Below are 67,627 nucleotides of genomic sequence, written 5' to 3' on the forward strand. Positions count from 1 at the left end.
TTATTATACAGCCCAGCCAGGGCAGCGACAGGCCTGCCACATGGTGGGGGTATAGATCTAGAGGGGTCCAGGGGAAACTCTCCCCCTCCCTCCTCACTCCATCCTGGTGTCCCCCAAGGAACCTCCCCGCCCCCCAGGTCATCCCGCCCCTGACTCCTCTCAACTTTCCCCTCCACTGCCCTTCATGCCTCCTCCAGTGCCCCATCCTCTGGGGACAGAGGGCAGAGCACCCCAACTAGACTTTCAGGTTTGGGGTATAACCCTCTGTCCGAGGTTCTGGGCACAAGCCGTCTCCCCCAGCCCTCTCCATCACCCTACCCCGCGACACCACCAACCCCAGCCCTGCTCGCTGTCGCCCTGTCCCCGTGCTCCTCACCGGCCGGCAAGGCGAAAAGGCTGAGCGCGAGGATGGCGCAGTCCACGCCGTGGCGCTCCCACCACGAGCTCGCCCTCACCACGTCCCGGACCAGCGCCTCCAGCTCGCCCAGCAGCGCCTCGGCCCCGCCGCTCTCGAGGGGCGCGTCGCGCGCCGGCTCCATGGCCTCCGCGCCGGCCAGGGGCCTGGGAAGACTCGGGGGACTCGGGGAACCCGCAGAGCGTCTGCGGCGCCCGGCGAGGCGCGGGCGGGGGCGGGCCGGGGCGGAGTCACGCGCTCGGCTGGGGACACGCGGTCCCGGGTGTCACGGTTCGTGCGTGCTGGGCATCCGAGCGCCTCCTGCAGCGCGCCCTTGGCGACCCGGCCCGGACTGGGGGCACCCTCCTGGCAGTTGGGACCAGAATCACCCGCAGGAGTTTTGGACAGATGCCCGGGGTGGGGAGGCGACCTCTGAGCGAGAATGGCCCCTGGGTAGAGAGGACAGGGCAGGGGAGCCGCGTGGAGACCAGAGGAGACGCACGACGGCCGTCCCTGACCTCCTGACCCCAAATAACTCCCTCGCGTTCTCCCTGCCCCCGCACCCTGCTCGGGTTTGTTGTAGCATTTTCACTGCATAGCCTGAGTGTTTTTCTTAGCACTTAGCAGGCGCCCACGCACATGACAGGAGGACGTCTGTTCCCTATCTCTGCCGGCAGACTGGTGCCCACAGGGCCTCCCCTTGCCCCTTTTGCTCAAGCTGTATCTTCAGTACCTGGAGCAGTGCTCAGCACGTAAACATTTTTAAATTCTTGGGGCAGACAGTTCAAAGACTCGCCTGACTCAGGCGGATGGGGGAGTGGGGGTCCCCTATGAGTCTGGCTTTGGCCAGTAACCCATGGAGAGTTGGCTCTCCAGCCCAGTGATTTTTGGGGTGAGAAGGGACAGCTACAAAGAAAACACATCCAGAGGCCACCATTCTGGGTGGGATTGCTCTGCAATTCCTCTCACTCAAGGGTGCCCAGGTGTGCACCCAGGGCCCAAACCGGGGCCACAGCAAACAGCCCCCCGAGACTTGGGAGCCACACCTCTCCTGGCCCTACCCATCTGCCCAGACCCAGACCCAGTGCTGCTGGAGGCTGACCTTGGCCCTCCAAGCACAATCCACTGTGCTCGGCAAACTCTCCTCTCGGTTCTTGAGGGTCCTTTCTTCTTTTTCTGTTTTGTTTTACTTTTCCCCTGGTCTCACATTTAAGTCTCTTTAAAAATGAGGTCTGGGGTCTGGTATGGGGTGGGCAGCAGCATTTTCAGCAGCAGAACTTTGGGAAGGAGGAAGACAAGCAGGAGGAACAGGAGAGAGAGAGAGGGAGGTGGAGGAGAGGCAAATTGTGAAGGAGAGTCAAGGACACTGACGGCTGACTCCTTCTGTCTTCCTTGGCGTTTCCTTCATGAATTCTTATGAGTTTGTCCCTCCAATTCTGTATAAAAGGGCAAGATTTCTTTACCCGGTCTGTATTCTCAGGGGCTTACCCATGTAATAGACCAATTCTCACCACACGCACGCCCACACGCACACACACACACACACACACACACACACACACAGAGGTCTGGCTCCTTAGTGTACCAATGACTTTCACGTGTTTATTAGGTTTTGCATATTCCCCATAACTCAGTGAGGATGGCGTCACCCCATTCAATGACGGAGGCCCAGAGAGATGAACTGATCTGCCCAACAGCCACCCACAGTTACTAAGTGGCAGAACTAGTACTCAGATCCCGGATGTCTCCTCCAAATCCAATTATCTTTTGTTTGTATTAGAGATTCTTAGGACAGAGAATGAGGAGGTGCCCTTCCCTTTCCTACCCCACCTTCGAGTCCCTCCCTCTCAGACACACTGGAATTTTCAGGGAGGGAATACGTACAATTTTTCAAAACATATTTGATATTAACATGTAATACCTAATTTTATAAAGGTGGAATGCTGCTGGTTTTATTATATAAACTAGGGAGATCGTGGTACCAAGACGCCCTCTCCAAGCCTTGGCTGCCCTCTGGACATCTAAGAGGCACTGTAAGGAGGCAAAGGCTGAGCTCGGAGGAGCCAGGAATCCCCGTGGGGTGGGGCTGGCTGGCAGCCTCCCTGGAGAGAGGTAGGCTTAATTTAGAACAGACTTCAATCTGGGGAGAAGGAAGGGAACAAGGCATTCTGGGTCCTCAGGGCACCAGGCAGGAAACGAGTTTGTTAGGGAAGATTAGGAGGATTGTTAGGAGATTGTTAGGGAAGGCAAGAGAGAAAGGCTGGGAGCAGGAGGTGCCACGAATGGCAGACTGAGAAGCTGAGGCTTGCCCCTGAAGGCTTGGGGAGCCATGGCAGGTTTTAGAGCAGAGGAGTGACTTATGTAGTGTGGTGTTTAGGAAGGTTCATCGGGCACAATAGAGCAGCGGCTGGCGTGCAGGAGACCAGTTTGGAGACTGTTTCACCTAAAAGAAGAGGGTACAGAGGGTGCAGATGGCAGGGGGAGGGGCAGTGGAATGGGAGGGGGGAAATAGCAAAAGCAGGAAGACTTGAACAGACAGTTCACCAAAGGAAATGTACAGATGGCCAATACGCACGTGAAAAGATGCTCAACATCATTAGTCATTAGGTAAATGCAAATTCAAACCCCAACGAGAGTGCCCTTCAGACCTGCTAGAATGGCTAAAATCAAAGAACCGGGCAACACCAAGTGTTGACAAGGGGATGTGGAGCAAGTGCCCTGTCATTCATTGCTGAGAGTGTAAAGTGGTTCACTTTACAACAGCATGGCCGTCTCTCGGAAGCTTAGGTGTGCACTTACCCTATGAACCAGCAATTCAGCTCCTAGGTGTTTATCCAACAGGGATGAAAACATGTGTCCACATACAGCTGTACCTGAATGATGATAGCAGCACTATTCATTATAACCCAACTGCAAACAGCCTAAATGTCCATCAACAGAGTGGATGCATGAACTATGATGCGTTCATACAACTTACGCAATAAAAAGCAGCAGCTGCTCGAGGCAACAGCGTAGATGAACCAATAAACGCAATCTCGCAGATCTTACGCCGAGGGAAAGAAGCCAGACACAAGCAAGTACTTGCTGTATGATTCCATTTATAGGAAGTTCGAGAACAGGCGAACTAATATATACTGACAGAAATCAAATCAGTAGTTGCCTGGGGAGCAGGGGGTGGGGGGCAATAATTGCAAAGGGATACGAGGAAACGTTCTGGAAGCATGGAAGCATTCTGAATCTTGATTGTGGTGGTGTTTACATGGGTGCATTATGTTTGTCAAAAGCCATCAACCCGCATACTCAAAATAGGTGTGTTTTATCATAGTTAATTACACCTCAATAAACTTGATTAAGGCAAAAACAAAACAGTAAGGCACATTTTCTTTTAAAATGGAAAGGGCTTTTTTAAAGCAAAATGCATGCCTGCCATAGGTGTGTACTCAAAGAAATGTGCAAAACGTTCATAGCACCAATACTCAAAACACACAAAAACTGGGGACAACTCAAACGTCCCCCAAAAGTAGAATAGACCACTAAAATGTGGAAATGCACGCTGTGCGGTGCTGTGCAGCCCAACCTAATGGTGGACAAAATTAAGCACACGCAGTGGAGCCCAGACTCCTCTTGATTCCATCCCCAACCAGAAACTGGTTCAGGGCAGCCGTTGCTGAGGAGGGGCAGTGACTGGAGGGCACACAAAGGAGTCCCTGGGGGCTGGTAAATGTTTTATTTCTTGATGCAGGTGTTAGTTACCCTTGAGTGTGTTCGGTTTGTAAAAATTCACCCTGCAACACTGTTAGACTAAGTGCATTTTTCCGTATGTATGTTATATTTCAATTAAAACATTTGCTTTATTCTTATAATTGGTAATAGTTTCCGTTTGGGTTTTTTTAGCAGTATAAATCAGAAGGTAGACGTCACCCACAAATTCAGCACAGGGAAGTGTGGGAAAGCAGGGTGGGGCTGGTGTCTGGGTTCCCTGGGCCATGGGGGTTGGCAGCTGGGCATGTGGGGGTGGCAGAGCAGCCGATGTGCCAAACTCTTCCCCATTGCTCTCTGTCAGCCCATCCTGACCTCTCAGCCCCTGGTCCACCTGCTCCTGCTCACAAAGGTGAGAAGGAATTGTGAGAAGGAAGCCTGGGGTGAAAGGCTCTGGGGCAGGCCTACACCCATCGAGGCTGTCTGCTCGGCTTCTCTCAACAGGTCCTGGGGGCAGGCCTGGGCAGGCTCCTTGGCCTCTGCCCACAATGGGCTGCTGGCCTGTTGCTAAGGCAGGGACAGCCGGGGCTGGGGGCTGTCTACTCCTCCCAGCCACCCTTCCCTAGACCTGCCTCTGCCCCCACTCAACCTCTCACCTGTTTGCACAAGACTCAGCGTATGTGAAGAGCACAGCTTTGGAGTGTGACACGCTTACCGGCTGTGTGACCTTGGGTGAGTTACTCAACCTCTCTGAGGCTTAGTATCTTCATACACACTAAAAAACAGACATTTAGAGGCGTGAGAGAAATATCAATGGGAATTTTAATATTTCCTTTCTGTACTCCAATAGATTGTTGTGCACACTCCATTTTGGAGACCACTGGCCCAGAGACTAGGCTCTAAATTGCTCAGCTTGGCAATTTGAGGGCCTCTGAGTTCTCTTCCATCTCTGACGACTCCCTTGCTTGGGCCAGGGTGACTGCTCACCGACCTCTGACCCCTGGACGGGTTTTGCCCTTTCTCACCGGTCTGTCTTTATTCCCAGGGTCATTGTTTCTACTCCCACCCCCCATTCAAACCCCACTCATCCTCTGGGTCTCTGGTGACTTCAGCTCCCGCTACAAAGCCTTTCTGATGTTCTTGTGTATTTCACGCATTCAACCAATTTTGCTGAGCACCCACTGTGTGCCAGGTGCTCCAGCTCTGTCTTTCTTATTAGACACTGGTTGTCACGCACGGCCCGTCAATGATTCCCCTGGCACACTGTGGTCCAACTAGGATTCAGTGTGCTCCCCAGGTCTGTGTCATCTGCCTGTATGAGTCAGGATCAGTAACAAGAGCTGTTGTAACAAACAACCCCAAACATCTTAGTGGCTAAACACAATACAGGTTTATTTCTTGCTCACATCACAGTCTGATATGGATCAGGTGGCCCTCCTCCAGGTGGGGACTTGGGGATTCAGGCTCCTTCCATCTTGTGATGCTTCCATCTCCAACGCAGGCCACCACGATTGCCACGGGAGTGGAAGAGACAGCACGGAAAGGTAGTTTTAGCTTCAGGTCTGGAAGAGGTACATGTCACTTCCATCGCATCCCATTGGCCAGATCCCAGGCATACGCCCCCAACCTAACCGCAGGCAGACTTGGGATTGTAGGCTTCCTGTGTGCCCAGGAAGAGGAAAGAGTATAAGTGACCACAGAGCTGTCTCTGCCCCAGAGCCACCTGCACTGTGAGCTTTCTGAGGGCACCAACCCCACGCACACCTTCCTAATGTTTCCCTGAGCCTCCTCCATGACTTCCAACCTGCCTGCCCCAGCACATGCTCGCACACCCGTCACGCCCAGCACGGTGGGCGTGCTCAGTACTGACCAGCCGATGGACGGACCGCTGTGAGTCAAAACAGCTGCCCGGAGGAGGAGAGGGTGGCGCTTGGCGGACAGACAGTTCCTTCCGTTCTTTGGACAACGCCACTTCCCTGGGGCCCCACACAGTGTGTGGCACATACTAGGTTTTCAGTAAACATTTGTTGAAGAAATGAATAGATGAATTCATGGAAAGATTAGGAAAATGGGTTAAAGAGAATGGAAGGAAGAGATGAAAGATTTAAAAACAAATTAGATAGTAGAGAAGACTCCAGTCCACATCCAAGACAGGTGAGCCATCCTCCCAGGCCCCAACGGACTGGGTGCCCCTGGACCCACGCAGGCAACAGTGGCGTTGGGGATGGGGTGTTAGAAGACATTGGGTTTGGCCTTTCTGGGACCTCCGGAGCTCCCCTCCCTGGGGCAGCGATGATTCCTCCCTTTTGCGATTCAGATCTTTATTTGCTGGCGTTCACTGGGTTAATTATTGTTGTGGCTGGGTGGGGTGGGAAGGAGCATGTTCTGACCCGAGGGCCTGGAGGGGGATCTGAGAGGCAGGGAGGGTTTGGAGACCAGAAGGCTGGCACTGGGAGGCTGGGGGGCACAGGGTGGATACGGAAGGCACCTGGCGCCAGCAGTGTAACCGTTTCTAGGCTCCCAGCCTCGGTGGCCCATCTTCAGCCCTCCTGTCTTCCACCCATTCGTGTCACCCCCCAAATCTTCAAAGCCCGGTGAGGCCCGGCTCCGTGAGGCAAGCGGCATTATTCACAGGGGTGGGGCTGAGTGAGCTGGGGGAGAAGTGGCCTGGCCTCTGGCTCAGACCTTGGTCAGCTGAGATTGGAACTGGCACCCGAGCTCCCCTGGCTCCAGCAGGGCAGGGCCCCATCAACGGGGCATCTCAGCATCCGCCTCGCCTCCAAGGACCCGACCTCTGACCTGCCTCAGCCTCCAACACACCTTTCCAGGCTGCCAGCCACTCTGCAGGGACAAACCCAGGTTGGTGATGGCCCAGAGGGGCTGGACAGGGAGTGAGAGAGGTGAGGAAAAGGGGGCCAGCCTTGAGCCAGTGGGGACCCTGCTGAGGCCCAGGCCATCGCTCCAAGTCTCACAGCAAGTTAGGTCCTTGAAAACCCAAGGCTAGAGCTGGTAGCAACCCAGACTCCTGACTGGTGAGGTCATTCCAAGGGTCACCTGGTCCCTCCTCCTGCGTCAGGTCAACACCACAGTCCAATGTATATGAGTGACTCTAGGGTGTGAATTCGCCTGAAGCATGTATGTTGGGCCTGGTGGGGCCAGTGCCAGGGCTGGAAGGGCAGTGAGGGCCACGATTCTTGCACAGTGTAGAGGAAGCCAAGAACAGTGTCTAGAGGAGGGCTCTGGACTCAGACACACCCAGGTTCCAGTCCTTGCTGTTTGACCTTAGGTAAGTTGCTTGACCTCTCTGAGCCTCGGTTTTCTGAGAAGGTGATTTGCAGTGGATGAGGGTGATACTACCTACCTTACTGGAGCTCTGGAGAGCGTAACAAGATATTTTCCATGCTCTGGATATCAACGGACCACCGTAGGGCAAGTGCTTCTGGTAGATAGAATTACCACTAATGCCATTCCTTGTGTTATCGTAATTATAACATTATTGTTATGTTGAATATTGATATGATTTAAATCTAACACATATTGGTATCAATAACGATGGTAGAAAATAGTTTCCATTTCCAGTGAGAAGAGGGCCTGAACATGCTCACTCCCTCTCTTTCCCTCTCCTTGCTCACGGTTTTCCGTGTGTGTGTGTGTGTGTGTGTGTGTAAGGGCTGGGGTTCAGGGGCATGATGACTCCTGCCACTTCTGCCCTGCGATGCTGCACAGGCTGCTCAGAAGGCATGGTGATCGTGGAAAGGGGAGTGTGGGGACAACCCAGCACGTCAGTTCTCTCTGCCACAAGCTCAGGGATGCCCAGGCCTGGCTGGTGCCCGCCAAGCCCTCCCCGTCCAGGCCCACCTCAGATGGCTGTTGTGAGACTTGACGAGACAGTGCTGCGAGGGGTAGTTGATTCTGTGGGGTAGAGAGAGCCCCCGCAGGGCAGTGAAACGGGGGTCAGGGGTCAGGGGTCAGACTCGGCCAGCAAATGCTGCTGCCCCCACCCCGTCTCCTCCCTGAGAAAGTCCCCTGCCCCTGCACCAGGGCTCCCACCAGCTACTGTTCAGGGTCCAGTGGGGCAACTTCCCAGGTGTGAGAGGGTCCTGCAGCCCCCAGAACCCTTGCCCAGGCAGAGCCCCCTGGGCCCGTGGAATGCAGAAGCCAGAGAGAGCCAGGGTGGAAACGGCCTTGATTGACAGCTCCCTGGGGCTTACAGGGCCCACCACACCGGCCCGCCCCAAGGACCTTTCTCTAAAGACCAGGCATTGGTGGCTCTGAATGGACTCCCCGAAGTTCCCCCACCTCAGGCTCCAAACCCCATCAAGTAGTCATTCAGCAAAAGAAACTTGGGGAGGGCTTACTGCCCTCCACCTTCTTGGAGGAAATGGGGCGATGAGAGGCAGCCAGGCCGGGGCACAGCTATGGAGAGTCAGCCCGACGACAAGTCAGGCCCTGTTTATGCTCTTACTGGTGCTGTGACCCGAGCAAAGACCCAGTGTCCTCAAGTCTCGGTTTTCTCCTCTGTCAGACGAGTTTACTAGTCCCCTGTCATTAGTAAATGAGACCGTCATGAGGATCCACTGAAATCCCAGACGGAAGGAGCCAACATACAGCAGGCACTCAATGAATGCTCACCATCACGACGAGACATGGCGCAGCCAGGAGCCAGCGTGTCCGGGTTTCAGCTTTGGCTCCACCACCTCTCAGCAGTGTGAGCTTGGGCACATTTTACAGACATCTCTGTGCTTCAGTTTCCTCCTTTGAAAAACAGGAATAACAGCAGTGCTGGAGACTAAGGGAATAAGATGCCCGAAGTGCCCGGGCCACACTGAGTGTTGCCATTGCTGTGTTGACGGGAGAACAGACCGGTGTGGAGACCTGTGCTGCACGCCTGCTAGGGCCCTGGCGGGTCACGTGTTCTCTGGGGTGAGTCTCACCATAACCCCATCTGGAGGGCAACTTCGCATCCACTTCGCAGAGGAAGAAACACAGACTTGACCTGACCAAGGGCACTGCTATGCTGTGGCAGGTCTGGAATTTGAACCCAGGTCTTCAGACGCTGTGCTTCCCATGTAGTTCAGGCATGACTTCAGTGGTTTTCACACTGGGTTCCGGGGAACCCTCGGGTTCCCTGGAGGTGCCTCAGGGATGGCTATGGGGTGAGGTGTGGAGTGAGGAAAGGAGGGGCCTCGAAGGAGAGGCTGGGCTACAGGGTTCCTGCTCAGCCTGGGACAGGCACTGGGACAGAGATGGGGAGAGGATCAGGGAGCCTGAACATGTGGGGAGACAGAGACTGAGAGAGAGACACGACAAGAAAACCATTCCTCTACTCACAACCCTTCTGACACCAAATGTGTGGGGTTTCCTCGCCCACACCGAAACCAGTTCTCCAACTCTGCAGACACCAGCTGGGTGTCCTCTAATTCGATTCAGTGCTGACACTGACTACCCTGAGGTAGTCCCCCAAAGGATGGGGGGTGGGGCTGAAAAGTCTAAGCTTCTAATCACGGCTTGGTCTTTCTGGTGACCAGCCCCAATCCTGAAGTTATCCGGAAGCCCACCAAGAGTCGCTTCACTGGAACAAAAGACACTCCGATCACCCAGGACACTCTGACCGATTTAGGAGTTCTGTGTAACGTGCTCCTGTCACCCCCATCACTCAGGAAATTACAAGGGTTTTAGGAGCTCTGTGTCAAGAACCAGGAGCAGTTACCAAATATGTTTATTACATGGAAGATGCCAAGAGAGACCGAGGCCCAGAGAGAGGGCAGAAAGAGAGGGAGAGAGACTGACCGGGAGTCCCAGTGTTACAGGGAGAAATGGGACAAGGAGAGAGCAAAAGACAGGACGGCAGAAAGGGAGACAGGCACACTCTGGTTGGGATGAAATGCTTCTGCAGGCCTACTTCCCCATCTTGGCAGGCTCAAGACATGAAGATTTTACCCTCCCAAACAGCCCCCCATTATCCTGCCCAGTGGCCCCATGACCCGACCTGGTCTCTCTCAGCCCAGCCTCCCGGGGCAGGTGGGTCAGACCATGCGCTTGGGCTGCTAAAGCTGCCAGCATGCCCCATCCCACCTCAGGCTGAGTCCAGCACCTGCCCAGGACCAGGCATGCTCAGGTCAAGGGGACCCAAGACCAAAGACAATCCCCAGGGAAGGCTACAAGTGCCTGGGGGCCAATACAGCGCTATGGCGAGGCACACGGGTTTCAGTATCACGATGTGTCAATGTGTCATCCACCTAATAGCTCTGTGACCTTGGGCAAGTCGCATCACTGCTTTGACCCTCTGTTTCCCCACCTGTAAAATGGGGATAATAATGATAATATAGTCCTTGTTTTAGAGGATTGTAGTTTTATTGTGTTAAATGGACGTAAAGTGCTTAACATAAGCTCCTGACACCTTATAAGCTCTTGGTAATTGATAGCTTAGCCCTCTGGGGATGGGGGTGGCTAAAGGGACCAGGCCAGGGACCTGAACGTTTCTTAACTTACTGGGGCCTTAGGAACTTCACAAAACCTCTCTGACACTCAATCTCCTCATCTATGGAGTGGGGCTAGCACCCCTCACCTGCCGACTTCACAGGAGGACAGAAAGCTTTTGAGAAATTCTGAAGTCCAGACAGTGGCATAATGGGGGCCCGGGCCAGTGGGTCTATGGCTCCCCCTCCAAAAAAGAAGCTCAGGTCCTTGGGCACCCCAGGAACACCACTGGAGGGTGGCCCATCCTTGGCTAGCTGACCTCTCCTTTGCCCCTGGCTGGATTGTCAACGCCCCCTGCTGGTCAGGTGAGGATGGCCCCAGTGCCGCTTCCAGGAGCCAGTGATGGTGGAGCCGGGGCTCACTCTCACCCGGCGTCAGAAAAGCAGGACTGCTCCCTGGGACTGCCTAGGTCTCACCTACTGGGTGGCCGAGGCCACAAATTCAGTGAGTACCCCATGGCCTGTCTCAGGCCACCAATAACCATGATCATTACTAAGTGATGTGTGCTGATTATGGGGCAGCGTGCTAAGTGCTCTGCATTCATTATCATTTCACCCTCCTAATGACCTGTGGAGTTAACACCGTTAGTATAATAAATTATAATACCTATTTTACAGATGAAGAAACAGACTCAGAGAGGCTGGGTAACTTACCCAAGGCCACACAGCTAGGAGGGGGTGGGGCCAGTTTTACTACCCACATCTGGCTGTCTGCTGAGTCCTGCTACCTCAGGTACAACCCAGGCCTCTCTCGGAGAAGGTGGCACAGGCGTGAGCTGGGCAGACAGGGATGATGTGCTGTCCCGACTGGTGTAACATGGGGACAGGAGGCAGCTGGCACCAGGGAAGGCATAGGGAGACCTAGTGCTACTTTGCCCACTTGGCTGCTCTGTGACCTTCAGCCAGCCCCGTGCCCTCTGGCCTCAGTTGCCTCATCTGTAAAATGAGAATATTGCTCCACGTCACTGGTGGCCCTTCCTGCCTCTGATTCACTCCACCCCCCCCCCCCCCCACGCTCCCCCGCCGACCCCCCACACCCCCCCATCTCCATCAAATCGGTAATCTCATTTATGATGCAACTTCACAGCACTCTAACTAAAGCTTCTTAGTCTGGGATCCCTGGATCTCTAGGCCTCCATGAGCTGCCTAGAATTATGAGCAAAACTGCATATTAGTGTGTGTGCCCGATGTGCATTTTTCTAGGGAAAGTCTCCATATTATCAGATTTTAATCCCCCAAGGCTAAAAGCCATTGATTATTCTAACCTTTTAGAACCGCCCTAATCTCGATCTAAATTTTTAGGGGAATGAGTCGAGAAAGTTGAGTCTCTACCGTGTAAAATTCTTCCCTTCGCTGTGTTTAAAGCGCCCTCAGGCTTCCTGGAGCCGCACCTGCTCCTGGCACCCCAGCCTTCCAGGCTCCAGCCACACCGACCCATGGAGACCCCCGCCCCCAGTGCTTCCGGTTAGTCTCCGCCTCCGCGCTGAAGCTCCCATCCGCTCTCTGTCCCGTCCTTGCGAGTCCTCACCCCCATGTCCTTGCCCGGACCAGCAGCGCCAGGACTGGCGGGTCTTTCGGGAGGTAGGTGCAATGACCAGGATGGCCAGTAGGGGTCGCAGGGCGGACGAACCCCGTGGAGCGTCCAAAGGCAGAATCTCGGCGTCTTGTTGGCCGCGGGGCAGCCTGAGTGTGCGGAAAGGGGAGCAGCGGTCAGGCCCGTGTTCTGGGTCTAGAGCTTCCTCTCGGTCAGCCTCAGTGTCTCCATCTGCAAAGTGGAAGACGGTAGCCTGGATCCCCTAGATGGTTGCTAGGCAACCTTCCTTCACTGAGGTCTTGTGGAGCTTTCCGACTGATACTGGAGGGAGGGGGCTGTCTTGAACTCCCCTTGGCAGAAGCACTTGGCCCAGCATCCTTAGAGAACGGAACAAAATGACCCCCGGGTCCTCTCCCAGACTTGACTGAGAAAACAGAGCCCATTGTCCTGCAGCTTAAGGGAAAGCCTAACCCCTGGGAGAAAGGAGGTTTCCAAAGAAGGCTGCCCCAAGAGCTGTCTGGGTGGTGAGGGAAACGAAGACCCCACTGGAGGCCTCCCAGGAGCGGGCCGGGGCCTTGAGATCAGAGCTCATGGGGCCTGGGTGATGGGTGGCAGCCTCCTGGGGTACAGCTGCTGCCCATGTCTGGAGAAGCCCAAGCAGGCTCCAGTGGGAAAGGGGAAAGCGTCGTCCTGCCCTCAGCAGCTGCAGGCCCTGGGAACAGGGCTGGAGCCTGGATCACCCTCCTCCCTCAGCTGCTAGAGGTCTTCCTGTCCCAGTTCTTCTGAATCCTCCCTCTCCATCAGCTCCAAATTCTGGGCCCAGAGAGAATGGAGTGAAGGCCCGGGGATGAGGGAAGGCCCTGCAGAGATACACGGGGTGGGGGTGGAGCGACGTGCCAACCATCCATCCCAGGACTGCTCCAAGGAATAGGACCAAATCCTCACAGGTACAGACTCTCCTCTCCCCCACCCCACCCTCTTGCTCTCTTCACCCCTCCCCTCTCCCACCTCCAAATGACTAAAGAACAAGACACAGGCATGACAATGATGCAGAACGTTCTCTACAAAAGTGATAATGAGCCTGCGGGAGGGGGGCGTTGTACAGTGGTGAGAATCTCGGAGCCCACCCCACCCCGGCACAGGGAAAACCGGGAGGGGCTGAGGCGGTGCGTGAACAGAGAACAGGAGAGAAAGTTCAGCACGTGGGGCTCCAAGAAGGTGGAGTCGGCACTTGGGGGGCCCCAGACCCAGGCCCAGGCCCAGGCCCAGAGAGCAGGGAGAAGAATAGGGTGGGCACAGGGTGGCAGTGGTGGGCAGCCAAGTCCTCAGAGTGGGAACAGGGACCACCTCCATCACCGCCAGCTCTGGGCATGTGTGTGGAGGGGTGCCCACACACAGACAGACACTTTAGAGGGAGGCCTGTGGCATTCTTCAGGAGTTGTCTTCCCCCTGCCCCAGCCAGGGGGGCCCAGCAAGGAGCTGGGGTCTGCGGCAGTGCTCCCGGCAGCAGCTGCTTCCCAAGCTGAAGGTCAGGGATGAGGGTCCGTTGCTGACAGAGGAGGAAGAGCACAACTGCGTGGGGATGCGTCTGTGCACACACGTCTGTGCGGGCTCCTGAGTGACTCTCCCACATCTGTGACCTCATTCTGACTGTAGAGCTAAGGACACAAGTTTGAGGACCCTCTTGGGCTGGCCTTTCCCCTGGTGTCACCACCATCACAGAGCAGGGACACACGCTGAGCTCTTGCTTACCCACTATCCATGCAGAACCATTCAGTGCCCACCTCTTCCAGACCTTGCGGGAAATCCACCAGCCAACCTCAACACAGACACACACAGGCACAGAGCCCTGGGGCCCTGGGGACAATCTGAAGTTTAGACTGTCCACATCCTCAGGCTCCCACAGTGTCCACCTGGCAGGACTTGCCCGTAGTAGGGTGGACACCCAGCCACACCTAGTCTCCACCTGTCTTGGGCCTGGGCAACTCTAAGGCAGCTGGCTTTCTCCTCCAGCCAAGAGAACGCCTGCCAGGCCTGGGCACCGTAATACTGCAGCCGGTTGCTCTAGCACCTTGCATCTATTGTCCTGACCCTCTGGGCTCCCTAGGGGGCCAGGCTGCACAACCAAGCAGGGGGAGGATAGAGGAGGACAGGGTTAGAAGGCAGAGGCAGGCTGGGCCCCGCCCCAGGGTGAGCCCAAGGGGCACCAGTCACCCCCACCAGCCCCAGCCTGGCACTCCAACTCCACGGCAAGGCCAGTGGGAGAAGGAAAAGGGGGCTGGCTGTGCTCGGGGCGGGGCGGGGACTAAAGTCAGGGCATTTGGCTGAAGAGTGTAGTTGGGGACCTCCTCTCTGGGGTGTACGGGCAGAGGGGAGGCCGCCAAAACTCTTCCCTTCACAAAAATGTAGGAAATGAGCAAGTCTCCAGCCTGAGCACACAACAGGATCCTCAGAGGAGGGGCAAAGAGAGACAACGGCCCCTGGGACAGGCCGCGCCCACCCCCTGCCATATACACACTCTCATCAGCTCTAATGGGCATGTCATCTAGTCTCCAGGGTCCCAGTGGCCCTGCTCTTCCTCTGGGGCTGGCCTTCCACAAATCCACATGTCCTTTAGGGCCACTGGGATGGGAGTGGCTCAGGGGCTTCAAGACCCCTCAGAATTGACGTTCTAGGACGCTCTCTTGCCCTTTGGGGTGCCTCCAGGCCACACCCTCTGCCGCAGGCTGTGGACAGGCTTTCAAGGGAGATGACCCATGTGGTCCTTGCTCCTGGGAAGGGCTGGGGGGCTGCAGAGCTGGCGACTGAGGACCTTGTGTCCCCACTGTGGGTTGTGGCAACTTGCAATTCATTTTGGTCTGGAGAAAGGAGCCCCGGGTTATCTGTGGAGAAAGAGACAGAAACAGACCTCAGATAAGGGCCCTCGAGACATCATTTTAAACTAGGATCATTTTCACCTACCCTCTCTGGGCAGGCTGATGGTCAGGGATGGGGACACCGGCCTAGGGGTGCCCTCGCCATCCCCCAAACTCTAACCCAGACTGCCTCCCCACACCACCCCTGCCAGGCCATGCAGGGTAAAGGTTATCAACACCAAAAGCAGGCAGCAGGATTTCCTGGGCTTGTGGGATGCCCTGAGGGAGAGTCAGAGCAGGGACGGGCCAACAGCACGGCCAGTGTGGCAGCAGCCTTGAGCTCCCCACGATGGCTTCTCGAACGTGATAACTCTGCCCTCCAAGGCCGCTGTTGGCCCTGTTGAGAGCATTTGCTCATGTTCCTGGTTACAGGGTTCAGAGGCCAGCAGGTACAACATCTGCCTTGAGGGCTCGGGCAACTGGGGAGACAGCTGGCTGCCACACCCCCCATCCCAGGGGAGTCACCTTGGCCTCAGGCCCTAGAGCCACACAGACCAGGGATCAAGCCCAGCTCTGCAGCGAACAGCAGCACCTTGGGTGAGCTACTCTAACCCGCTGAGCCTCCACTTGCTCACCTGTAAAATGGGGATGAAACTGCCTCTGCACATGGGAGTTCAGGAGGATTAAATGAGGGGACACGAACAAGGGCATCTCCAGTACCCAGGAGGTGGGAGGGCTCAAAACATCCCAGCTGTGGTTATTACCACTACTGTACCTCATCCACCCGTTTTCCACATTTTGATATCTCCAAAATCGAGGTGCATTTTACCTCAGCCATGTAAACTGGCAGTTCCTTTTTCTGAACTGGGGGTAAATACAATAAGTAGGGCCTCTTGTAATTGATGGTGACTTCAATTTTATGAAACATGGTATCATCCTCCCTCCCACCCCTGAAAAGGCAGACACACACACGCGCGTGCACACGCACACACACACACCGCCTTCCAACCCCTTTCTTCCCATCCCCCCAAGACTCTGGGCACTCACAGCTCTGTGTCCTCCAGGGCGGGCGGGCGCTCCAGCGCCTGTCTCCGCCTTCGCACGGCCCCCAGGATCTTCTTGCGGGGCCCCAGGGGGACGCTGATGCTGCGGAGGTCGAGGTCCGAGCACAGCATCAGCGCCTCGAGGTCGATCTTCTCCTGCCGCAGGAGGGAGGCGAAGTCTTCCATGTGTAGGGAGGCCAGGAAGGTGTCCAGCGGGCTCGTCTCGGGCTCCAGGTCCTCATCCAGGCCCAAGTCCAGCTCGTCCCAGGGCAGCTCCTCCCCGCAGCTGCGGTCCTGCAGGCTGTTGGCACTGCCCAGGCTGTCGTCGTCCAGGCTGGGGGAGCTCTGCAGCCGACCCCGCGGCGTGCCCGCGGCGTCCTCGCGGCCCAGCCCGTGCAGCCCGCTGCTCAAGTAGTTTCTGCGGAAAACCATGGTGCCCAGGCCGGGGCGGGTAAACAGGGAGTCGTGGCCTGAGTCGGTGCTGACCTCCGAGTGGGCAGGCTCGGCCGCCAGTGTGGCACGGGAGACGCTGTCCTCGTCGGAGAGGAACATGTCCCTGAGCGGGGAGCGGCCCCACTCCTTGGGGTTGGCGTAGGTGCCCTGGCGCACGAACATCACGTCGCTGCCCAGCTGCAGGCCCGAGAGCGAGCGCACGCTCTTGCGGCCGTCCTCGGAGATCTTGAAGGTGCCCTCGCCGCCCTGCTTGCGCCGCTCTAGTTTCCGCTGGATCTTGGTCTTGCCCCTGGTGGTGCCGTGCAGCGTGGCCTGCGAGTAGGGCAGGTGGCTGCCCAGCGCCAGATGCTGCAGCCGGCGGCTCAGGGTGCTGGACGTGAGGCTGGAGAAGCTGAGCGTGTCGGACCGCTCGGCCAGCTCGCGCCGGTAGCGCCGCTCCATGCGCTCGTGGTGCTTGCGCTGCAGCTTGGCGCACTCGCGGATGCGCCGCTCCGCCTCGCGGAAGGCCTTGTCCTTCAGCTTGCCCACCACCTTGGGGTTGAGGCTGCTCTGCTTGGCCGCGATGGAGTCCAGGTAGCGCACGCACTCCATGTGGCCCTTCATGGCGGCCATGTCCAGCGGCGTGTGGTAGTCGTTGTCCAGGCACCAGATGTTGGCCCCGAAGGACACCAGGAAGGAGAGGCAGTGCAGGTGGCCATTGGAAGCTGCCAGGTGCAGCGGCGTGTTACCCCAGATGTCACACTTGTCCGGGTCACCCCTGCAAGGAGGACACGTGGTGGGTGGTGATGAGCCGTCCCAAGCTCATGCAGGTAATCGGCAGTGGCCGCAGGTGTGGGGAGCTCCCAGCCTGGTGGAGCTTCCCCACAGGCACACCAGAGGGACCTGAGCGCCTGAGATCCCTCCTCTGAGTCCAGGAAACACGCAGCCCTGAGCCACCAGACGGACCTAGAGTGAGCGCTGGCGTTTGGGGGTTGGTGGGGGGGATGGCTCCAGGCTCGCAGGGGGTGGGGCGACAGAGAAGGCGGGGCCAGGGCGGGGCTTTCCCCAAGAGAACTGAGTGCTGGGAATCTCAGGGGATTAATATTTGATGCCCAGAGAGAAAGGAGTGAATTATTCATGGGGCCCAGCGGGGAGATGGCCCCGAGAGGTGGTGGGCCAGGCCGAGTCTGGGTCTCTAGGCAGGCTTGGTGGTGAGTGTGGCTGCATGTGCAGGAGTGACCCTAAAAAAGGAGGAGAGTGTGGTGTATGCTGGGCCTGAGCCCTGGGTGAGTGTGTGTTAGGGTATGTGCCTGCGTGTCAGCGGGCACGGCCATGTCTGCAGGGAGCAGGGCCAGGCCTGGCAAGGCCTGTGCGAGAGCAGGTGTCAGGTCTTGGCCTGGACCCGGAGGGGAGCGTGGGGGCAACCAGGACTGGTGGGGAGGAGGAGGGAAGTCTGCACCCAGAGCCCAGCCACTTCTCCCTCCCCCAGCTGCCCCATCTTTGGGACCCCTCTGAGGCAGGCAGGCTTGGGCTTGTCCAGGGGACCCACCCGGGACACTCCAACACCCTCCCCACCAGACCATGCCCCCTTGGGCATGCTCCTGTTGGCTCCTCCAAGCTCTCCCCTCCCTCAGAGGCATAGCTCAGCGCCTCTGCCCAGCGCTAATGAGGCCATGAGGCCACCCCACAGGGCGGGAGGAAGAATCGCCCCCTTGTCTCAAGAGCTCCCCCCACAACCTCCTCCTCACTTGCCCTACTGGTCGCCAAATCCTGCAGGACAGTGTGAGAAGGAGCAGTTCAGCATCTGACCCACACCCCATCAAACACCAACACTTGCCCCCTATAGGAGTTGGGGGATTTGGTGCACGGAGGGGGCACCCTCTTCCCCCCCTCCACGAATGGCTCTGAGGCAGGGGCAGGATGGCAAGATCACTGTATGTCCTCTTGGCATGGGTAGGGGCCAGTCTTGGCTTCTTGGAAATGGTTCAGCTGCCTGGTCTTGGAGGCTGCTGCTGGAGGGAGGGCAAGGGGGGTTCCCCACCCACCACATGCTCAGGCCACAGGCCAGCACCAGTCACCAGGGCCAGCCAGGCGCCTTCCACTCCACCATGATTTCCCAGGGCCTGAGATGTTCACATTAACCCTCCCAGGGCATCTCTTCCACTCCTTTTCCCTGTCCAGGCCATCTTGGCATCCAGTTCAACCGGACTTCTCTTTATAAGACTGCTGGGGCTGGGGGAGTTGTCCACAGTGTCATTCAGCCCTGGGGAGACCACGTCAGTGGCCCTGGATCCTGCATTCTTCAACGGCTACCTCCAAACCCCTTCCCTGGCCCTGACACCTGGACTCTACCCACTGCTCCCCCAGACAACTCCAGAGGAAGGGTGAAGGGGCCTGCGGTGGGGGAGGGGCACAGAGGGAGTTAATGGGGTGGCTGAATCCAGTGACATTTGGTACTGTGGACAGTGCCCATCAATCCTAGGCATGAGCGGGCAGAGAGCTGTGGGAGCCAGCCTGGGGGGAGGGGTGGGCGCTGGCTGGAGAGCACTTGGGATCCCAGGCTGTGCGGTGGGCAGTGAAGAGCTTCTCCTTTCCTAGCCCCACTCAGGCTGCTCTGAGGCTCCGCCCTTCTCTCCCATCCTCACTCTGCTCTACACTCTTGCTTCCAGGTGCCCCTTCAAGAGACCTCTCCCACCTTACCCTCTGCAGCCCCTCCCACAATCAAGGACACCCAAATCCCAGTCCCTCCCCTCCTGGCCCCACATCCAGGTCACAAGTGTCACACGCCTCAGCTTGTGTCCCCCTCCCATGACTGCCAGGCTCCAAGGTCCCATCTTAGGGTCTGTGGGTTGGGAAGAGGGCGCCTGAGACGAGGGGGGAAACAGATGCCATGGAGTCTGGGGGGCGGGCCATCTCAGGGGCCTGGAGCAGCCCAGAGACTCTCTTTGCCCTCCCCTGCTGGGCTCCATGGGGGAGAGAGGGGTACTCACCCGCGGCTCACGATGAGGCGCAGCGACTCCAGGTTGCCATGGTAGGCAGCCCAGAGGGTGGGGGTCATGCCGTCCTCGTCGGGGGCGTTCAGCTCCTTCCTGGTGGCCTCTTTGAGGAGCTCCAGATAGCCGTCCCGGGCCGCCCGGTGGTACTGGTCATTCATGGCGCCTGACTTGGACGGGGCGGGCAGGGGGCACGGGGAAATGCCCTCCGCGGGGGAGGGCGGAGGGGTTAGGGCTGAGGCATGGGGTTGGGGGAGGGGCCTGGGCAGGGGCCGGGGCCGCCAGCCCCCGCTGCCGCAGACGGAGGATGCAGAGCTCCAGAGCCGCCGCTGCTAGGACATCTGAGCCGCTCTCCAGGCGGGCGGGGAGGGAGAGGTGTGGGGGGGTGTCTCCCGCTGCCCAGGGAGCCGCCCCCAGGCTTCCCCTGGGTCCTAAACACCCTGCTCCCAAGCGCACAGAGATGACCCACTCAAGGCCCTGCTCTCGCTCCAAAGGTGCCCACTCCAGCGCCCCGTCCCATGAGGCCCAGTCTGGGAAGAGTTCAGGGTCTATCCTCACTAGAGCCCCAACGCTGCGCCTCCAGATGTCTCCACCCGTCAAGGGAACGGGCCAAGGGCTGGGGAGAGGTGTCTGAGGGCAGTCCTTACCCCTAGGACAGTGGGCCTAAGAAAGGTCTGAGGACTGCCCGCCAGACAGCGAGTTGGACGCGGCTGCCGGGTCCACCGCCGCTCGCGCGGGCTGGGGAAGCCGCGCTCCAGCAGGGGGCGCTAGAAGACCGGGAGCGGACTCGGGGCGCAGCTGGGGAACTTCGTACCCAGGACCGCCTTCGCAGCATCCAGCGGAGCAGAGGACAGTGGGGAGGGATAGAGGAAGAGGGAACTTCGGTCACTGCGAGGGTGTCAGGAAAAGGGGCACTAGGGTCCCGATCTTGGGGCTGCAACAGAGGAGCACAGAGGTATAGGACGCTCCAGGGCCGGGAGAGCGTCGGGTGCCTGCGGGCCCTTGAGGTGTCTATTGAGCATCAGCTCTCGGGGCTCTGGGTGGCCTAGATCTCGGGACGCCAGGGAGCGGTGGGCGCCGGCTGCGGGGTGCCCTCTGGGTGCCGCGGTGCGGGGCCGCGCCCGAGCTGGGCCGCGCCAGGTGACAGGGCGGCGAGGGAGGGGTGCCTCTTAAAGGGTAAATATAAATCTCACCTTATCTGGCTCCCGCGCGCTCTTCCCTAAATTCAGCTCGGAGAAAAGATGGATCATGTGAGTGGGACTGAGAGGTTTATGGAGCTGAGCTCCCGCGGCTGTAAATCACCCTGCCCTGCCCGGTATAAAGCGCCCGTCCAGCCCGGCGTGGGAGAGAGGAAACGCTCGCCGCCCTCTGACCCCCAGCTCAGCGCGGGCTCCCGGCCCAGCCAGGTGGGTCCCCGGGCCAGACGGCAGAGGGATTTGGGGAGTGGGGACCGTGGACGGGGTCCGACGAGGCTACCGCCGCTTCTCCTATTCCCCCGTCGGGGGCGAGACCCGCAGGGCTGGCTTTTCCCTTCCCTCTCCGCGCCTCCTCCACCCCCGCAGCTCCATCCTCCATCCTCCGAGCTAGAAACTTCCCGTCCCCAGATCTTCGGGATAAGACCGCGAAGGCTGACCTGGGGTCCTGTCGGCTCCTCCCCCACAGTGACCCCTTCAACCTCCTCCAGTCGCCACTGCCATGTCCGAGGAGCTGGCCCCCGGCCCCACCGAGAGCCCGCCGGCGCCGCGGGCAGGCCCCCGCGAGGTGTGGAAGAAGGGCGGCCGCCTGCTGTCGGTGCTGCTGGCCGTGAACGTGCTGCTCCTCGCCTGCACGCTCATCAGCGGTGGCGCCTTCAACAAGGTGGCGGTGTATGACACCGACGTGTTCGCTCTACTCACCACCATGATGCTGCTGGCCGCGCTCTGGATCCTCTTCTACGTCCTCCGCACCGTGCGCTGCCCTGAAGCGGTCCCCTACAGGGACGCGCACGCCGGCCCCATCTGGCTCCGAGGTGCCAGGAGAGGTGGGGGCGGAGGTGGGGTGGGCCAGGCTGGAGGCTGGAGCTCTTGGAGGAATCACTGAGCGCACGTCAAGGTAGAGGGGTGAGAAGTTCCCCCCAGAGGACTAGAGGACTAGATGTGAGTGAGGGTGAGGTGGGCTGCAGTTGGAGAAAAGGAAGGGAAAGAGGTTTGGAGGAGGGATGGAAGGGAACTTCTTTGCCCTGTCTAAAGATTGAAAAGGGGGGATCACGAGAGAGCCTTTGATGGAGAGCTGAAAACAGATGATAGCCCATCTTGGGCCCTTCCCTTTATCTATGCAGCCCCAAAGAGATGGTAGCTCAGTAGGACATCCATCCACCCACCCTCTCAATCATATACTCTTCCTTCCTTCCACCCATTCATCTTTCAATCCATCCATTCACCGATCCACCTATCCATCCATCTATCACCCACCTATCCACCTATCCACCAAACCATCCATCCACTCACCTATCCATCCACCTATCCATCCATCCATCCATCCATCCATCCATCTATCCTCTCACCTACCCCATTCATCCATCCATCCACCCAACCATCCAACTACCCACCCATCTAGCCATCCACTCTCAGATGTATAAACCTTCTCTCCCATTTCTCTGACTCCCCACTACCACCCCTCATTCCCAGGTGGGCTGGTGCTGTTTGGGATCTGCACTCTCATCATGGATGTCTTCAAGACCGGCTACTACTCCAGTTTCTTTGAGTGCCAGTCAGCCATCAAGATACTCCACCCCCTCATCCAGGCTCTGTTTGTCATCATCCAGGTGGGTGAGAGGAGTGTCCTTGAGTGTAGTGGAAAGGAGCCAACACCTGGCATGGCTCAGGAGACCTGAGTTCCGCTCCTCTTCTACTCTGAGCAAACAAATAAGGTGGGGCTAGGAGTGTAGTGGGGATCATATGAGTCCATAAATCTGGGAGCACTTGGAAATGAAGTAATATCCAAATGTGAGCTCCTACTTAGGGGTCCTGCGATTTCATTCCAACCTGAGCAGTGCCAGTAGTTGACAGCTAGGAGGTGTGAGTTGTGGCAGCTGCCCTGTCTCCTAGAACAAGGCCTGCCCACCCTGGGTGCCCGTAGAAGGCATTAGTCTCAGCCCCAGGTCCCGCTGTGGGCATAAGTGGTCTGGCCTCACCCATGGCCCCTATGTACTTGTTCAGGAAATAGCTTATTCTGGACCTGGGATTTTTCAAACAAGTTCAAACATGTATTTTTTTTATCTGTTTCATAAATAGCACTTTGAGAGACTTCTGATGGAGCTAGGCAGGACTGATCTTACGTAAGACCAGAACAGACCCCAGGCCTGTACCATGACCAGGATGACCACATGTATGGTTCCCTCTCCTGAGATATCACCCCTGCTGCCAGCTTTCCACAATGCAACACATTTATGACTTTGGTATTAATATAATTTTAATCTCACATTTTATGGGTTAGAAGAATACTCAGGCAAAATGAAAATATAAATACCCCCACATCAACAAATACCATAGCAAAGATTTGTTGGCAGCCAGATGAGGTGAGGCCCTACAGGGCAGCAAAGGATGAGGATGGGCAGGAGATGTTGCCAAAGAGAGGTGAGAGGTCACCAGAGACTCTTTCTACTTTGGACAAGACCTAGCCTAAGGCTGGCCTTGCTCCCAAGAATAATAACTAGGCAATCAAAATTACTTGACCTCTACCCCGCAAAAAGCAAAAAACATCAAAACCAGGGAGTTTACAGGTGATATCTCTCCAACTTTTAAAGAAGAGAGTACTATTTTATGCGAATTGTTCCAGAGAATAGAAAGAGAGAAAGCTTGCCATCTCGTTTTGTAAAGCTAAAATAAACTCAAGAACTTAGTATGAGGGCTCTTGAGGTAGAGAGAACGTACTGCTGGGCGCGGACGTGGGCACTGTGGATGCCCGTCTGCATCGTAAGCGACCTCACCACTCTCTCTCAACACAGACTTACTTTCTCTGGGTCTCTGCTAAGGACTGTATTCACGTCCACCTGGATCTGACCCGGTGAGTTCCTGTTCCACAGTTCCACGTCCATGATGCCACTGCTTTCCTTGCATGAGAGACGAACGCATGGGTCCTCTTTCTGCCCCCTGGGTGGAGTTTCAGCCAAGGCCCCTTTGCTTTGTCAACCTGATTTCCACCACCCTGTTCTCCGTGTGTGTTGTGTGTGTGCCCGCACATCCACCTGCATGTGCTTTGATGGAGCGGGTTGTATAATGCATTATATGTTCTTTCCTCTAGGAGAGGGAGCAGAAATGGCCTGAGCCCCTGGACACCACCTGGTGTCCCGGGTGGCATCCCAGCCAGGCTAAATGTTCCTTCCAAACTCAGCTTCCCTGTTCACACAGGGCCCGACTGCTCTCTCGCTTTTCAGCACCATCTCCCACTATAGCTCCCCAGTTCTCCACCTTGCCAGGGACCCAAGATAAGCCAGACTCCCGGGCCTCTTTGCTGTCCCTCTTCAAACAGGTGTGGTCTCATGTTCACGCTCGCCACCAATCTGGCCATCTGGATGGCAGCCGTGGTGGATGAATCTGTGCACCAGGCCCACTCCGACAGCAGTTCTCACAGCAACACCAGCCACAGCCGCCTCGCTCCTGACCGTGAGTGCCCACTTCAGATTAATCCTGGTCCTGTGACTCCCAGGCCTTGGGCTGGGTGCTCTGAGGGTTTGTAGAGTCAGTCTCTGTGCCCTTCTCCTGCTCCAGGCTCTGACTCTGGAGAAGATAGATGTAGGTGACCCAGGAGGAAGAGTATCAGGGGCATCTTCTCATCCTGGAGGATGCAGCCTTGGCCCCACTGTCCAGGTCTCCATCCCACCAAGGCAGAGACTCGGGCTCCAGAATGAAAGGGCAAGGGTGACCAAGCTAGAGAGAGGGCAAGGGGGGCAGCATGGTGGCTCGATGGTGGAAGCATGGGATCTGATGGGAAAGCCTGGCAGAGAGAGGCTAGAAATAATACTCACGATGACAGTAGTGACGATTCACTGAGCTCCATATGTCAGGCGCTGTGCTAAGTGTCTTGAACACTCTCTCTTCTTTGAGCCTCACAAATTCCCTATGAGATTTTACATTTTACAAATGCAGAAACGAAGGCAGAGAGAGGCTAAGTAGCTTGCCCAGGGTCACAGAGCTTGACATTGGAGAACTAGAACCCATCTTTGCTTTTAACCAATATGCTATACTGAAGAAGAATGGGGTCCACAGTCCCCCTGGCTCTAGTTTTCTGGACATCTCTAGGGCCCTCCGCTAGCCAGGGCCAGACTAGATGACTAAGTCCATCTGGGCTTCATCTGAAGACACATGCACACCCAGTATGGGAGAGTCCAGGAACAGAAAACATGGTCCTAGTCCTCTTGGAGAACCCAGCCCAGCAGGACTGTTAAAGGGCCACCTTGCACATAGAGAGGGCTCCTGAGAATGGTTAAAACCAACCTGGGAAGGTGAACAATTTAATGTGCTGGAGCCATGGGGGCGCAGAGAGGCATGCTGGAGAGTACCTGCCCCGGGGTTGGGAGTCAGGTCGTTCGCGTTAGCTCTGCCGTCACAAGACGCTTTACCTCATTGAGCCTCAGTTTCTTCATCTGCAGAACCAGCTGGGATGGTTCTGGGGCTCAAAAGAGATGTTTGCCAAGGTCCGTGGCAAGCCAAAAAGCATGCTCTGGGGCAGGACAAGATTCCTATCGGTGTGGTACAAACTGAAGGGACAGGAGGTCATGGTTGAGACCTGGCCACAGCAGCCACTTTCTAAGCTGAGTCAGAGGCTGGGGAGAGCTGCGAGGAAGCTTGAGCCGCAGGGCTTCCCACGAGGGGCACCTTCTATCAGGACCAGAACTTCGCCTATCTCAGGGACCCATGGGTCATTACTGGGGGTGGGAGGGTGGGGAGTGTTTTCCTGAGGGAATGGAATGGGATGAAGTAGGCAGTTCTGCAGTTCAGATTTTCTTTTTGATTGAGCACTGGCTATTGTTTACCGACGTGTCCCACAATCTCTGGCATACAGTAGGCGCTCAATAAAAACTTATGGCATGGATGAACATGCCGGGCCCCGTGTAGGTGAATGGGATGTAGTGGTGAATATGGCAGAGACTCTGCCCTTACAAGGGTCACAGTCTAGGGGTGAGGCTCTTCAGATGGGGTGCCTCCAAGAAGGCAAGGGGCAGCGCAGCTCTGTGCCCATCTCCACAGCAGAGCGTGCAGGCAGCCAGGTCGGAGAGGACTGCTCCTGCAACACGGCCGTCTGCCAGATCTTCCAGCAGGGTTACTTCTACCTGTATCCCTTCAACATCGAGTACAGCCTCTTTGCCTCCACCATGCTCTACGTCATGTGGAAGAACGTGGGCAGGCTGCTGTCCTCCTCCACCCACGGCCACGGCCACGGCCACGGCCACAGCCCATCGCGGGTCAGCCTCTTCCGGGAAACGTTTTTTGCCGGCCCAATCCTGGGCCTGATACTCTTCGTGGTGGGGCTGGCCATCTTCATTATCTACGAGGTCCAAGTGAGTGGGGAGGAGGGCCGCACCCAGCAGGCCCTGGTCATGTACTACAGCTTCAACATCGCCTGTCTGGGGCTCATGACCTTGGTCAGCCTGAGTGGCTCCATCATCTACCGTTTTGACCGCCGGGCCATGGACCACCATAAGAACCCCACGCGCACCCTGGATGTGGCCCTACTGATGGGTGCCGCCCTGGGCCAGTATGCCATTTCCTACTACTCCATTGTGGCCGTGGTAGCGGGCACACCCAGGGACCTGCTGGGGGCACTCAACTTAGCCCACGCTCTGCTCATGATTGCCCAGCACATCTTCCAGAATGTGTTCATCATCGAGAGCCTCCACCGGGGCCCACCTGGGGCCGAGCCTCATGATACGCCCCCCAAGGAGCCCTGCCACGGCCTCACCTTTGCGAACCTGGATGCCCTCCATACCCTGCCCTCCTGCCCACCCACCCCTACGTTGGCTGGCTCCAGCCCAGCGGGCCCTCCGGAAGCAGTGGCCATCATCTTGGCACCCGAGGGCCACTGGAGACGCCGGTGCCTGAAGGATATTTCTCTGTTTCTCCTGCTGTGCAACATCATTGTGAGTAACTAGGGGGAGATGGGGGTGGGCTGGGAGAAAGAGAAGGCCAAGGAAAGATGCTCTTTCGATTTGCTTTCTTGGCTGTCTCTGTCTTGTCCCCCAGCCCACTGGAGAATCTTATGGCTCTCTAGGAAATGAGCGGGTTCAGAGAGAGTCGGGTGCAGCCCCCAAGCCAGCAGCATCTCAGGGCTCATAGAGAGAATGAAATCCCAGCATTCTGGCATCTAGGCAGTGGATGGAGCTGGAGGGGTCCCGGGGAGTGCTGACATGGGGGCTGGGCAGAGGTGAGAGGGAGCTGTGAGAGCTGATGTGGAGGGAGGGGCCCTCACCACCGGTGGGAGGTGTGACTGCTCCCCGGAACTTGTGACCAGTCTGCTTCTCAGAATAATTGGAGCAGCATCAGGAAGTAGCAAGCAGCAGAGCGGAGCTCACCAGTAAGTGTGAGTGGTCTGTCAGCCGAGTACAGTGGCAGGCTGGCCGGGAGGGGGAGCGTCCACAATGCCCCCGCCCTGCATCCCCGCAGCCCACTCCCCAGTGATTTAGCAAAGCCCCTTACTAAGAGAAACTCCTCTGTATAGCAACAGTCTTCACCCAATAGAGACTTCACTTCCTGCCGAGGCCCCATCCAAAGGCTGAAAGTCACCTTTGGGTAGGCTATTTTTGCTCCAGGTATCCGTTCCTGGATCAGCTCCGACTCCTTCATTTTAAAGGATAGAAACAGGCTCAGAGAGGGGCTGTGATTTGCCCAAAGATGCAGTTAATTAGGATTGGGGAGGGTGGGGCTAGCCTAGAAGTCTTTGTTCTTTGCCCATACCCCACACCAGAACCTTCTGAGCTCAGAGCAGAGATGAAGCAGGATTCCAGGTTCAACCTCCTCCCAGACCTGGGAATGGGGCAGGGAGTGGGGATGGAGCTGGAGCAGGGAGCTCATAAAGGGCTGGGTGGGGTGGCCTTCTGGCTGGATCCTGACCCCCTGCCCTGGGCCTGATTCCACCGCCACCCTGCACACGTCTCTCCAGGAAAGAACTGCTGATTTAGCCATTTGTACCAAATTCTCAAGTCATCTGTTGAAACCTCTTCCCCCCCCCCACCCCCGTCTTACTAACGGGGGGGGGGGGGGGGGGAAGGAGATGTGATCACAGGGGAGCTCTGGCCTGGGGGTGGGCAAGCTCACTTGGCCACATTTCTTGAGCTCCTTAGTGAGTGCCAGGCCCCGCCCAAGATGCTGGAAGTCCCCACTAAGCAACACGGAGCCCTCGCTGTCCACCAAAGTAGAGGGCTGGGAGCAAACTTCGTTGCTCCCCAGCAAAGGCAACAGAAATGAGCTGCAGGTGCCAGTCCTGCCCGGTCCTGACGCCCCCTCTCTCCCCACAGCTGTGGATCATGCCTGCCTTCGGGGCCCGCCCTCACTTCAGCAATACTGTGGAGGTGGACTTCTACGGCTACTCCCTCTGGGCAGCCATTGTCAACATCTGCCTGCCTTTCGGCATCTTCTACCGGATGCATGCTGTCTCCAGCCTCCTGGAGGTCTACGTACTATCCTGAAGCCCCCCCGACAGAGACATGGGGGGCCCTCGGCTCATGTGCGCACCCAGAGACCCTCGGGAATGAGCCCAAGGCTGGCAGTCACTGTGCCACATTGCCACCCATTGCCCCCTGGCCCCAGAGTGGGATTTTCACAGAAGTTATTTTTCCAGGACGGGTTTTTAAATCACAATCAGGACATGCCCATCCACCCCAACATGACCCTGGGGCGTGAGGCAACCAGGGACGGACACCTCTCCCTGCAGCACTTTTAGGACCAGGATCTGGAAGTGTCCGTGGTCCAGCTCCACCCCTAATCCCAGCCCTGTGGCCAGCCCTGCTGCCTGGAGCTGAGAACCAATAAACCTGCAGTCTGCCCACTGTCCCCCACTTCTTGTCTCAGCCGCCCCATCTGAAATGATCACAGGAGAGGATCTTGGGGATCAGAGTTGGAAGGGTCCCTGGATTTTCAGGTCTCAAGCCTTTCAGTGGGTGAGCCAAGTCTGAGTTACAGACCAGAGCCTGGGTGGCTGGGAGGGGCCGGGCAGAGTACCCAGGGGGCCACTTCCTCTTCCCTTTATCCTTAAGTGACATATGCATGTTTTATGGGTTCCTTCTTGCACAAAAGGTTAGGAAGGAGTGACCTAGTTCAACTACCATTTTACAAAGAAAGAAACTGAGACTTGCCCAAGGTCACACAGCTAAATAGCCAGAGCCTTTCTACTAAGAATAATAATTCTCAAACAGCAGAACTTTTTTTTTTGTCTCAAATAAAATATTTAAGGAACCCAAGTTTATAATATAAACAGGGCTGTTCTAATTTGAGAGGGGTTGGGAGATGCAGACCCTCCCCCCAGGGCCTCCTCTTACCCACCACCCCTTTTCCCTGGGAGTCCCTGAGGCTGTCCCCCAAAGCCCTAGGGCTTCTACTGTGCAAAAGGTGTAGAGATGGGCTGAGCAGAAAGAGAGACTGAGAGCGTAAGATGGAGCCGAGATTGAGAAGGAGGCCCCAACAGCTAGAAGAGGAGGAACTGGTGGCCAGCAGAGTCAGGCAAAGTGGCAAAGGCTGGGTGGGGCCTGGGGTGGAGGAGATTGTGGAAGCAGCAGCATCTGGCGCACAGGGACTTCAGCTGAAAAGGTACCTGGACTCTACCAGCAGAATGAGGTGGGCGGGTCTCAGAGACTGCAGGAGGAGCTGAGGAGGCCCAGAGGGGGCACTTCCCACCCTACCGCCTCTTGCCCTGTCAGAATGGGGTGTCTTCTGCCCCAAGTTCACGTTTGACTTAGGGAGAGAGAACGCGCTGGGCCACATGGGGTAGCAGGTTGCTGAGACGACGCTGCATCCCAGCCTGGTGCTGGGTGGGGTACAGGAAAAAGCCACACCAGACCTGGGGGCCGTGTCCATTCTCTGCTTGGCCGCCAGAGGAAAGTGTGGCTTGAATCCCGCAAGGCCTTTTCTGCGAGCCTAAGGACATTGCACCCCACCCCTCCCCACCCAAGAGGCGGGCCCGCCCGCTGGTCCCCTGACCCTGAGGCCCCAGACTGCTCCGCCCCCAGCCCCGCCCGCCTATCCAGCCACCTCGCTATTGGCTGCAACGACCGGGCCAGAGCCCCCGAGGGGTAATTAACGAAAGATTAATGAGATCCCCAAAGTCAACAGAAAAATCAATGGGCCGCGGAGCCGGAGCGGCGGCTGCGCAATCCCGCGGGGGGGCGTCGGGGCCATCGGTCCGGGCTCGGGGGCCACACCTGGACGGACGATCGGCGCTGCGCCCTCAGTCGGTGGTGAGCCGATGGCAATGCCTGCCCAGGCCTCAGGTAAGGCTGCCCCGCGGTGCCATTAGGGCTGGCAGCGCCCTCCGACCGCCGGCGGAACATTTCGAGTGAGCCCACCCTGGACGCCCACATCTACTCCGCACCCAAAGCGGGGCAAGGACCGGCGGCTGCAGGGATCGAGGCGGGAGGGCGGGATGACTGTTGGGAAGCCAAACTCTGGTGACCCGAGCGCCGGTCCCTCTCTGCCCCCAACTCCGACCCGGCTCTGCGCCCCACCTGCTTTCCGCGGATGGGGGCACACAAAGGTCGGCAGGGTGCGCCCCGCCCCAGCCGGGTCCAGGCGCGCACAGCAGACAGGAGGCGCCGAGGCCAGCAAGAAACGAAAAGCCCGGACGGCTGGGAAAAGGGGTGTGGGTTGGGGCTGCCTGGACGCAGGTCTGAGGCATACTCCCCAGGCCCCGCAGTCCCTCGAGTGGCTCGGAAGGGAATTCCGAATCTCCCCGGCCTGCGCTCAGCAGCCTCCTCCGGAGCTGGCCCTGCGCTCCTGGCCAGGCGCCTCGCCCCGACGGCTCCCGACTTTCGTCACCTGCCTCTGACAGCGACCTACAAACCAGTTTGGTGTCCGGGCCCTCCCTGGGGCTGGCGTCACGCCGAGGGGCGTGCCAGAGGGCGGGGGATTCCTCCTTGTCAGTTCCGGGCGTCCTCGCCCTCTTCTCGCGACCCTTATGTGCCCACCCGCGCACCCTCCCTCGGGGCGGACCAATCCGCCACTTTGAGCCTCCCTCTAGCGGCCGTTGGAGGGTTGGACCCCGGGGTGCGGGGTGGAGAAGATAGTAAGGGCGAGGACCCCCGAGGCAGAGTACCTGGAACCTTGTCCTCCAGTGGCCCCTTTAGGCTTGCAGTCCTAGCAAAAACCGCCCCTGAAATTCCCCAATAATCCTGACCCTTCCAGCCTCTCCAGGACCGGGAAAGAACTAGAAGGAAATGCATAGATAGCTAATACTGAGACCTTTCTTTGTGCCAGAGGCTGATCTACATGCATTTACATAAATTAAATCATTTAATTTTGACAAAACCCCCATGAGGTAGGTATTATGCTTATTCTCTCAAAAAAAAATTTTTATTGAACATCTATTATGAATCAGGTACTACTCCATAGTTGTATATCCGTTTTGCAGATGAGGAAACTGAGGCACAGAGAGTGTAAGCAGCTCGTCCAAGATCACAAAGGTAGTGAGTGCCAGCATCTGGGATCGTAATCATCAGGCTATCCTGCCTTGGGAAGACCGGGAGGGAGATGCTGAGGAAGGCGAGATGGAGCAGTCAGGGTTGGGAGAAAAGGAGCAGGGAGGTGTCCTGTGAGCCTCAGGCTTGCTCAACCTGGGCGGGGGAGCCTGGGAGGAAAGATTAAGATCAGTATGGAAAGTTTCCTCCGTTGGCCTGGGATGACAATGTTTGATGGGAAGGGTCTCTGTCCACGACTCTGGTGCTGAAAGTTCCCCGGAAAATGCCAGAGTCCATCGGCAAACACTGGTTGAGATCCATACTTGTGCCAGGTTTAGGGGGTCTGAGTTAAGCAGGACCTGGTCTCTGCCCTAGAGGAGCTCTTGGCCTTGAGGGGAGCCAGCCACACCCACAGCACCTCACCAGACAGTGCACACCCACTCTCAATAGATGCTCGGGCAGAGAGAGAAGGCTTCCCAGGAGAGTCGCTTAAGATGGGTGGCGAGGATGGGCAAGAGCCATGGTGGAAGGTAGCAGGTGAGGCAGAAGGAACAGCAGGCTCCAGGAGCGATGGCAAGAGGCGTGAGATCACGTGAGAAATGTGGAGCAGTCTGGCTGGGCCTGGACGGACAGACGTAGGGGCAGGTGCCTGCAGTGTGACAAGGGGGCTGGACAGGGAGGGGGCAGAACTGCAGCAAGGATGACAGGGAGGACTGGGAGAGGGGGAGAAGATCATTTGTAGAATCTTTAAAAGAGGACCAAGTTTTATTATTCCATTTGCCCCAGAAGAGAACAGTAGAAGCTATAAATATTGTGCAGGTTGCACACGGGAGAATGGGAGGCTGGAGAGGCTGCATTTTAGAGCCAAATGAGATGAAGATCCTCTGGTCATTACACAGAGGGAGAGTCTGACGCTCAGAGTTCAAAGGGAGAGACAGAGAAACGCACAACTAGTTAAAATAGAGCACGATGCTGCCGCAGCAACAAGCCTGGAGCTCACTGGGGGTACCAAGAAGGGCACCTAATCCGGCCTTGGCATGGTGGTTCACGGGAGGCCGCTCAGAGGAGGTGGGACTCTGCTGAGTCCTGAAGGGCAAGCTGCAGTCAGCCAATGGGCAAGGGGTGGGCATTTTGGGCAAAGGGTGGGTGTGGGCAGACAGGGAGGTGAGCAAAAACAGGGGAATTCTGGGAACTGCTCAGGATGGCACGGCCCATGGGCAAGGGAGTGGGGTCTGAAGATGGTGCTGGAGATATGAGTCGAGGCGGGACCAGGAAGCCACAGCAGCTACCCTGCCTTGTGCACTTCATGCTCCAAGCGCATCGTGAACATAAACTGCCTCGTTTCACTTCGAAAGGCCATGCTGGGTAGTTTGGACTTTATACCGAGGGCAGTTGCTTGGCTTTGCAGGGCTCACAGTAAGGGAGAGGCACAGTGGGCAGGGAGACCAGGCCAGGAGAGAGAGAAGGGGCCCTGGGCCAGCATAGTGGTTGAGGTCAAGAAAAATCTAAGAGCAGTTTAGGGGCTGGAATGGACAGGCTTGGGGCCTGAGAGTGAGAGCAGCAATGACGACAGCCGCTTCCCTGCTGGGAGGTGTGGGGATGGAGACGCCACTCGCTGAGACAGTGAACCTAGGAAGCAGGCCTCCTGCAGCCTGGAGGATGGGGACAGCGAGCACTTGGAACCCTGAGCCGAGAGCACTAAGGATGTGAGGGCAGTGGCAGGACCAAGTGACAGCGCTCAGAGTGGCAGAGGGTGGCAAGGGAGCCTCCGGGGTCGCTCAGGAGAAGCTGCCCCACCAGGACAGCACCCAGCACCAGCGGGGCCGTCCCTGCTCTCTAATGCAGCTCAGTCCCACAAGGAAGGAGTACCCAAAGGGTCCACAGGGGGAGTGTGCTGGACTCCAGGCCAGGTCCCTGAGCTGCAGCGACGGGGTGATCCAAGATCTGGGTCCAACAGAGGGGTGACAAAGGGGTGGCCTGAGTGAAAGCATGGGGAAGGCGAGGGAGTAGCAGGAAACATTGGGGGAAAGAGAAGCGTCAGTGATGGTGCTCCCCTGTGGTGGTGGCATTCATGGGGCACCCAGGAGTCGGGGGGAGAATGCAGGTGGAAGCCAGTTCTGTCAAAGTTAAGGGCATGGCATTCACGCTGATCCCAACCTGTCCCACACTCACGGCAGACATGGCAAATGCATCCCAGAATTTTTCCCCTAAACTTTTAATGTGCATTAAAATTAGTTTTAATTACATAAGTAATGTTAATTACGTAAGTGGTGTTTTAAAAAAGATAGAACATTAAACCACCCCCAATCCTAGTACCCTCCTCCCTTCCCCAGAAGAAACTCCTATTACGAATCTGGTGAGTATCTTCTAGACCTTTTAGAAGTAATTTTATAAACACACATCTGTACCCATAATAGAGTATTATCTCAGATCACAGCATTCTTTCCCACCAAGCCCACATTCAACCTCAGGATCCTCCTCAACACAACTCTCTAGGCAATCCTTACCCAACTAATCAGAGTCAGAACAAGAAAGGACACTACTTGCTCCCCCTGACTTCGGGAGTGAGATTTCCCCCAGAAGTCAGCATGGCACAAGCTGCCTTTTGGTGGCAAAAAGTCACAGCCCTGGAAACTGCCCAGTGGCCAGACACTATGCAGATGCCCCTGGCTCCCTTGACAGACGTTATTATTCCACCTTAGGACCAGGCACTGAGGCAGGAAGTCAGGGAAGGGGTCTTCAAGCCAGTCGAAATAATCCCTATGTTTATGTGGAGCACAAGGGGTTTCCATATCCCCTGGTCTGTTTGAACCTCCTGGGGTCCTGTAATGTAGATGGGGCAGCTGCTATTATTTCCAAAGTCCCAATCAGAGAGGTTGCATAGTTTTCCCTAGGTCACACAGCAGTCAGAGGCAAGAGTGGAATTGAACCCAGGACAGCCTGGCATCCAAAGGACCCCTTCTCCCTCCCTAGCCCCTACTGAGGCTCCACTGGTGGCCTCTCTAGAAGCACAGCAGACTGGAGCAGCCCTGACCAAGGAGAACCAAGTGGACATGGGGGCCGAGGAGACAGGGGCCCCTGCCTCACCCCGCCAGAGGTCCTGGCTGGTGCGGCATTTCTCACTGCTGCTACGGCGGGACCGGCAGGCCCAGAAGGCAGGGCAGCTCTTCTCGGGGCTCCTGGCCCTCAACGTGGTGTTCCTGGGTGGAGCCTTCATCTGCAGCATGATCTTCAACAATGTGGCCATCACACTGGGCGACGTGTGGATCCTGCTGGCTGTGCTGAAGGCCCTCTCCATCCTCTGGCTCCTCTACTACGCCGCCGGCACCACGCGCCGCCCACACGCTGTGCTCCACCGGGACCCTCACGCAGGACCCATCTGGGTGCGGGGTGAGTGTCAGGGCGCTGGGGGGATGGAAAGCGTGGGGAGGGAGAGTCTGCTCCAGGGGAGGTGGCAATGGCCGCCTGGCCCGGCCAGGCTCCCTGGTGCTCTTCGGCAGCTGCACCATCTGCCTCAACGCCTTCCGCATGGGCTACGATGTGAGCCACATCTACTGCAAGTCGCAGCTGGAGCTCGTCTTCCCTGCCATCGAGATCGTCTTCATCGGCGTCCAGGTGACAGGCCCTCCCATCCATGCCACTGGGCACACACTCTAACTACCCATGCGATGGTCACACATGCTGATCTATGCCTAGAGACAGCCACATAGGCAAATACCCACATGGCCCAGTCCCCCACAAACGCCCGCCTCCAGGGACCCTCATCCACACACACCCACATATACCTGCATTGGCACAGACACCGTGTCACAGAAATGCAGACGATAAATACATCTGCCCGTACATACTTGTGTCTACCTAGATCTGCAGCCCCAGATACGCAGAGCTACTCTTAATAATGGATATCCAGCTCCCTCCTGAGCTCCTGTTCTGCACCAGGAACTGTGCTAGGTGTTTCATCTGCATTGTCTTCTTTACTTCCCCATTAAGCAGGCATTGCCCTGAGAGGGAAGCGTTTTAGCCCCATTTTAGAGCCAAAGAGACTGAGGCTCAGAGATGTTTTGCCACTGGTCCAAGACCACACAGCAAGGAAACGTTGGAGCCAGGATTCCGACCTAGGCTTCCTTAATGTCTCTTCCATTGTAAATATATACACGCAACTGAGGCATACCCTGAGGTCCCACCCCGCAGCCTTTGGGCTCAAGGCCTCATCTCTTTCAGACCTGGGTGCTCTGGAAACATTGTAAGGATTGCGTTCAGGTCCAGACCAACTTCACTAGGTAAGATGGGGGCCCCTTCTCTCCCTCTAACAACGCCTGGGGCTCCCTGTCCTCTGCTAGGGCCTGCCCGCACAGCTTCCCTGGACAGGGTGGCCCTGGGGCTGTGGGTTAGTCTGGAAATGGATCCCAGGTGGCCCCTGGGCTGCCTCTTCTGAAGTCATAATGCCAGCTGGGATCTGGTTTTGGGAGAGAGCGGTCACCACAAAAGCAGTCACGGTGAAGTTCGGGTACCCGGGGAGTCGGCCGAGCTGTGTGGGCAGAGTGTGGCACCTTCTCCAGGTGTGGCCTGATGCTGACCCTGGCCACAAACCTGCTGCTCTGGCTCCTGGCCATCACCAACGACTCGATGCACTCGGAGATCGAGGCTGAGTTCAGCGCCCTCATGGCGAACTTCTCAGGTACAGACAAGACCAGGACCCTCCCACCCTGAACATGTGCACACACAAACACACACTCGCGCCACGCTCCCTCAAACAGGCAAGGCTCTAGAGTTGGGTGCAAACTCTAGAGGCCAGATCACGACTAAACAGAAAACATGTTTGCCAGTGGTACTGTCCTGCCCCCATTCTGTGCCTGCCCACTCTGGTGCTGGCACCCTGCAGCCTGCGCAGGCATCCATCTAGCTGTCAGCAAGCCAGCCACGAATCCCGGCTGAGCTAGTCACTGACAACCAGGTCTGCACCCCTCCCCTGGTATTTGCATGTTACTTTCAGGAAACTAAAGAACCTTCAGGACTCAAAGGAGTGTCTTCCTAACACGAATGTAGGTTCCTGGACATATCAGGAGGGACAGAAGATTTCTGGGCAGAAAGAACTCCCTGCATTGCTCCACGTGCCCAATCCCCAGCCGTACAGTCTGCCCCTTAGAGGCGGTATCCGCAACCCACATGGGAAAGTCGCTGTCTGTGGGACTGAGCCACACCTGTATGTATTCAGCCCCCCAGGTGGCATCACCATCCTGACCTGTGTACAGCCCAGCCTTCCCAGCACACTCATGAGTTTACACACCCATGGCATAAATCATGGCACTCCCGTGTACTGCGGGCATTCTCTATGCTCCAGGAACATTTTTCAGAAGAGTTGCAAAGAGAATTTTTGGCAAGTGACATCACGGCTTTTTTTATTATTAGAAAATTCAAACATACAAATGAGTGGAAGAACAAGATCTATCCATCACCTGTACATAATTATTAACATTTTGCAATATTTATTTCCATTTTTTTGCGGAGTTATTTACATTACTGAGATCATGGCATTCATTTCAAAACATTTCGGTTTGCTTCCCTTTAAAATAAGTATATTTCCCTACACTACCACAATGTAATTTTAATTTCTAACAAAATTCCTTAACATCGTCCCCATGCTCTGTATCAATCTGTCTTTAGCTTTCTCCAATCACCCCATGAAATGTCTTGTACGATGGTTTGTTCGAACACGCAATGCATTTGGTTGTTCAGTCTCTTAAGCCTCTTTTTTCCTGATGACACTGAGATTTGTCAAGCTGCTTCCTAGTGGTGGCATTTGACTTGTTGCCCTCTCCCCTGCTTTTCCTAGAAACCGGAAGTAGGGACCAAAGCCTTGATCAGGTTCAGGTCAAGCATTTTTGGTGCTGGCACTCCACAGGCAATGCTGTGTGCTTGGCAGTCCATCTCATCGCAGGGCGAGACGTCTGCTTACCCCACAGTGTCCGCTGCTCAGGGTCAAGGGGTAGCAGCCAGATCCTCCTGTTGTAAAGTTACAGGTCTCCCCCTGTGCCCAACAAGCAACCTGTAGAGGTGGCATTTGGCACCAGAGACACCATGTGTTGAAGGCTTTGGGTAAGCTTGGCACCTGAAGTCTTGAATCCCTTTGTGAAGGAACAGTCATCCTGTGATTTCTGGTTTCTATCACTGGGCCTCGTTCCCATATCCTGTAAAATGGGTAGCTGGGTCCCTGCCACCTCTGGCATTCTCCAGGAGGTGAATGGGACTGATTTGTGCAGCTGGTTTCCTCAGAGCGAGGCCCACCTGTGCCCTCTCGCCCTGCCCCCTCCCAGGCACTGAGACCAACACCTGCCTGTGCCTCAACGCCACGGGGTGCAAGGTCTTCCAGAGGGGCTACCTGATGCTCTACCCCTTCAGTACCGAGTACTGCCTCATCTGCTGCGCCGTGCTCTTCGTCATGTGGAAGAACGTGGGCCGCCGCCTGGCACCCCACGCAGGCGCCCACCCGGGCACCCCGCCCTTCCACCTGCATGGAGCCATCTTCGGGCCGCTGCTGGGCCTGCTGGTGCTGGTGGCAGGCGTGTGCGTCTTCGTGGTCTTCCAGATCCAAGCCAGTGACCCCGCCATCCCGCGCCAGTACTTCACCCTCTACTATGCCTTCTATGCCGCCGTGCTGCCCGCCATGAGCCTGGCGTGCCTGGCAGGCACAGCCATCCATGGGCTGGAGGAACGAGAGCTGGACACGCTCAAGAACCCCACCCGCAGCCTGGACGTGGTGCTGCTGATGGGTGCAGCCCTGGGCCAGATAGGCATTGCCTACTTCTCCATCGTGGCCATCGTGGCCACTCACCCCCATGAGCTGCTCAACCGCCTCATCCTGGCCCACTCGCTGCTGCTCATCCTGCAGCACATCGCCCAGAACCTCTTCATCATCGAGGGCCTCCACCGGCGCCCGCTCTGGGAGGCGGCTCCGGAGGGCCTGGCGGGGAAGCAGGAGGCTGCGCCGCCCCGCAGGGACTCCCTGCTGGAGCTGGGCCTGGACCTGCGGTGTGCCTCGCGGGCCTACATCCAATCCTACAGCCACCTCAACCAGAAGCGGCGGGCACTCAAGGAGATCTCACTCTTCCTCATCCTCTGCAATATCACAGTGAGTGGTCAGGGCAGGAGGCGTGGGGGTGGAGATGGTCAGGCAGCCCCAGAAATCCTCACTCAGGAAAGCATGGAAGAAGGCACATTCATTGCACATGGACTGTCCGAAAGGCAACTGGCTTGTCCGTTTGATTGCCAACGACACGTGCCTGTTTCCGACTAGCTCGCTGCTACTTGAGAGCAGAGAGTGCCCCCCTAGCTCCCTGCAAAGTGTCTGCCATGAATGAATGTGCCAAGCATCTAGCTGAGTGCTCTTTACAAACATGTAAGGTTTCTAACCTCAAGAAGCTTCCTGTCTAGTTGGGGAGACATGGGGGGAAGTTACCAAATAATTAACCGTCCACTGAATTCAAAGGAAGAGATCAGAAAGCACCTGGTTTTCTAAAGACTCTGTAGCAGAAGGTGTTGACAAGTGCTCAGTGTCTGGCGGCTGCTAAGCCCCAAGACCACCTCCCTATGTGATATTTCTCCCCTCCCTGGATCATCACAGCATCCCCATGCAACAGGCACTATTACTGTCCCTGTTTGACAGGTGAAGAAACCGAGGCTTAGGTTGTTTGACCTTCCCACAGTCCCACAGCCTGTAAGTGGCAGTGCCAGGACCACTCAGGGTTGTCTGAGCCCATGTTGGTAAAGACTGCACTGAAACACACCTCAGATGGTGAAACCTCTGGTCCAGGCAGAGCATCAGTAATAAATTGGCCCTAAAGCGCAGTAGGAGCTCAGAGAAGGAAGTGTGGGCCTGAGCGGCCAAGGAAGGCTTCATGAAGGTTTGATCTGGGCCTCGAGAAATGGGCAGAATTTGGACAGAAGCTGGGGCCACGGTGGAGGGGGCAGAGAGTTGTGACTAGCAGGAGAATGAAGCCAGAGCAGAAGGCGCTTGAGGTCAGGGCTCAGGGAAGCCCAGCTTGATGGGGCGGCTGTACCATGTGTGGTGGCAGCCTGGGTCTCATGATCCATCTGGGGTTCAGGCCGGTCCCAGGCAAGCCAAGGAGGTGGCTGAGGCCTTCTGTGGTATGGGGGGACATGGGCGGAGAGGGGCTGGAGCAAGGGTGAGGGGATGCTAGGGTGGGGGCTGTGCTGGAGGAGCTGCAGGTTCTGGGGCCTGCCTCCCCTGAGCTGAGCACCTTGGGGTAGGGGAGAACCCCTCCCACTCAATGCCCTCCTCCCCTCCCCAGCTGTGGATGATGCCCGCATTTGGCATACACCCGGAGTTTGAGAACGGACTGGAAAAGGATTTCTATGGCTATCGGACGTGGTTCACCATCGTCAACTGTGGCCTGCCTCTGGGGGTCTTCTACCGCATGCACTCTGTGGGGGGGCTGGTGGAGGTCTACCTGGGGGCCTGAGGTTGCCCAAGGAAGCCACCCCCGGCAGAACCTCAGAGCGCCAAGGCCCGACGGAAGGTAGACCAGAGTCTCTGAGCATTCCTGGGCTCCCCAAAGCCTCTCCCTCCCCAGAACCTCACCGAGAGAAGAAGGCACTGTCTGCAGCCCAAGACCAAGGCAGGGTCTGGACCCTGAGCTTTGATGCCCACGCCCAGGACTGGGCACGTGCCTGCCCCCTGCTCACCACCACGATCAGCACTACCAAGGATGCACCTCAGGAAACCCCCACGGCTACTCTCTGCGAGGGTCAGCCCTAAACCACTGAGTCTGGGGAGTTTGGAGAGGAGGGCCCCTACCCAGGCTTCAGGGGTCTGCCTTCTGCTGTGGGAAGGGTGCACGGTCCAAGCTCAGCCCAGGACATCCTGGGAGCTCGAAGCTTGGCAGGCAGCCCTGCCCCTCTCCCCGCACACTCCGTCTCCTAATGAGCTCATTAATTAGCTGCCAGGCAGGGGTCAACAGCTCTCTCCGCGCTGCCATAAACCGTGTTTGTTTGATCAATTACATTCTGGCTTCGTGGCATTTGTTCCCAGGGACAGAGCCGCCACTCCAGGTATGATGGGAAGGGATAGTCCTCCTGGGCAGGGCTGTGGGGCTGGGACAGTCCCCTTTAGAAGGGTCTAAAGCAGTCCTTCCCTTGTCTGTTCCACGGGAGGAGGTGGGAAGAGAGGTGCCGGGGTTCTCACATCCCCTGCCCCTCGCCAGCACCCCTTCCCTCCAGGACAGAGCACCAAGTAACTTTCTGCAGCCGGCTCACCACGGGGGCTGGCTGCCCCATCTCCAGGCCTGCCGGTTCCTCAGAGCCATCAGTGGAGAGGGCAGGCACTGACAGCCCATTTATCTCCCGGAGCCTAGTGTAAACAGTGGGCTGTGCCCAGGGCGAGGCCCAGGGCGAGGCCCAGGGAGGGCAGCCCTGGCACCTGCAGGCCAGGCTTTCATGAAGCCGGGCACCGGCAAGCACAGGGCCGCGGGCCCAGGGGACCCCTCAACCCTGTGCTGTCTCAGCAGCTGCCTGAGGCCCTGCAGGAGGCCGGGAGGCAGGCCCCGCACCTCTCCTGCATGGGCTCTTCCTCTGGGTGGTCACAGCCCAGGGGGCCAAACCCCAGGTGAGAGGGTCCAATTCTCCACTTCCCCACCCAAGAAGATGACAAATGCTGCTTCTCAGTCATGCGCTGAGGGCTCTCTGGGGATCGACTCTGGGAGGCAGAATCCCCAGCTCCCTCAAGACAACAGCCATGGCCTGACCCTCCCCTCCCAGCACGGAGAGCCAGGGCGTAGAGAGGGGGGTTTATTGTGTAAGACGCCGATTGTACAGAGCAAAGATTGTACTGACACAGGAGGGGTGAGGGAGGCCCAGAGGCCAGAGCGGCAGGATGGAGAGGTGGCATCCTGGCCCCCCTTTCCCCGAGTCATCCAGGCAGTGGGTGGGGCAAGGACTGAACAGCTGCCCCCACCCCTGTTCCCTTCCCCCGAGTACTGGATAAGAAGGAGCCAGGCTATATCCACTGGCTTGGGAGAATACAGCAGGAGACCCCCAACACCCCACTCCAAACCCCTAAGATGCATGAGGTCCCCCAGTCTGGCTTGTGCAGTCTGCCAGCCCCCAGACACCCTCAAGCAGCCTGGTTATGCTCCTTCCTCCCGTGGGCCCTGGCAGCAAGCCAGGCCTGACCAGGTGGTTTCAGGTTAGGAAGCTTGGAAGGGCTCCCCTCACCCTGCCCAGGTGCCTCAAGGGACGACCAAAGGGCTCCCTCTTGGGTCATCCATTCGGGCACAGTGACCTGGTGGCCTCTAGGGGTGGGCAGCACGGGAGCTGAGCGGGCACTGAGGGTCACACGGAAAACAGGTCTTAACGGGGAGCCAGAGTGTGAGGGGGGCTCTGGCGGGGGCCTGCAGCTCTGGAGACGCGAGGTTCCTGTAAGTCCAGCCCAGAAGGAGGGGTCAGAGCTGGTCCCTACTCTCCCAGCCACAGGGGCCCTCCAGGGCCTGCCACCCAGGACTCAGCCAATCTGCCAGCCCTCAAGCCCTGACTGTAGTCATTTAAAGCTCAGAACAGTGGGTTGGGCGGAGCATCAGGGGGACCAGGGTCCCCCATCCTCCCCTGGGCCTTGCCCCTTGCAGGCTTCCATCCTCACACCCGCTGGATCTCAAACAGCTTCACATCGGTGTCGTACCAGACAGGCGGATCCACATTCCTGCAGAGGGAGTGGACTGTCACCTGGGGGCTAGGAGGCCTTGCAGAAAAGACCCAGGGGGAGCTGGATGGGAGCCCAAACCCCTTCCACCCTGATATCCCACCCCGGGCAGTGGGTGCCCACCCTCAACCAGACAAGACCACCCTGGTCGACGGTCTTGACATTAAGACCACTACAATGGTGGGACCCAGGGCCACAGCCCCCACTGAGTCCCGCTGGGCAGACGCTCAGGTGGAAACCAGACCCACACAGGCTGGTAACTGCCCCGCCCCCCACGGGGCCCACCTCAGATAGATGACGCCCCACATGTAGGTGCGGAACCACATGGCCGTGCCGGAGTTGGCCTGGTACTTGCGGATGAGGATGGGGTGGGGCACGGGCAGCAGCCCCACCAGGGTACCGTGCTGCAGGAACCTCAGGATCTCCGACTCGTCTGTCAGGCCCCTGTCGGGGAGAGGGACGGTCTCCAACATGATCGGGTAGGAAAGCCCACCCTGAAGGTCTAGGGCAGGGGGTGCTGCTTCCAGTCCCACCCTCACTCACGCCTGGGCTGGCCCCTCCTCAGAGCCCACCTGCTCACCCTCGCCCCCAGCCTCACTTGTCAATGCAGATCTTCTCCACCTGGGGAACCAGCACCTGGAGAAGCCTCATGATGGTCTGCAGCGGCAGCTTGGACTTCCAGGAGAGGACCTGGGGGAGGGACCGGGGTTCCCGGGGCTGCAGGACAGGCCTGACCCCTGACCCAGAACCATGAGCTCCCCACGGCAGGAAGTGTCCCCACCCACCACTGACACGGTACAGGGACCTATTCAAGGTACAAGCCTCACAGTGAGCACGTCCTACATGCATGAAACTGTCCCCTTTGACCCTCACAATGGCCTGGGTCAGGTAGGGACGTTTATTACTCCACACGAGGGCAATGAGTGGTGATCTCAGGAAACATGTAAGGGAGTGGGCAAGTGATTCTGGGAAGGAAGCTGGAAAGGATGATTTATTAAGAAAGGTAGCACTGTGGGCAGCTGAAGCTTAACCCTGCGGGAGAACTCTGGACTGTGAGGACAGGGGAAGCAACCGAGTCAGAGAGAGGTCAAGGTCACCCAGCCGGAAGGACTGACCCGAGCCTGGCTCCCAGGCCAGTCCTTGGATTTGGAGACATCCCCATCCGAGCCTTTGCTGAGCTGTTCTCAGGGCCGGGAGACCCTGAGCCGCCCCTCCTCGCTGCCATCTGCCCAAACCCTCACCCACTCAGATGTTGGACTCCACTGCCCACTGGCTGACGAGCTGGACGGTCGCCGCTGTTCCCGCCACGCCTGGCTGGGCTCCTGGTTCCCAGGGGAAGGAATAGGAGGGAGGGGCGGAGGGAGTGGGTACAGGGCGGGGGCAGAGAAGCATCCCCTCTTCCCAGGCCCTCCCACATTCTGGAGCCTGGGAGGCAAGGAGGTCTCTCCACTGGCCCCTGTTGGTGGGGGGGCTCACTCCCATCGGAGGGGACAGCCCAGCCCAGCCCAGCACCCTTTGCCCTGGGCCCCAGGCCCTGCCCAACCCAGCCCAGTCCAGTGACAGGTTTAGGGCCAGGAGCTGACTGGGCAGGCTGGGTAAAGGCCAGCCCAGCCCAGCCTCAGATAAGGGTGATGGATGGGGAGTCTGAAGACCAAGGGCTTGGGCCTGTGACCAATAAACAAGGAAGGGGTCTGTGGAAGCACCCCCCTGAAAATCAGCAGTGCCAACACTGATGCCCTGGGCGCTGGGTCCCTGCCCCTCTGCTGAAGGTGACCCCAGAGTGCCCTGGCCCAGCCCACACCATGGAGGCCAGGGAGAAAGGGAATGCCCAGCCTCACCCCGCTCCAGGAGTCCCTGTCACCCACTTCCGCAGCTGGGCTGCCGTCTGCCGAGCTCGGCTGGGATGCAGACTCCAGTGACCGCAAGGTGCCATCCTCTGACACTTGGGACTTCTCCGTCAGCTTGTCAATGCCTGGGGGCAGGGGGCCCAAGGGGGCTTGAGGACACCCGCCAGACGCCTGCCAGAAGAGGCTCCCTCCTCCGTCCACCCACTCTAGAGATGCTGTGCTGATCTCCCCACACCCAGCCCCAAGGCCTGGGCCCCCACCAAGCCACCCCTCCTGGGCCCCCTCAATGCCTCCAGCCCCACCCCAGTTGCCCATCCCCATCCCCTCAGCTTCCCAACTCAGGCCATGCCTTTGCCAGAGATGGGGGTGACCCCCTTAGAGACTCTGCCCAGCCCCCAACTCTGCCCATATCCACACCCCCTGCCACCTGCCAGCTCCCAACCTGGGGTGGCCACCAGGCTGGTCTTGAGGGTGCCCGGCTCGGCGGGGGCAGCAGGGCGGGAGCCCTCCATGGAGGCACCCTCCTGCGAGCCAGTGCGGGACAAGGGCTCCGGGGCCCGGCGGCGCCGCTGCAGCGCCTTGTGGATGGCGGGCGGGTCGGTGGGCAGGTTGGCCAGCTGGTGGAAGACGCTTCGCTTGCGGATGATGGCATAGACCAGGTTGGAGTTGCCTGTGGAGGGGACAGGCCTCACCTCAGGGAGCTCCCAGCACCTCTCCCTCCCCCCGCGCCTCCTGGGGGCGCGTTGGGAGGACAGGAGAGCGTCTATCCCACGGGCACCCGAGGGGCGCAGCCAGGCAGAAGTGGTGTGGGCCTGTGGCTACCCCAGGATGTCACCTTTTTGGGAAAGAGCTCCTGGGCTGAGCTCCCCCTGATGCCCTTCCTTGGTACCTTCCAGACCCCCTCACAATCCAGCGCTAAGGGGTAACACCCGGCAAAGGGGGGGCTAACCTAGCATATCAGTGTCCAAACTAAGCCAGCTGTTCAATATTTTGTCTCTGCCTGAGCCAGGACAGCAGAGAGGAAGGATAATATGGCATGTGCCTGTGCTTTGTCGCCCACACTGACTACGCTGAATTCCCTCGGCTCCTGGGGAAGATACAGACGCTTTCCAGACCTTCAATGCCCTGTCACCTCTCTGGTCCCTGCCTCTCACCACACTGTTCTGCTTTCAGTTCACCATCTCACCCCAGGGCCTTGGCATATGTTGCCCCTCCCCCCAAAATGCTTTTCTACCCCACCCCACCCCCATTCATCCCTCACAGACGAATGCAGACATTACTTATTTGGGAAATAATAATAACTGCTAATATTTAGGTTGCCAGACGCTGTGCTATGTGCTTTTTGAGGGTTATTTTACTTAGTCCTTCCATCACCCTCTGAGACAGGGACTCCTAGTACTGTTGTTATGACCATCCTACAGATGAAGAGACTGAGGCTCAGAGAGGCTCACTCATGTGCCCACAGTCACAGAGCTAACAAGTGGCAAGGCCCTAATTTACATCAGGCAGTCTAGCATCTGTGACACCCATGAGGACCATAGCTCCCTGAACTTCCCTCTCATCCGATTTAAGATGACCTGTTTGTCTTGGTGCCCATCTGTTTAAAGCCCCCTCCGTGCCTCCACCCCCCACTGTGAGCTCCACAGGGCAGAGAGCACTCTGTTTTATTCCCATTGTCTCCTCTGCACCTAACATGGCACTAGGTAAACAGCAGGTGTTCGATAAATGCACGCTGAACAAACTGGTGGACAGAGGTGTGTGCCCTCCTTAGACAGGAAGGGGTCCTCGCCCACTGCCCACCCTGCTTCCTGCCCCCAAGGCCAGGTCAGGGGCTTGGGCTGGTGCCTCACCATCAAACTGGTACTGGATGATGTTGTTGAAAACCTCCAGGAGGAAGAAGACCAGGTGGTGGTTCTGGGCGGCAGAGAAGAGAAACCAGGTGGTGGAGAAGGCCTCCAGCAGGTGCAGCAGCTTGTTGGCGGCCACCATGGACAGGCTCTTGAGGTAGGGGGACACTGCAGAGGAGGGGTTGGCTCACTCCTGGGGCCCCCACCAGCCATCCCTGCACAGCCTGGGCCTGAGCAGGACAAGATGCTCCTGCTCCCAAACCCTCCCCGCCCCCCGCCTGTGAAGTCCCCCCCAAGGCTGGGAAGATCAAGCCCCCAGACACCAAGGCCACGCTGGCCATGCCTGTCTTCTGCAGAGTCCCAGGAGGCAGCTGGGGCTCCATCCTTGTTCCTCCACCGTGTGGACAGCCATACTGTTTACAAAGCCACTCATGTGTGCCATCTTACCCACTCCTCCTCACACCTCTCAGGGGGAGGCAGGACACAGACAAAACCATTTCCATTTTATAGACAAGGAAACTGAGGCTCAGAGAGGTTCGTAAACTTGCCCAAAATTCCCCAGGTATAAAATGATCGGGCAGGGTTACAACCTCGGGATCTTCAAGTCTTTCTAGAGTATCAACCTGACATTCTATATATGTTTAAATCCTTTTTTTTGCACAGCCTGTTGGAGGGGGCGGTCAGAGGTGAAACTGCGCACAGCTTGAAGTCACGTATTGGTCTGTGTGCATCCTTGTCTCATGTCTGCCTCTCGGCTGGGGCAGGGCAATGGCTTTCTTGGTCACAGACACGTTCTCAGAGCCAGCCACACTTTGCTAGCACTCGGTTAAGATTGGTGGGACGGAGCCAGTGAGCGAACGAGTACTGGAGAGTCATGGTTCTAGCCCCAGAGCTCACAGTGCTGCTGGAGGCGCCCTGAACTGCCCCACTCACCCTAGAGTCCAGCAGACCACAGAGAAATCAGTCCGTCCCACCCAGGACCACCCTCTCCAAAAGGTGGCCATGCTGAGGTCATCCTGCCCCAGCGCACGGCTGCCCAGCACCCCCGCCAGCCTGAGCCTTCCCGCCACCTCTTCCGGGCAACTGGCTGCAGTCCTCGCCGGTAGGAGGGGCACATCCCAGCACCCCGACTATACTTGTTCAAACCCGCACTGTCCAATGAGGGAGCCACAAGCCACATGTGGCCATTACGCACTTGAAACATAGCTATTCCTAACTGAGATGCACGTGTGAAATACACAAGATTTGGAAGATGGGGGGGCAAAAAAGAATATAAAATATCTCAATAATTTTTCATATTGCTTCCATGTTGAGATGATGGTATTCTGGATATAGTGAATTAAATAAAATATATTATAAAATTATTGTCACCTGTTTCTTTCTTTCTTTTTTTTTTAATGTGGCTACTAGAAAATTGATCAGTACATAGGCAGCTGGCCGTCTATTTCTGTTGGACCAGGCGGGTTTGAACCAGAGAGCAGGTGGCAGGTCACCCTGTGGCCTGGTGCCACCTGGTGGTGAACACAGGGAAGGCAGGCTCCTGGCCCCCTACCGTTGACCACGATGGTAAGCAAGCAATCGAACAGGGGCTGCAGCCGCTGGTGCCCGCTGGTGATGATCTTGTGGAACACCTGTGTGGGGAGGCAGAGGGATGGCCATGGGCTCCCCGCCGCCTCCAGACTCTGCCAAGAGGACGTCATGCCCACGCACCCAGGTCCTGGCAGCAGGAGGCCCCTCACCACAATGAGCAGATCCGCGTGGGTACCCGTGAAGACCGGGATGTCCATGGGCACGCGCACTGAGTAAGGTTTGTTCAGCCGCACCCCGAAGTTCCGCTCCCCGCTCAGAAGCAGCAGAATGAAGACACCAATGTGCATCAGGCCCACCCGAGCTGCAGCATGTGGCATGGGAGGGGTCACCATGCTGGGTGGGGAGGGGAAGAAGGGAGCCCAGGGCAGAGACTCATCTCGGGGGAGCGGGAAGAAGCCCTTCCTGGGAGGTCAGAGCCCCAGGCCTGAGCTCCTGGGAGGCAGGACAGACTGGCTGGACCCGCCCCTCTGAGAGGAACCCTCCCAGCATCCTATGCCCACCCTGGCCTTACACTGATCCGCTCGGGCATCGTTGAGGAAGTAGAGGATGGGAACCAGGATGTCCAGCACATCGCTGCTCTTCAGCACAAAGAAGAGGAATTTCTGTGGGGGGAACAGGAGGGTGGGGTCAGAGGAAGGGCAGCTCTGCCCCACCTTCTTCCACTCCTCAGAGTCTCCCCAGATGCTGTCTCCATCCCTGGGCCATCCAGAGTAGCTGCTGCCCCTTTCAAAGCAGACTGCGGCCTGCCAAGCTGGGCCCCTAAAGCTGGCCCACCTTGTTGAAGTCGCAGAGCTTCCAGAAGAGGACCAGCAGCTCCTGGTGGAACTGAATCTTCTTGGTGGAGTTGGGCAGGTAGGTCTGGAGCAGGGGGTTGGAGAGTAGCCGGGCTATGCCCTTGAGGACGAACTGGAAGTCCTGGGAGGGGCGGGAGCAGAGGCCTGTCCAGTCTGGCTCCCTGTGGCTCAGGCTTCCCAGGCCAGGCTCCCTCCAAATGCCTCCTCACTCCCCCAGAGCCTGGTCCCACCTCTAGAGCCTGAGGGGCCCAGATTCCAACGTCATTAATAGCTGTCCTGGGCCAGGCCCCTCCGGAAGCTGAGTCCAGCGCAAATCTGGAGAGCCCCAGACCCCTCCGCCAGACCACAGGCTCCCCTGTCCCTGAGCAAGGCTGCTCCCAGTGACCCCCTCACACACACACACACACACACACACACACACACTCCCTGAACTGGGCCCCTGCCCACCCTGACTCCTTGTTGACCAGTGCCATCCTCCTGGCCCTCCCCATCGCCCTGTCACACGAGAGGAGCATTCCACCATTCTCAAAGGGCTGCCATCCATGGAGCACCTGCTGTACGCCGGGCCGCCCACCCAGTTAATCCTCACAACAAGACAAGAAAGCAGTTTCTGTCCCCATGCTGCAGCTGCAGAAGTTAGAGCTCTGGGAGCACAAGAACCTCCTCCAAGGTCATAGACATGTGAACTCAGGTCTGCCTGGCCCTTAAGTCCAAAGCCATTCCCCCTCCCTAAACCTGACATCAGAGCCACCCGCTCCTGGAAGGCTTCTGGTTACTCTCATCCAGTTGAGGTCACTGCCATTTCCTGCGTCTTGAAACCCTCACAGTCCTGCCATCAGTATTTCACCTGGGGTGGCCCGAGTCCACGGACACCACAGTTCCTTCACACAGGGGTCAGAACTCCCCCCACCCCCTCTCGTCTGCATCCCCTCACCCCTGCAAGGCCACTGTGTGGGGTGGGCATTAAGAATCCACGGGAGCGAGAGCAGTGCTTGACTCACCTCCTCGCGATGGATGCGGGACAGGTAGTTCACAAACAGGTTCTCGGGGCCTGGAGGCTGCCAACAGTGGAGCCGGAGGTGAGCAGGTGCCCTCACCCCTGCCCCTACCCCGGGCCTAGTTGGGGCAGCACTGCCCCCTCTGACCTCAGATACCCCCAGGCTCACGAGGTGCCCCCTGGGTACCCCTCGCCCAGGCTCTGCTACAGGGGGTGCCATCCATCCAAGCCTGGCAGGGCCGGCTGCCTCCCCATCCTTACGTCAGCGTCATCCATGGCAGTGCCTGTGGTGGTGCCATCCACAGTGGGGCTGGTGCTGGTGGCGCTGTCATGGTCCAAGGTGACGATGAGCACCTGGGCAGCCTCCTCCACCAGGGGTTCCCGGTAGTCGGAGAAGAGCAGGTGGTTGTAGGGGATCCCGTAGCCCACAGGGTCATAGGCACACACAGTGTTGAGCAGGGAGGTGAAGAGGGGCAGGGCGTGTCTGCGGTGGAGAGGAGGGCGGGGCTGCAGAGACGCCCCGAGCCCAGCCCTCTGGCCACCCCAGCCGGACCACACGGGAGAGTCATTCAACAAGTGTTTTAGTGTCAGGCCCTGGGCTAGGGGCCAGGGAGCACAACCAGGAGCTTGTCCCTTCCTGAGGAGAAGAGATGCCCTGCTCGTCCTTGCCTGCATTCCAGACCTGGGCCAGGATGGGCCGAGGGCAGAAGGAATTTATTACCAAGAGCAGGATGGCCAGTCTTGAGGGGCTCTCTGTAGGAAATCATGTCCATATCCCTTAGATTTTTCCCCCAAGGGGTGAGGGCTATTTTATTATTACTCTTATTATCATTTTAAAAGACTTTATTTTTAGAGCAGTTTTAGGTTCACCACAAAATTGAAAGGAAGGTACAGAGATTTCCCATATAGCCCTGCCCCCCCACTCACATCCCTCCCAGATGTGAGTACAGAGGGGCACACTTGTTACAACTGATGAACCTACACGGACACACCTATATCGCCCCAAGTCCACAGTGACATCAGGGCTCACTCTTGGTGCAGCACATTCTATGGGCTCAGACAGATGTGTAAGGACAGGCCTGTCAGGATTCTGAGGGGCAGGTACCCTCCCTCGGGGCTTCAGAGAAGGGGTTGGAGGTCCACAGGGAGCTGGGCGTCCTCTCGGGAAGCAGAGCATGTGCTCAGTCACTCAGCTCCCAGGCCACAGAATGACTCCATTCAGAGATTTGTGAGATGTCAGGGGTCAAGCTCCTCATCTTACGGATGAGGAAACTGAGAGCCAGAGAGGTGAAGCGAGTGGCAAAGGGTGGCTGTTTGCCTGATAAGGATGGCGAGAAAGATAACTCGGGCCAGCCTTGGACTGTAGCTGGTGGAGGGAGTCACCTGGGTTCCCTTCTCTTCTGGGGAAAAAAAGAGTTAGGCAGGCGGCCAGGAAAACCTGAAGGATGAGATGTGCCACATGCAAATCAGAGTCTGGAAGTAAGAGGGTGAACCAGGACCCTCAGGGGCACTAACTCCTGTGCCGTCAGCACAGCTCTGGGCACAGCTGGAGCTCCACAGCTGGAGAGCGTGTGCCAGCTCCAAATATGCAATCCCACCATGTGACACCTTTATGTACCCATACGAGCCTCCATAGCCCATGAGCACCCCCATGTGGCCGGACCTCCTCATCCTTCAGGGTATTCACTACGCTCCCCAACCACCCCCTGTCTACACTGCACTGCCCCATACAAGCCACATGTAGCTACTGAGAGCTTAAAATATGGCTAGTCCGAATTCACATGTGCTGTAAGAGTAAACTACACACCTGATTTTGAAAACTCAGCATGAAAACGGAATGTAAAACATCTCAGTAATTTTGTATATTGACTACATGTTAATGTTAACATTTCAGATATATTGGGTTAAATGAAATATATCATTAAAGTTAATTTCATCTGTTTCTTTTTCACTTTTTTAATGTCACTAATAGAAATGTTTAAATTGCATATGTGGCCTGCATTACATTTCTACTTGACAGCATGGCTGTAAATGGAGGACCCAGGCACAAGTCACTCAGGCCCCACAATGGGACACTGGACAGCGCTGGCATAAGGTGTGGCTGTCAAGTTACAAATCATCACCACCAGGGGGCAGCAGCTCCCCTCAAATAAGACGTGGATGGAGCACCGTCTCAGCTCTGGGCTGCCTGGAACCAGGAGGAGGATGGAAAGAAAGGCCAGGGGCCCCTCACCTGTTCTCCGTGGAACAAAAGAACTGCACCCACGGGTTGGTGCTGCCACTGTCCGGAGCTGGGGGCAGGTACATGGCCTCGGAGAAGCATGTCAGCAGCAGTTTCAGCAGCTCCATCCTTGGGAAAGGAGATTATGGGGGGGAGGGGTTCAGTACCTGAGGATTCCAATTCTCCAGGAGGGCATGCCCACCCTGCCCAGCCCCAGCTTAAGTCCATGAAGAGAAACGACCCCTTTTATTCCTGTGAGGCTGAAGCTGGGTCACGAGTAGGCAGGGCGTCCTTGGAAAAAACCAGAAGTGTGGTCTCCTCTCTGAGCTGCACAAGGGCCAGGCCAGGGGTCCAGTGACAGCATGGGCTCTGGGGCCGCGCAAAGCTCACCGGTTCATGTCGTGGATGTAGTTGGGCTGCGGGGAGTGAGCAAAGCCCACACCAGCCTCCCAGATGTATTCACAGCTGTCCAGGGAGTGGACGTCCTCCGCTGAGTCCTAGGGACAGGGGTCAGGGTGAGATCAGGCTGAGGGTGGCCAACCCAAGCCCCACCCCCCACCATCTCTGGGGGAGTGACACTCTCATATTCTAAAGACAGACCCTCAAAATGCCCCAGGTGCTAATGCACAAGGGAAGAAATGAATGTTCTCAACCTCTCAAAAGCTCGTTTTCCTTCAGTCTGGTTCTTTTACTCGCTCAGCCCAGTGTGAGACAGGGAGAGAGAGATAAGGAGGGAGGGGAATGGAAGTGGGTGCCCCTGATGGTGCGTGGGGGTGGGGAGCAGAGAACACTCAAGGTCGAGTCCACGAACCCACAGGAAGTGAGAGGGCCAGGCCTCCGGTGTCCAAGCCCCACACCCCCTCCCGCCACCAGGCGAAGACAATGGGTGCCTGTGCCCAGCCTCCCGGATGCAGGGGGCAGGGCCGCGCACACACCGGCTGGCTCCTCTCCAGCTGTGCCAGGCAGCCCAGCTCTCCCACAGTGGCCCCTGTCCTAGCAGCATCCTGCCCAAGGGAACTTCAACCGCCCAAACCAGGACTGGAGCCCTCCCCAGCTGGGGGTGGGGGGCTGGAGGGCTCTCACCACAGTGCTCCTTCGGTGGCTCTGGACGGTGAAATCTGGGCAGAAAAGCAGGTCAGCGATGGCCAGGAGCAGGGACTCGGCCAGGGGCCGGGCATTTTCGTCATCGTCCTCTCCCTGTTTGGGACACAGCACCCACAGGCCACCTCAGTGGTAGCTGGCCAAGGAGAGGTGGCCCCAGGACTTGGGGGGTGGGGAGGACAGGGTCTGGGCTCAGGCAGGCACCCATGGGCATAGGGATGAAGAAAAAGAAAGTAGATTCCCCATGACCCCAAATCTCCCAAGACATGAGGGGGACAGAGCGGGAAGTGGGGCTGGGAAGAGTGAGGAAACCTCCCCCCTGACTGGGAGTGGCCAGGCCGCGTCCCCCATGCTCCAGAGAGCCTCGGCCTTGCTGAGAATCGCTGGGAACCATTGGGCCCCACCCCTCGGCCACTGGCCTGGAGATAAACCCAGGGAGAGGGCGGTACCAGCGCCGGCGGGAGAGGGCCCAGCGGCCCTGCCCCCATCTCTGCCCAGCTGTGGGCAGAGTCCTGTGGGAGAGGAACCGAGGGTTCAAGGAGGAGGAGTTGACCCCCTCCTCAGCAGCAACCCCCACTCTCCCTACCCCTGCACTTCCCAAACCCCGGAAGAGGTTTGGAGGAATGTGGCCAGCCCTGAGACAGCGTTCTCTCCCTGTCACTGCAACTCCACCCTCCACCCAGCCCCAGACAAGCCCACAGACCCCTCCTCGCCCTGCCCCGGGCACTGTGGACCAGAAGAAGCCCCTCCAGTCAGGGTCCTCAAAGATGTAGGGCAGCACACGGGTGAGAAGCCGGCTGCAGTTCAGGACAATCTGCTTCTCCTTCTCTGAATGGCAGCCGCTCTCGGCTCCCTGCACCAGCTTCTCCACGGCCTGTGGGGAGGGCAGAGGGGCATGCTGGAAGGGTGGGGAGTGGGGCCCCGGCACTGGTGGTCAGGATGGGCACCCTAGGCTTCAGAGGGGAAGAGGCAGCAGGGCTACCTCTCCAGACAGGGTCAGCCAGCCCAGGGGGACAGGACATGGCCAGAGAGCATCTTAGACCATCACAGGAGTGACAGCCTAGCCCACTACTCACTGACTAAGACCTTGCTAAGTGACCACCCCTTGGAGCCTCAGTTTCCTCATCTGTAAAATGGTGACACTAACAGTACCATCTACACAGGGTGAGCTAAATGAGCTGACCTGTGGAAAGTGCTCAGCAAGGTCTGGTCCAGAGGGTGCCTCACAGATGGCAGCTGCCATGACCACTTTCCCCAAGAGCCCAGCTAGCGGGGAGAAGTGGGTGAAGCCACCAGACTGCCCAAACCTGGGCGGGGGGGATGTCCTGGGTGTCTGCCCTCCTGGACCGCAAGGCTCGGCCAGCTTCAGCCTCCCTGGGAGGGTGGGAAACGGCTCAGCTGGGTGTGGCAGCGAGGGGCCGGGCACTCCTCACCTTGTAGCACAGAGTGGCCAGGTTGGAGGGTGACTCCTCCCGCACAGCCCGGATCTCTGCCGCAGGCACCAGCGCAAAAACATCCTGCACTGAGGTGGCCGTGTCCGCCCAGAACTGGTCCCAAAAGGCATCATCGGTGGCTTCTACGGGCTGGGGGGGAACCCGGTGTCTAGATTTGTACAATCTCTTGCCAACAGGACCACAGTTTGCCCAACCTGTAGCCAAGGGAGCCCCCCCAGAGGGAAGCCACAGTCCCCCTGCTCCATCCCTGGTATCCAGGAGTCTTTCCACTTGGGGGACATCCTTCAGCTACCACAAGGCCAGCACAGGCAGGCTGGGGACACTTGGTGCAGATGGTCAGGGGTCAGCTGGGCACCAAGTTCAGCAGCCAAAGCCCAGCCCAGTCCCTGAGGGACTATGTGACCCTGAGTAACTCACTGTCGTCCTCTGGCCGGGCCTCCCCACCTGAGGACCTCCCCAGGCCACACGGCTAGGTCAAGTGCCAGGGACCAGACCCAGGCTGTGCCCCTTCCCCTAGGAGGAGGACAAGGGACAGGTGCTCATTTCTACTCACCCAAGCTGCCCCTCAGCCGCGGCCTCCACCCTCTCCAGGCACACTAACAGATGCCAAATCTAAAGGAGCCCACCCCCTTGGCTCTCTGTTGGCAGCTGCTCCTCTCAGTGCCCACCCGTGGTGCTGCACTTCAGGCCACTCTTGCCAGGGCCCCACCTCCAAATTCACCGCCTCCATCCACCTCCACACTGCCCCCACCCCATGTTCAAAGCACAGCACCAAAGGCATTGCTCCCCTGGCATTGCTCCCCCAGCACAGACCTCAGGGGCTCCCCACTGCCTGCAGGATGGGGTCCAGAGCCCAGCCAGACAGCCAGCCAGCCAAGATCCTACCTAAACACATGTACACACATGCACACACATGTATGCACACACACACTTGTATTTTCTTTCTTTTTTTTTTTTTTTGAGGAAGATTAGCCCTGAGCAAACATCTGCTGCCAATCCTCCTCTTTTTGCTGAGGAAGATTGGCCCTGAGCTAACATCTGTGCCATCTTCCTCTACTTTATATGTGGGACGCCTGCCATAGCATGGCTTGCCAAGCGGTGCCATGTCCGCACCTGGGATCCGAACCGGTGAACCCTGGGCCACCAAAGTGGAATGTGTGCACTTAACCGCTGCGCCACTGGGCCGGCCCCTCACTCTTGTATTTTCTATCCCCACAACACAACCAGTTTGAATCATAAACCCCATTCTAGAAATCCTTCCTCAGGAAAGGATCAGAGATGTGCATGTATGAGGATGTTCACTGAAGCGTTCTTGTTGATAACAGTGAAAAGTTGGAGTCAGCCTAAATCACCACCACTCGGGGAATGCTTAAAAAGTTAAGGCACATGCAAACACTAGAATATTATGCAGCTATCAGAAGCACATTTTCAAAGAATAGTAAACAATGGAAAATGCTCAGAGTACAATGTTATGTGAAAAAGACAAGATATAAAATTAACTATAGGATGACCACAATTCTGTGTAAATTACATAGTAATAAAAGCCTAGAAGAAAATGACAGCATGTTAACAGCAATTATCTCTCTGGTTGGTTTTTATTTTTCTTGATATTTTTCTGTAAGCGCATGTAGTATTACTTTTTTCTTTGAATGTTCATCTGTTGAGAGGCCAGGGTGTCCAAGGTACTGTTACCCTTCTGAATAGCACTTCCTGTGTGAGACCTGCCCGGCTTGCTCCAGTCAACCTAGCCTTCTCCCCTCTCTGAAAGGCCTGATACCCGGCCCTGCTCTCACCACAATCCATGCATAATGTGCATTACTCTTTTTTTTTTTTTAAAGATTGGCACCTGAGCTAACAACTGTTGCCAATCTTCTTTTTTTTTTTTCTGCTTTTTCTCCCCAAGTCCTCCCCGGTACACAGTTGTATATTTTAGTTGTGGGTCCTTCTAGTTGTGGCATGTGGGACGCCACCTTAGCATGGCCCAATGAGGGGTGCCATGTCCATGCTCAGGATCCGAACCAGCGAAACCCCAGGCCGCCGAAGCAGAGCGGGCAAACTTAACCACTTGGCCACGGGGCCAGCCCCCTGCATTACTCTTATCATCAGAAAAATATATATATACCTTGTTTAAGAATAATTCCGTTCTCTGAAGCTACTTCTTGCCAGAAGTCTCCCAGAGCTCTGGACTGCCGAGCTTGCTACCACCTTGGAACCCCGCTCCCCTCCCACCTCAGTCACTCATCATAGTCCCTGATTCCAAGGCTGAGTGCACTTGCCTCCAGGCCCCATTACTCCACGAGCCCTTCTTCCCTGACCTTGCAGTTGAGACATACAACAGATGCTCAGCTAATATTTGTTCAGCTAAAGGCTGTAATTAATCCTAGAGACCCCTTCAGCCTGGTCACCGGGCAGAGCTGAGCACCAGTGGAGCTGTCCAAACTCAGGGCTGGGGCCAAAAGCCTCACTAAGGCCCAGGTGTACCCTGGCCCACTCCCCGAGCTATAGGGCAGCATGTGGCCATGGCCCTCAGCACAGGCCTGGCACCAGGGCCTGCTCAGTCCCAGAACTGGTAGAGCCAGTTAGCTGGGGGAGAGGAACAAAGGCCAAAGGAAGGGCCCTGGGGCTGGGGTTTGCTGGCCCTTGGGCCCACAGCCAGGACAGCCTTCCAGACTCAGTGGGGTCCAGGGGTACCACACACCAGAGTGGTGGGTCGGGGTGGGGGTGAGAAAGGACATCCCAGAAAACATGCAGCGGCCTCCTCACTCTGGGAAGCTCCCATCTCTGACACTTCCCCTACCTCTCAGGTAGCCACTATCCCCCTAAAGGAGCAGAAACTTATCTGAGCACCAAGTGGACTTAACCTTTGACCTAATTCATCAGGCAAGTGTCACCTAGGAACTGAATCTGAAATGAGGAGAGAGACTTAGGAGGGCCAGGTTAGCCCAGCCAGGAAGCAGAGGAAAGGCCCAGGTATGGGAGCTGGCCTTGAACTTCATGAGTAGCGACTTTCACTTCCCCTACCCCCAACTCGGGCCTCCCCTCCTGGTCCCACTGTGGCTGGACACTTCAATTCAGTGACCATTACCTGACCATACCAGACTAGCCTGATGCTACAGGTATCGGCCAGGGTCACTGGGGCCCCCTAGGCTCCCAAGGGGAGGGACATGGCTTCGCTCCTGCCTCAGTTACCCCAGCGAGGCTCCACCCAACCCAAGGAAGCTTCTAAAATCCAAGCCAGTTTCTTTGAAAGGAGTATTTTTGCTAGAGGTGGGCAGTCCCATGCTGCCAGGGGTTAGGGGCTGAGCTCTCCTCGAGGAAAACCAGATATGCTTACCCCAGCTTTGCAGGACCTGCACAGGCCAGACCCCCCGCCAGCCGGGGGGACCAGCTGCATCTTTTGAACCTCTCTGGGAGGAGGAGGGAGGACTAGCAGTGCTCTAGCCTGCTAAAGGTGACCTGCTCTGGGGACCATGTCACCATAGCATTCACACATGCACACACACATGTGCATGTAAACATGGAGCCACCAGATCTCATCCGGCCTACAGCAGAGAATCTCCAAACAGGCAGGGTCGAGGAGAGGGGCCCTGGTCCAGGAACGTCCTCCCTCCAGGGCCCCACCCACTCTGGGAAAGGCTCAGGAAACACAGAGAAAGCCTTCAGGACCAGGGTCAGACCTAGCCCAGGGCAGGAAGAAAACAGGATGCAGCGCAGGAAGGTGGGGAAGCAGCTCAGGCCCCGGCTACGGGAAAAGGTGCTAGGTCGGCTTCTCAGCTGCCCAGAGCAAAACTCTGTGTGCACAGCACAGCCTCTGAGGGACTGGGACTGGAGGACACCCTGTGGACAACTGGCCTCATTCTCCTTGGGGACACTGAGTGACAAGGTCTGGAACAACCATTTGGGATCTGGTCCTCACTTCCAAACTGCCCAAGCCAGGTTACTACACAGGGCCCGAGGCTTCAGCCCCTGAGGGTCTCTCTCTCCAGGCAGCCCAGGCCCCATCCCACCTGCAGGACCCCAGCGCTCTCTGGAGGGAGATCCAGGCGGGTCTCTGGCTCCAGTCCTGTCCCAAGCCAACTCATTGTCCTCAGCTGAGAAATGGGACAGCACTGACTCAGTCAGCTCCGTCATAGGACTGCAGCCAGGGAAAAACAGAGGCACATTGTATTTGGGGGAGGGAGCCGGAGCAGGTAGGCATCTAGTCCACCCAGACTCTCTGGGACCTGGCTGAGCAAGTCCTGCTGGCCCAGCAAAGGACCCCAGCTGCTGAGCCAACAGCCCATAGCTCATTTCACCAAGGTGTTTCCGTCTCCAGTAGGTAAACATGGGAGCCTTCCTCTCACCTCTCCCTGTGGCTCCACATTGAGAGCTGGCCCACCTGCCACCCACAGATCTAGAAGCCACATCCAAAGAAAGCCAAGTGCCAGAACTAACCAGGAGCCATGGGGGAATTGGTGAGAAGCAACGTCTGGTTTCTATCAAAGGCCTCTCACTGGGCCTGGACTCCCCAGGGGCCCTGGGCATTTGCCAGGCACCTGATCTTCCTCTTGTGGGAACAAGAGAGTGTGGTCTGGCCTCTGAAGCTGTGACCAGCTGGCTGTGGGGAGATGGCTCCCTCGATCCCACTCTAACTGCCAAGAGTAAAGGAAGCTCTGGGGGTGGGGGTAAGAGGAATGTCCCAGAGGGCAGCAGGTCCTGACACCCTTGAAAGTGGGGGATCTGGGGAGTCAAGGCTGAGCATCTCTGAGGCCAGAGCAGCCTAGCTCAAGGGGTGAGGAGAGAAGGGGTGGGCAGGGAAGCAGCCTTACTGGGGCCATGTCCTGTGTGTTGGGGGCAAAGAGGTAGCCTCTGTGCCACTTGTGGACTCCGAGGGGTGTGCACGCATGGACTAGGCTGAAAGATATCCCCAAGCCCCACACCAGGCAGTCAACGGCAACCTAGAGGGTTCTTAGCCCTGACCTGGAGAACAGAGAGCACCGGCAAACACAGCCAGCCCCACCACTGGGCCTCAGAGAAGGAGCCTCCTGGAGCAGGGGTCCCTAGCTGGGAAACTGGACTCCATGGGCCTGGAAACAGGTCCCCTTGCCAGGCTGCAGTAATGCCGGCCACTCTTTGCGTGTACCCAGCAAAACCTGGGCCTTCTCTGGCTGTGGGCATTGACCTGGGCCCAGCGAGGCTGCTGCCGCCGCACACCAGCTGTTTCTCCGACCCAGGCAGGCGCTGGCCCGGCTTTGTTTGCACTGAGTCAGCCGGGTCTGTGCGTCCCGGACCCGCGAGCACCGAACGGCAGGGAGGGGAGCAGTGGGGTGGATGGGTGAGTGGGGGCGGGGGAGGCTGGAGACGTGAGGCTGGAGGGGCGGAGGGGGCGTGCAGGACAGGGGGCGGACAGCAGCGACGTTGGCTCAGGGAGTAGGCACACGTCAGCCTAAGGTGGCATCAGCGGCTGCGGGAAGAGGGATGTTCCCGAGAGAGGAAGCTGGGGGTGGGGGGCTAGGGGACGGAGCCCTGGGGTACAGGACAAGGACTCCCGCTCCGGCCCTGGCTTCAGCGTCACCCTGTGGGCCTGCCGGTCCCCCCAAGTCCAGACGAGCCAAGTTCACGCAGCCGCCCCCCCACCCCGGCCCTGCCCAGCCCCCAGCCCGGCAGGTGGGTGAGGGAAGCCGGGGCCCCGGGCGCACCTGCGTCTTGGTGGTGAGCTGGATCACCGCCTTTCGGAAGTTCAGCTTGGAGTCGGCCGACCCCATATCGTTGGAGCCCGCTCCGGCCGAGCCCCGGCCCCGACTCCCACCCCGGCCCGGGCTCGGTATCCAGCTCCAGCTCCAGCTCCGCGGCCCCCGCTGCTCTCGCAGGAGCCGAGCGGCGCACCCCGCCCGCCAGCCCAGCGTCGGCCCCGCCCTCCTGGCTCCGCCCCCGCCTGGCTCCGCCCTCCGCACCTGCCGCGCCCCGCCCCGTCCGCTCCCGCCGCGGGAGTCCGCCGCTCTGATCAAAGGCTGCCGCACGTACTAGGCGCTTCTCAGCCCAGCCCGGTGTCTCTGCGCCCTTCCTTCTGCGTCGGAGCCTTGCCTCTGTTCCATCTCTCCCGCTTCCACCCAGCCCCCAGGGCCCACAACCCTCCCAGCCTCCCGCCCCCCGCCCCCATTCTCACCCTCCGTCCCCACGCCATCACTGGGCCCTCAGCTTCTCAGCCAGCCCACTCCTTCCTTGCCAATCCATGTCCTCCTCATTCCTTTTTTTTTTTTTCCCCTGAGCATCTGTTCTCTTGGTTTCCCTTTTTCTGACCGGTCAAACCCACATGTCCAGGCAGCCCCGCTGTTATTCCAGCCACAAGCCCCGGGCTCAGCCCTCCGTTCTGTGGAAGGGAGGCGTTGACTCGGCCCCTGCTCCAGGAGAGCAGCTCCCTGGCCTGATGAGAGCAGAAGGTCCCTCCGGGTCCTACAACTCCTTTCTGACCACCTGCCTTCCCTAAGAATCCTTTTAGGTCCATCCATTTCAACAAATGTGTTGAGGGACTGGTATTTACCAGCACAGGGTCAGAGACGGGGGCCTAGGCGCCTTAAGTCACTGGGCCTGCCCTTTATGAGCAATTAGCTATGGAGAGAAACACACACGGAAAGAAGCAGCCATGGCTGAGCCCAGTGAGCCTTTGATAGAAGCTAATTAATAATAATTATAGTAGTAACAATAATAATGTGACGACTATCTCTAACACAGCAGAAACCTACCTTTGAGGTAGCTGTTATCCCCATTTTACACGTGGGGAACCGGAAGCTCAAAGCAGTCAGGTCACTTGGCCAAAGTCACGCAAGTGGTAAGGAACAAAGCCAAAAAAGCAGACCTAGCTCTGACCCCGAAAGAGGCTGTACTTTTGCCATAACATCGTCTTGCATACTATGTCTGGAAAGCTTCTGGAAATCCTAGATGCTTCAAAAGGACTTGACATTTAGGTTCAGTAGGAATCCCACAGGTGAAAAATGAAGGGTGCACCATCTAGGCATTGAAAGGGTGGCACAAAGGCAGGGTAGGACAGGTGTGGAGGTAGGGAGGAGGGGGACAGGGGTGTTGCCATGTCCCCAAATGAGCAGACTTGACAGGAGAGCTCTGTCCCTGCTCCAGAGGTAGGTCTTCCCTATGAATGAATAGTACCTTTATTTGGCATTAAAGAACAAAAAATCCAACACTCTACAAATCACTCAACCCACTCAGTCCAGGCCAGAGTGACATTAAAAACTCTGAATCTTAAACATTAGGGAGATGCAAATTGAAACCACAAAATGATAACCATTACCTACCTATTAGAATGGGTTAAAAAATAAAATATAAAACCTGACAATACCAAATACTGGTGAGGATGGGGAGCATTTATATTTTCTTAAGAAGTAAAGTATACAATTATAATATGACTCAGTAATCCCACTCGTGGTATTCATCCAGGAGAAATGAAGACATATAGCCAACACAAAAAGCCTGTGTAATGCTTATAGCAATTTCATTCATAATCACCAAAACCTGGTAACAACCCAAATGTCCGTCATCTGGTAAATAAACAGACTGCGGTTCATCCACACAATGGGACTAATACTCAGCAACAAAAAGGAAGAAACTATTGATACACACGGCGACAGTGTGAATGAATGTTAAAAGCACTGTGCCAGACACAGAAGGCAATGTACTGAATTTTATCATTTATGTGACATTCTGGAAAAGGCAAAACATTGGGACAGAAAACAGATCAGTGGTTGCCATGGGCTGACAGCAGGATGAAGGGATGGACTATGAAAGAGTATGAGGAAACTTTTGGGGGTGATGAAAACATGCTGTGTTTTGATTGTAGTTTGGGTTCCATGACTGTATATGCTTGTCAAAGTTCATGTAACTGTATGCCTAAAATGAGTGAATTTTACCATATGTATGTTACACCTCAATAAATTTGAGCTAAAAAAAAAGGGGGTCGGCCTTGGGGCCGAGTGGTTAAGTTTGCACGCTCTGCTTCGGGGGGCCCAGGGTTTCGCCGGTTCAGATCCTGGGCATGGACATGGCACTGCTCATTAGGCCATGTTGAGGTGGCGTCCCACATGCCACAACTAGAAAGACCCGCAACTAAGATATACAACTATGTATTTAGGGGATTTGGGGAGAAAAAGCAGAAAAAAAAATAGATTTTTTTTTTTTTACGGTTGTGACGGTTTTTAACGGTTGTTAGCTTAGGTGCCAATCTTTAATAAAAAAAAAAAAGGGGGTGCTGGGCCAGTGGCGCAGCAGTTAAGTTTGCATGTTCCACTTTGGTGGCCTGGGGTTCGCCAGTTCGGATCCCCAGGTGAGGACATGACACCGCTTGGCAAGCCATGCTGTGGTAGGCATCCCACATATAAAGTAGGGGAAGATGGGCACGATGTTAGCTCAGGGCCATTCTTCCTCAGCAAAAAGAGAAGGATTGGCAGCAGATGTTAGCTCAGGGCTAATCTTCCTCAAAAAAAAAAAACAAAAGAGCAGGTGCTAACCGGCCATTCCCAGGGAGTAATTGTGAGCCCTTTGGTCTCGCCCATCACTCAGAGCCACTTCTGTGGTTTGCAACCAGGAACTCCAAGTGACCCTGAAATATTACTGGTCACCCATGGACCCTGCTCTTCCCATCAGCTTTCATGGGATGGATTTAAACGAGTCCATTTATCCTCGTCCAACCTCAAGAGATCTGCTCCCATTCACTGGGCATTTGGCACCTCACAAAATCTTCATGTCCATCTCCGGGAAATTTTACAGGGTCCCTGGACACTCTCACCCCCATAGTAGGGAAAAAATATTAACATTGTCTTGAGGAATGTGATCACTAACACATCCAGGTGGAAAAATACCCATTTATCCCCACCATTTGTTTTTTTTTTTTTTTTAAAGATTTTATTTTTTCCTTTTTCTCCCCAAAGCCCCCCAGTACATAGTTGTATATTCTTCGTTGTGGGTCCTTCTAGTTGTGGTATGTGGGACGCTGCCTCAGCGTGGTTTGATGAGCAGTGCCATGTCGGCGCCCAGGATTCGAACCAACGAAACACTGGGCCGCTTGCAGCGGAGCACGCGAACTTAACCACTCGGCCACGGGGCCAGCCCCTCCCACCATTTGTTTTTAAAATGCTGTTATTTATTTTTTCGTGAGGCATACTGAAGAGTGTAGAGGGAAAATGGCCTAATGACTGGGATTTGCTTTAAAATACTGAAACAAAGCAAGCAAGAAAAAGACATACGGGCGAGATAAAGCAAATATGGCAGAATCTTGGTAATTATTGACTCTGTGTTGAGTATGTGGAGAGTCATTGTACTATTCTCTCTACTTTTGTGTGTACTTGAAAACTTTTATAGTAATTTTTTTTTTTTTAAAGATCAGCACCTGGGCTAACAACTGTTGCCAATCTTCTCTTTTTTTTTTCTGCTTTATCTCCCCAAATCCTCCCCATACATAGTTGTATATCTTAGTTGCAGGTCCTTCTAGTTATGGCATGTGGGACACCGCCTCATCGTGGCCTGATGAGCAGCGCCATGTCCGCCCCCAGGATCTGAACCAGCAAAACCCTGGGCTGCTGCAGCGGAGCGCACGAACTTAACCACTCGGCCACGGGGCCGGCCCCTATAGTAAAAATTTTTAAGAAAAAAGACAATGTATGCAGAAAAAATATTACTAGTAAAACATACCCTCTGAAAATTTAAAGAAATTACTTATCCCTTATTAATTTGATGACTCCCTAGTAGGTTTTTAGCTATGAAATCCCATATGGAAACCATGCCGCGTCCTCCTTTTATGCCCAGCATAAAGAGTCTCTAGTCCGTGGCTCCCATGGCCCTCCCTGGAGCCCTTTTTTCTGAGTTCAACCAGGAATCGAATCGTGCAACAGGCAATGACTCAGCACCCACTAAAGGCCAGGTACCTTGGAAGGTGCTAGGACCTGAGCTACAAAGGCAAGTTCCTACTGCCCAGAGCAAGAGAGACACACGGGACAATGAAACAGGCAATAGAGAGTTATGGGGTCGAGGGTGGGAGTCTGTCCAGGGCTGTGGTGGGAACAGGTGAGAAAAGACTCAACAGAGTAGGCGAGGCTGTGCTGAGGTTTGGAAGATACCTGAGAGTATCAGTTAGGGTCCCAACAGGAAAGAGATGGAACGTTCAGAGTAACCAAAGAGAGTTTAATTGGGAGAAGAGAAACCAACAAGGGCTGTGAAGCACTCTGGGTCTAGAAGCAGTGAGGAGCCTCAGCCATCCTTAAGCCTAAAGGGGCAAGGGGAGGAATGGTTGTCAGAACCCAGAGAAAGAGAGCCCAGCTGTAGGAGAGAGCTGGTGGGGTCTGGAAGGGAGGGAGCTGTGGGATAGATACCCTACCCTCACTCTTCTCCTGCCCCCCAATTTTCTGCTAGTGCTCCCCATCAGTGGGCCCACAGACTACAAGAGAGCAAGGGAGCCCATTGATGCAGCCCACCAAAGCCTCAGCCTCCCAGGCATGGAGCAGATGGAGAAGATACAAAGAGATCTGAAAGGGCAAACAGAACAGTCCAACATCCAGGTAGGGGGAGCAAGCGGAAGGAAGGCCCAGAAGCTTGGTTCATCCAGAGAACAGAAACACCTAGTTAGGGTGAAATGTAGAGAGTGATAAGAGACAAAGCTCAAGGGGCTGGCCCCGTGGCTGAGTGGTTAAGTTCGCGCGCTCCGCTGCAGGTGGCCCAGTGTTTGGTTGGTTTGAATCCTGGGCGTGGACATGGCACTGCTCATCTAAACCACGCTGAGGCAGCGTCCCACATGCCACAACTAGAAGGACCCACAACGAAGAATATACAACTATGTACTGGGGGGCTTTGGGGAGAAAAAGGAAAAAATTTAAAAATCTAAATAAAAATTTTTTTAAAAATTAAAAAAAAGAGATAAAGCTTGAGAGGTGGGCCAGGACCAGACCATAAAGGGCTGCATACGTCCAGTTAAGGAGCTTTTATATTATTCTTTGAGCAATGAGGAGCCTTTGAAGCAGGGGAATAATGTCATTGAATATCATTATGTCTTAACCAAGTCATTCTGGCTGCTGCAGGGAAGACACAAGGACCTGAATACCGGGAATCCAGCCGGGAGGTGAGAGATGATGAGGGCTGAGCAGAGGCAGTCACGGGTGGGATGGAGAAGAAGGATGCAGGTGATGCTGGCGAGGTGGAATCTTGGAACTTGGTTGTCAGTTTGATGTGTGGTTTAGGTACATTGCTGCATAACAACCTCCTAAAACTTGGTATGAAACAATAACCAATTTATCATAAAGTCCATAGTCAGTAATTCAGACAGGACCCAGCTGAGGTAGCTTGTGTCTGCTCCACCGTGTCTGGGGGCTCAACTGGGAAGACTAGAATGGCTGGGGGAGGGGTTAAAACTCGGAACAGCTGGGAGCTGGAATCATCTGGAGGCTTCTTCACTCACATATCTGGCACCTGGGCTCAGCCAGAGGCGCACACGGAAGCACCAACATGAGACCTCTGCATGTGGCTTGGGCCTCTCTCACAGCTGGGACACTGGGCTCTGACAGGGAGTGTCCCAAAGGGTGCACACAAAGAGGGGGTCCTGAGAGAAACAGGAGGAAGCTGCATGGCCCTTTAGTATGGAGCATGGGAATAACATAAAGTCACTTCCACATACTCTATTGGTCAAAGCGGTCGCAAGCCCACCAGATTCAAGGGGAGAGGGCCTACAGCCCACCTCCCCGTGGAAGAAGTGTCAGAGAAGCTGGCACCGTGTTTAAAACTGCCACATTGTGGGTGATTCTGTTCTCCACACTTCCTCCCCCAAAGCCTAACCCTTATCTCTTTTGACCTTTGTCTCTAAGTCACGTCATCTCAGTAAATGCCACCTCCTAGGAGCTGAAGCCAGAAATCCAGTGTCACCCTTGGTGTCTCTCGTCTTGTCATGCCCACGTCTAACCCATCACCAAGTCCTGATGATGCTATCCCCCCAAACACGTACATTATATTTTCTGCCTCCCTCTTGTCCACTGCCCCCACCTTTGCCAGGGCCCCCATCATGTCCCATCTACAGCAGCCTCCACTCCTGCCTCCTCTAATCTATTCTCTGCAGAACAGTCCAAGCAACTGGAAAAGGCAGCTCACGAAGCTCTCCCACTGAAAACACCTTGGAACCCTTTTTAGGAATGCTCCACGGTGACCTCCAAGACCCTGCCCCATCTGGGCCCTGCTCCCCTCTCCCCCCTGCCCCCCAGTTCCACCCACGCTGGTCTTCCTTCATTTCCTCAAACCCCCTAAGCTCTTTCTGCCCAGGATCTCCGTGCAGGTTGTTCCTTCTGCCTGGGACATCCCTCCTCCCACGCTTCATGTGGCTGTTCCCCTCTCATCCTTGGGGACTTACTGTAAAAGTCTCTTTCCCTTAGAGATTTCCCATCCCCAGTTCTTGTTATCTGAGCCCCCAGTGTGTTTCCTAAAACTTTTACTCCCGTTTTAAATATTTTTGCCTTTTTATTTGGTTTGTGTCTGTCTCTTCTACTGAAATGAGAGCAGGGACTGGGTCTGTCTTGTTCCCTGCTTCCCCAGCAACTAGTGCCGGCCTAGCACCCAGAAATTATTTATTGGACAAATGAATGAAGATCCCTCCTGGGTGACCACAGAAGGTAGAGCCCCTGTGGCAGTCCACTTCAGTCAATAGGAATGACACATTTTCACCAACTCTTTCTCAGATTCATTTTTTAGTTCTTTCAGGTGGGGCAAGTGGATCCCACCTGGGGCGGAGATGCAAAGGAGGGAAAGGAATATGGTTCTGCCACTGGTTTTAGAGCGCTCACTTGCTCATTCTTGGGGCACCTGCTATGTGCCGGCCAGAGTCCCTGCCCTCAAAGAGCTCTCAATCTGCTGAGGGGCAGAGGGCTCCCGGGCAGCGGGGCCGCACACTGTGATTCATGGAGTCCAGGAGCCAGCATGAGCAAATGTGCCTGGAGCTTCTCTACAGGTCTGTTAGGCCCATGTCTGGGGTCTCATCTGCCCCTGAGACACCCCCACCAGGAAGGTAAGGTCCCTGGACAGGTCTCCCCAGCCCCTTAGGAGCCCTGGCAGAAGAGGGGTAGGGATGGGCAAGGAACAGATCCTCCAGGTAAAAAAGCTATAATAATGATGATCCTAAAGCAAACACTGAGTAGTTCTCTCATGGCCCAGGCACTGTTCTAAGCACTTGGCCTGTGTTAACTCATTGAATCCCCCAACAAGCCCATGAGGAGGTAGTAAAGGAATAAGGGTGAGGCCACAGGCGCGCACTCTCGGCATAAGCATCCTAAGGTCACTCCACTGATGACAGGTCTCGAGGGTTTAAACTGCAGGGATGAGAGGTGGACATACGGAAGCACTTCCTGACCACAAGGACTGTGAGAATCTAAACTAATTCCCCTATCAGAACAGACGGTTGTCTGGGACACACTCAGATGGTGTACAGGGAAGAGGGGGATGGACGCCAAATGACCTCACTCATTGAAATGTGTTGAGCGCCTTACCCCGCCAGGCGCTGACCTCAGACTGGAGGAGGAGACAGATGCGGCGAGATCATTCAGTGCAATGTGTGCCCAGCGCTGGAATGACGGGTCTGGGGACAGGAAGGGCAGCGCAGCCTGCAGGGGTGGGGGCACCTGAGGAAGATGTCCTCGTGTCTCCTGATCTCTCGACCTCAACCCAAGATGCGCAGCGAGTGGGATCAGTGACTACCCCGAGGGCCATAGGCGTGGCTGGGCACTCTGCCCCTCCCCCAGCCTGACTCCTATGACTGGGAGCGGCCAGGACCCTCTAACGTCACTGCTGCCTGCGCACGCATCGTCATTTCCGGTGGGCTGGGCTGGGCTGGGCTGGGGTGAAGGGTGGGGGAGCGAGGCTGTGCGGTGGGCAATGGTGACTGCGCCACCGTCGGTCGTGTCAGGGTCCCCAGGCCCGCCCCGTGCCGAAGCGCGCTCGCGGGGAGGGCTTTTCCATCGTGGGGTCCAGCTCCGAGCTCGC

At 56.7% G+C, this 67,627-nt stretch overlaps 5 protein-coding genes across 12 annotated transcripts in view; 2 read left to right on the forward strand and 3 right to left on the reverse strand.

Moving 5' to 3' along the window:
• The window catches only part of FADS6 (fatty acid desaturase 6), a 22,570-nt gene extending 21,934 nt beyond the window's left edge, over window positions 1–636 (reverse strand). Inside the window, exon 1 of one of the 2 annotated variants that reach the window (XM_046676010.1) lies at window positions 377–636. In XM_046676010.1, the coding sequence (XP_046531966.1) occupies window positions 377–539 (163 nt within the window). In that variant the 5' untranslated portion in view covers window positions 540–636. The remainder of the gene's footprint in view (window positions 1–376) is intronic. The other variant, XM_046676009.1, reaches the window with a different exon arrangement.
• A 3,994-nt stretch (window positions 637–4,630) lies between these two features.
• On the forward strand, window positions 4,631–28,827 carry OTOP2 (otopetrin 2). Of its 7 annotated transcripts, none has more exons than XM_046676399.1 (9): window positions 5,977–6,247; window positions 11,938–12,153; window positions 20,659–20,835; window positions 21,092–21,437; window positions 22,096–22,232; window positions 23,415–23,473; window positions 23,939–24,072; window positions 25,657–26,546; window positions 27,921–28,827. In XM_046676399.1, exons 4-9 carry the CDS (start codon window positions 21,125–21,127, stop codon window positions 28,089–28,091), a joined length of 1,704 nt encoding a protein of 567 aa, XP_046532355.1. In that variant the 5' UTR covers window positions 5,977–6,247; window positions 11,938–12,153; window positions 20,659–20,835; window positions 21,092–21,124; the 3' UTR covers window positions 28,092–28,827. The 7 variants fall into 7 exon arrangements, with proteins under 7 accessions (XP_046532354.1, XP_046532355.1, XP_046532357.1 ...); XM_046676396.1 differs by lacking the exon at window positions 5,977–6,247 and adding an exon at window positions 6,795–6,952; XM_046676402.1 differs by lacking the exon at window positions 5,977–6,247 and adding an exon at window positions 6,795–6,952 and having other exon boundaries at window positions 25,660–26,546.
• Window positions 16,005–19,590, reverse strand: USH1G (USH1 protein network component sans). The gene is made up of 2 exons (XM_046676403.1): window positions 19,427–19,590; window positions 16,005–17,214 (listed from the first exon to the last, which is right to left on the reverse strand). The coding sequence occupies exons 1-2, from the start codon at window positions 19,588–19,590 to the stop codon at window positions 16,005–16,007; spliced, it is 1,374 nt and encodes a 457-aa protein (XP_046532359.1).
• Window positions 28,828–31,546: 2,719 nt separating the features above from the next.
• On the forward strand, window positions 31,547–40,737 carry OTOP3 (otopetrin 3). The gene is made up of 7 exons (XM_046676089.1): window positions 31,547–31,607; window positions 34,044–34,460; window positions 34,549–34,685; window positions 35,292–35,350; window positions 35,630–35,748; window positions 37,385–38,199; window positions 39,380–40,737. Exons 1-7 carry the CDS (start codon window positions 31,565–31,567, stop codon window positions 39,548–39,550), a joined length of 1,761 nt encoding a protein of 586 aa, XP_046532045.1. The 5' UTR covers window positions 31,547–31,564; the 3' UTR covers window positions 39,551–40,737.
• A 124-nt stretch (window positions 40,738–40,861) lies between these two features.
• Window positions 40,862–59,501, reverse strand: HID1 (HID1 domain containing). Its single transcript, XM_046676088.1, has 19 exons — window positions 59,311–59,501; window positions 53,612–53,761; window positions 52,882–53,052; window positions 52,161–52,274; window positions 51,468–51,574; window positions 51,090–51,206; window positions 49,118–49,340; window positions 48,861–48,917; window positions 47,840–47,980; window positions 47,577–47,667; window positions 47,215–47,366; window positions 47,028–47,106; window positions 45,479–45,643; window positions 44,071–44,298; window positions 43,647–43,753; window positions 43,023–43,103; window positions 42,380–42,471; window positions 42,067–42,225; window positions 40,862–41,781 (listed from the first exon to the last, which is right to left on the reverse strand). The coding sequence occupies exons 1-19, from the start codon at window positions 59,374–59,376 to the stop codon at window positions 41,718–41,720; spliced, it is 2,364 nt and encodes a 787-aa protein (XP_046532044.1). The 5' UTR covers window positions 59,377–59,501; the 3' UTR covers window positions 40,862–41,717.
• Between the last annotated feature and the right edge of the window lie 8,126 nt (window positions 59,502–67,627).

The sequence above is a fragment of the Equus quagga genome, chromosome 11, assembly GCF_021613505.1.
Source record: "Equus quagga isolate Etosha38 chromosome 11, UCLA_HA_Equagga_1.0, whole genome shotgun sequence".
NCBI lineage: Eukaryota > Metazoa > Chordata > Mammalia > Perissodactyla > Equidae > Equus > Equus quagga.

What these genes read in the sequence shown, in the direction of transcription:
- OTOP2 (XM_046676398.1), top strand. Translation starts at nt 21,125, where the DNA reads ATGTCCGAGGAGCTGGCCCCCGGCCCCACCGAGAGCCCGCCGGCGCCG. An exon ending in CGGCCCCATCTGGCTCCGAG is followed by an intron (nt 21,438 to 22,095) that starts GTGCCAGGAGAG and finishes CCTCATTCCCAG; the next exon opens with GTGGGCTGGTGCTGTTTGGG. An exon ending in GTCCACCTGGATCTGACCCG is followed by an intron (nt 23,474 to 23,938) that starts GTGAGTTCCTGT and finishes CTCTTCAAACAG; the next exon opens with GTGTGGTCTCATGTTCACGC.
- USH1G (XM_046676403.1), bottom strand. Translation starts at nt 19,590, where the DNA reads ATGAATGACCAGTACCACCGGGCGGCCCGGGACGGCTATCTGGAGCTC. An exon ending in CGCCTCATCGTGAGCCGCGG is followed by an intron (nt 17,215 to 19,426) that starts GTGAGTACCCCT and finishes TCCTCCTTGCAG; the next exon opens with GGGTGACCCGGACAAGTGTG.
- HID1 (XM_046676088.1), bottom strand. Translation starts at nt 59,376, where the DNA reads ATGGGGTCGGCCGACTCCAAGCTGAACTTCCGAAAGGCGGTGATCCAG. An exon ending in ACGCGGATCTGCTCATTGTG is followed by an intron (nt 47,107 to 47,214) that starts GTGAGGGGCCTC and finishes CTCCCCACACAG; the next exon opens with GTGTTCCACAAGATCATCAC. An exon ending in CATCCAGTACCAGTTTGATG is followed by an intron (nt 44,299 to 45,478) that starts GTGAGGCACCAG and finishes TCCCCTCCACAG; the next exon opens with GCAACTCCAACCTGGTCTAT.
- OTOP3 (XM_046676089.1), top strand. Translation starts at nt 31,565, where the DNA reads ATGGGTGGCGAGGATGGGCAAGAGCCATGGTGGAAGGTAGCAG. An exon ending in TCGTCTTCATCGGCGTCCAG is followed by an intron (nt 34,686 to 35,291) that starts GTGACAGGCCCT and finishes CATCTCTTTCAG; the next exon opens with ACCTGGGTGCTCTGGAAACA. An exon ending in GTCCAGACCAACTTCACTAG is followed by an intron (nt 35,351 to 35,629) that starts GTAAGATGGGGG and finishes CACCTTCTCCAG; the next exon opens with GTGTGGCCTGATGCTGACCC.